This window comes from Mytilus galloprovincialis, chromosome 14 (assembly GCF_965363235.1).
Source record: "Mytilus galloprovincialis chromosome 14, xbMytGall1.hap1.1, whole genome shotgun sequence".
Lineage (NCBI taxonomy): Eukaryota > Metazoa > Mollusca > Bivalvia > Mytilida > Mytilidae > Mytilus > Mytilus galloprovincialis.
In genome coordinates this window covers 40,384,857-40,456,945 of record NC_134851.1, presented here as the reverse complement: position 1 = coordinate 40,456,945, position 72,089 = coordinate 40,384,857, and the positions used below count along the sequence as shown (strand labels likewise).

The 72,089-nt window shown below is 32.5% G+C and overlaps 1 protein-coding gene across 1 annotated transcript; it reads left to right on the top strand.

Annotated features, from left to right (window-relative positions):
- The first annotated feature begins 23,801 nt into the window (after positions 1-23,801).
- LOC143059225 (uncharacterized) lies at positions 23,802-56,348 on the top strand. The gene is made up of 17 exons (XM_076232702.1): positions 23,802-23,934; positions 25,714-25,830; positions 26,799-26,927; positions 27,296-27,427; positions 29,166-29,226; positions 32,015-32,136; positions 36,596-36,715; positions 37,521-37,658; positions 38,195-38,326; positions 38,645-38,770; positions 39,612-39,687; positions 44,687-47,007; positions 48,440-48,517; positions 51,832-51,900; positions 52,353-52,582; positions 53,951-54,178; positions 55,322-56,348. The coding sequence occupies exons 1-17, from the start codon at positions 23,910-23,912 to the stop codon at positions 55,529-55,531; spliced, it is 4,314 nt and encodes a 1,437-aa protein (XP_076088817.1). The 5' UTR covers positions 23,802-23,909; the 3' UTR covers positions 55,532-56,348.
- The last annotated feature ends 15,741 nt before the right edge of the window (positions 56,349-72,089 follow it).

Sequence of the window (72,089 nt, the reverse complement as noted above, 5' to 3'; positions counted from 1 at the left end):
TTTTTAACTTGATCTGCAGTTCAAGTGGAAATCTTCCAAGTTCCCCATATACCATAAAATTTGGCGTAGATGATCGCACACCCAAACTGCGCTTACAAAAATGTAGATGTAACTTTTCAGTATTATTTTTATTTTCAAACCCCCATATTTCCGAGGAATAGGTCAAAATAGGAACCACCAACGCATCAAATAATTTTAGCTGTAGATCAATCGGAAGTGAGATATTTTGTATCTTCTTGTAAAGAGCATAAAGTGCTTTTTGAGCTTGGTCTACCAATTTTTTACGAGCTTGAAAGAAATTTCCGTTGTAATTAAACAGCAGACCAAGATAAACATATGAATCTTTAATTTCAATAATTTCATTACATAGTTTAAAAGTAACATTCTTATTATACTTTCTCTTTGAAAAAATTACAATCTTTGTTTTTGTAACATTAACAGTGAGTTTCCACTCAAAACAATATTGCTCAAAAACATCCAGAGCTTTTTGTAACTCTTTTGCCGACTCCGCAAAAATAATTGTGTCATCAGCGTACAGAAGAATAAATAACTTGATGTACAAATCAAGATTCTCTGTAAATTTTCCATTAATAAATTTTAGACCATCCACAGCGTTTTCATCCAGATATTCCTCCAAGTCATTAAGGTATAAGGCAAAGAGAAAAGGTGACATTTTTTCTCCCTGTCTAACACCTACCTCACACGGGAAAAAATCTGTTTTCAGTTCTCCATTTTTAACACAAGACTTAATATCTGTATACATGCTCAATATAACTTTAAACATTTTCCCACCAATATTATATTTTAATAGTTTTTGCCATAGTCCCACCCTCCACACTGTGTCAAACGCTTTTCTAAAATCTACAAAAGCGCAAAATAATTTCTTTCCCGAACTTAAATATAGTGAAATTAGAGCATGCATGATAAACATACTATCTTGAACAGAATACCCCTTACGAAAACCACCCTGGGCATCAGTTATAATCCCGATCTCGTCTGACAGAGCATTAAGTCTTGAATTAAGTATAGAGGTGAACACCTTTCCTAAATTCGATGTAAGACAAATAGCTCGGTAATTATCCAAATTATTTGGATCCCCCTTGTTTTTAAATAACGGCTTAATGATACCAATAAGCCATGAATTTGGAACGATTCCAGAATCAAATACTAAATTGAATAACTTAGTGTAAATAGGCAAAAATTGATTCACCGTGCTTTTTATATATTCGTTGACAATCTCATCTTCCCCTGGGGCTTTCCCATTACATAACTTTTTAACAGCTGACAGTATTTCGTCCTCTGTAATTTCCTGATCTATAATTTCAATAAAACCCTGATTTTTTATACTATTAGCTAAATCCTCAAAATCAATATCATCATCTGGAACATCGCTTTTATTTAATGACTTAAAATACTCATATAATTGATCAATGGTAATTTGAGTATCTTTATCAGACCCCCTCTATCAAATCTTTTCAAGATTTTCCAAAATTTACCAGAATCTTTTTTCGAAAGTTTACGCATGTCAGATTCTAGTGCATGTTGAAAACTCTCGAAACTTTTATTCATTTCGGTTCTATAAACTTTCCCGGACTTTTTCATCTCATCTCGGTTCTCTTTATTCTTATTTAAACTGTAACGGTTTTTCGCTTTATGGAAACCCTTTCGCTTATCTCTGCATTGTTTATTAAACCAAAGTTGGTTAGAAGTACCAGATGGATAGAATCTTCCCTTTGGTTTAAACACACGATTAGCGGTACTTTTAAAAAGATCACATATTTTGTCAACAGCTGTGTTGATTCGTTCTTTTGGATCAGTACTACTGTCCTCTGACAAAAGCAGTGATATCTCGTCAAATTTAGTAACGTCACTAACGAGTGTCTCAATAAACCGGTTTTCCTTGTCTGGGACCCATCGTGCATGACCACGCTGACTACTACAATTATCATCGGAATGTGTAGTAAAAATGTTCACTGAAGCATGAAAACAAAAACAAAGACCACAATGAACGTCAGAAAAAAGTGGGTTGAATTCGAGAACATTGAATTCTTTTATCAATGGAAATACACTGGAGGACAGTAATAAATAATCAATAAGAGATACACTATTACATGTAGTTAAACCTATCATATGATCATTACCTGGTAACCTACTGTTACCAATATACAAATTGTTACATTTACAAAAATCTATAAAATTGTACCCATAGTTATTAGGCACACTGCTATCTTCTGAACATCGCTTTAAAGATACATTGCTGCCACATAAATTTTGATAATCGTACAAATATGACACAAAACTGTCATCTTCAAAATCATCCAGTATATCAAAAAGACTGTCATCAGGGATGACAACATCATCTAACAATTTGGTTTTGGCATTCAAATCACCAACAATTAGAGGTTGACCATTATACTTATTAACAAGTTCTATCATTTCAATTTCAACCTCTGTGAACGCCTCATTGCTTGTATACTTAGTATTTTCAGGTGGAAGATACATACATCCCATTAACAAGTTTTTATCAAAATCAACTAACCCCTTTTCTAATACTACCCACTGTACGAATTCAGAATTAGATTTTGGAAATTTCAAAAAATTTTCTAAATTACTTTTAAAACAAATAATTATACCACCCGACTTCTTTTTAAATTTTGTTCTATGCTTAGCAAAATACTTATACCCATCAGGCATCCCTAGAATGTCAAATTCATCAGTCTTTGATTCCAAAAATATAAGTATATCATACATCAGCATCAGTTCCTGAAATTCAGGAGACTTAAGCTTCGATCTCAACCCACATACATTTAGGCAAATACATTTCAGAGTATGATTTGAAAAACAATTATTTTCAGTACTCAACAGATCACTCCTGCTACGGAGTCCATCCTAGATACTTTTATGATGTTTACCTTGCTTTTCAGTAGATGAAGGGGTAGTATTTGAACTCAGATTGCGTTTTCATATCATATAAACAATACACATCTATGAAGTTCAAATTTATAAAAAAGTAAATCGTTTATTACAACTTAAATGTATATTCTGGAAAACTATCTACAAAGTATTCTTACATGACAGGATAACCTCGGGTAACCATAACAATAACATCAAATAAAAAATACAAATCTATGAAGCCCTACATTTATAAATTAAGAAATTGTGTGATTAAAATACAAATGTATACACTAGCATAGTATCTACTAATATTTTTTTCATAACAGGGTTACCTGAGGTAACCCAAGCAATAACAGCAATTACAACCAATTTAACTCAAGTTAATTCAGATCACCTTTACATTTACATCACATAAACAATATAACTTCAATGAATTCCTACATTGAAAATGAAGAAGTTGGTTTATTAGACCATAAATACATATACTAATAAAGTATCTACTAAGTATTCTGTCATGACAGGGTTACCTCAGGTAACCCATAAAATAGCTACAAGTATAATCCATTTAAATCGAGTTAAGACAGATCGCATTTTCTAAATATCGCGTAAGCAATTTACATCTGTGAAGTCCTACATGTAAAATAAAGAAATTGTTTCATTACAACATAAATGTTTACACTAACAAACTATCTAATAAGCATTCTTTCATAACAGGGGTACCTGAGGTAACCCCAAATATAATTGCAAATATAACCCACTTAACTGAAGTTATTTGAGATCACCTTTACATATATATCCCATAAACAATATAACTTCAATGACGTCCTACATTTAAAATGAATAAGTTGGTTTATTACAATTAATGTAAAGACTAGCAAAGTATCTACGAAGTATTCATTCATGACAGGGTTACCTCAGGTAACCCCAACTATAACACCAAATACAACCCATTTAACTCAGGTGAACTCGTTTAACATTTACATATAATCGCATAAACAATACAAATCTATGAAGTCCTACATTTTAAATTAAGAAATTGTGAAATTACAGCATAAATGCATATACCAGCAAAGTATCTACGAAGTATTCTTTCATAACAGGATTACCTCAGGTAACCCAAAAAATAACAACAAATATAATCAATTCAAATCAAATTAACATAATGTTGCAGTCTTGTTATTGACTGCTCCATAGGCTTACATGCAAAACAGCTGATCTTAGAAAAAAAAATCATGTTCATATCATGGATGTACCAAAGCGAAATGGTGATTTAATTGAAAAAAGGGGGTCTTGCCACGAAGAATAAAACGTTGCGCAATCCTGAAGTCAACTCATTTTTTTCTACTTTCTGTTTGCTATTTTTACTAGACCTCACCACTTCAAGTAAACATGATATCCTTCCACTTTGCTGGAATGATATCCCCAAAAGATGCAAGATTTTTTTAAAAGTCTATAATTATGTTTCCATTCACCATAAACCTATAAACAAACAGAAAAAAATTAGTTCAGAAAAAAATTCAGTCTACTAAATTATCTGTAAATCTCATTCTTGTCTATCTTTATGAATAACCTGACCATGCACAGTTGTACAGTGGTTCACTGAGGTAACCTGACCATGCACACGAGTACAATGTTTCCCTGAGGTAACCTGACCATGCACAGTTGTACAGTGATTCCCTAAGGTAACCTGACCATGCACATTAGTACAATGGTTCCCTGAGGAAACCTACCATGCACAGTAGTACAATGGTTCCTGAAGTAATCTGACCAGGCACAGTAGTGCAATTGTTTCCTGAGGTAACCTGACCATGCACAGAAGTACAATGGTTCCCTGAGGAAACTTGACCATGCACAGAAGTATAATGGTTCCCTGAAGTAATCTGACCATGTACAGTAGTACAATGGTTCCCTGGGGAAACCTGACCATGCACAGAAGTACAATGGTTCCCTGAGGTAACATGACAATGCACAGTATTACAATGGTTCCCTGAGGTAACCTGGCCATGCACAGTAGTACAGTGGTTCCCTGAGGTAACATGACCATGTACAGTAGTGCAATGGTTCCCTGAGGAAACCTGACAATGCACAGTAGTACAATGGTTCCCTGAGGTAACCTGACCATGCACAGTAGTACAATGGTTCCCTGAGATAAACTTACCATGCACAGTAGTACATTGGTTCCCTGAGGTAACCTGGCAATGCACAGAAGTACAATGGTTCCCTGCAGTAACCTGACCATGTACAGAAGTACAATGATTCCCTTGGGAAACCTGACCATGCACAGTAGTACAATGGTCACCTGAGGTAACATGACAATGCACAGTTGTACAATGGTTCCCTGAGGTAACCTGACCATGCACAGAAGTACTGTGGTTCCCTGAGGTAACATGACCATGTACAGTAGTACAATGGTTCCCTGAGGAAACCTGACAATGCACAGAAGCACAATGGTTCCCTGAGGTAACCTGACCATGCACAGAAGCACAATGGTTCCATCGGTAACCTGACCATGCACAGTAGTACAATGGTTCCCTGAGATAAACTGACCATGCACAGTAGTAAAATGGTTCCCTGAGGTAACATGACCATGAACAGTAGTACAATGGTTCCCTGAAAAAATAAAGAACATAGATGTAATCTGTACTGACTAAGCTGACGAAGGGAGTTATGAACATTCAATTGTGGTAACCTGAGGTTTGTAGAAAATTAGCGTTTTGCAAAGTTTATCTGTGGTAACATGCAGCTGGTACAATGACCATGAAGTTGTGACCTTAGGTAACCTCACCATATTCCAACATACAGAGGTATTCTGAGGTTACATATTTATATACAGTAGTTAAGAAATGACATTAGTTAACATGTGCACTTGGCCATGTATAGAAATGCAGAAGTGCCCTGAGGAAAACTAAAAAAATAGTGTTTTGTAAAGTTTATACAAAGTGTGGTAATACGAGTATGTGCAGTAATACAGAGTAACCTCACCATGTACAGCAATACAGAGGTAATATTAGGTAACTCACAATGTTCAATCATACAGAGGTGACCTGAGGTAACCTCACCATGTGAGCAATCATAGATATGATCTGAGATACAGGAAATACACAGTAATTTAGAGATGACCTAAGGTTATCAGAACATGTACAAAAGTCCACTGGAGAAGTGAGGTTTTTCCTTGAAAATATCCAACATCTCTCAAATAAGATTGATTAAGACAATTAACATTTTAAAAAAGCAGTTATATACTATATAACCCGTGCTTGTAACTACGTTACTTTCAAAGTAATGTCAAATGAAAAAAAAAATAGATTACTGTTCGTACTGCAATGTTTCTCTTTTTTAATACTGGTGAATAAAATCCTTACAGTGTGTACTGGCTGGTCATCATCGCGTATGATACGATTTTGATACTCATACACAGCTAATGAATATTATGCATGAATATAGATAAGATCAGCACGTGTAGCCATAGACTGAGAGTTGTAGATTTGTAGTGTAAATATATAGATGCCGTTTATAGAACACAAAATTAGATCAGAAACATAGTTATTAAAATTGAGAAAGGAAATGGTGAATATGTCAAAGCGACAACCACCCGACCATAGAGCAGACAACAGCCGAAGTCAACCAAAGGGTCTCCAATGTAGCGAGAATTCCTGCAGTTGTGGGTGTCCTTCAGCTGGCCCCTAAAAATATGCATAATAGTTCAGTGATAATGGACGTCATACTAAACTCCGAATTATACACAAGAAACTAAAATTTAAAATCATACAAGCCTAACAAAGGCCAGAGGCTCCTGACTTGGGACATGCGCAAAATTGCGGCGGGGTTAAACATGTTTATGAGATCTCAACCCTCCCCCTATACATCTAGCCAGTGTAGAAAAGTAAAAGCATAACAATACGCACATTATAATTCAGTTCAAGAGAAGTCCGAGTCCGATGTCAAAAGATGTAACAAAAGAAAATAAATAAAATGACAAAAGTACATAAATAACAACAGACTACTAGCAGTTAACTTACATGCCAGCTCCAGACCTCAATTAAACTGATTGAAAGATTATGTGTTCATCATTTGAATATCAGACACAATCCCTCCCGTTAGGGGTTTAGTATCATACTATCATAAAATATACGAGAAGAACATAACCCGTGTCATGCCAACAACTGTTTTTTTTAGAAATAGATGTGTTTAGTTCAGATTCGAAGATTCTATCAGTGAATCAATATTAAAGCCAAAATATGCAATCTTTAATGACCTGACAACAGTTTCGTAACTATATCCCTTTTTAATAAGTCTATTTAAAGGTTTTGTTAGTTTCTGAGGAGAATACTGTCATTTTTGTTCTTTATATAGAATACTTCCATAAAAAATTGGATGTGAAATACCTGAACGTATAAATGTCTGCATGTTGAGTTATATTTACGAATTATTTCCTTGTACCGATGATAAAATTTAGTAAATGTTTTGACCAGTTTGTGATATCGAAAACCCTGGTGTAATAAGTTTTTAGTAATACATAAATTTCTCTCGCTAAAATCTAATACGTTGTTACATACACGAGAGAATCGTACAAGTTGAGATATAAAAACACCATAAGATGATGACAAGGGAACGTCACCATCTACAAATGGATAATTAACAATAGGAAATGAAAAAAACATCTCTCTTATCAACAATTTTTGTATTAATCTTCCCGTTTATGATATAGATATCAAGATCGAGGAAAGGGCAGTGGTCATTGTTATCATTAGCTTTAATTAAAGTAAGTTCTACAGGATAAATTTCTTTAGTATACATACGGAAGTCGTTATTATTGAGAGCCAATATATCATCCAAATATCTAAAAGTATTGTTAAAATTTTGTATCAAATATTGTTTTGATGGGTCTTAGCTAATTTAAGTCATAAATTGTAACTCATAACAATACAAAAACAGGTCCGCAATAATTGGTTCACAGTTAGTCCCCATTGGAATTCCAATAACTTGACGATATACGGAATCTCTAAAGCGAACAAAAATGTTATCAAATAAAAATTCAAGCGCATAAATAGTATCAAAGCATGTCCAATTGACATAGTTCTTTTGTTTATTGCTACTAAAAAATGATCGCAAAGAGTTTGAACATATGCACTCGCATTCCGACTTTTTAAATGCCCAGTTAATTAGGGATGTGAATTCTTTCTTAATAAGAATATGAGGCAAAGTGGTATATAGGGTAGAAAAATCAAAACTTTGAACAGATTTAAAATCACCAATATATGCATGCAATTTATCAAGTACTACCAACGAGTTTTTGACACTCCAAAAGTAATTAATTCCACTATTTTCAAAGGCCTTATTTGAACAATTTATTATCAGGTTTTTTATTGTACCAAGTGTACTAGTAAGTAAAACAGACAATTTAGTAGTTGAACAATGGACAGTGGCGGGTCCAGGGGTGTTCTGGGTATAGGAACCCTTTTTTTGGAGATCAATGCATTTGAATGGAAACATATAGTTGGAACCCCCTCCTTGTGTCCTGGATTGGGAACCCCCCTTTTTGAAATGGATGGATCCGCCACTGCCCCTCATGCAGTCGGACAAGATGGACTAATTTTCAATAACCTATCTATTAAATGTTATCATTTTCTACTTATGTTACTTTAAAAGAAGTAACCAAAATCAATATATGCGTAATCTGTCCATATGTTAGTGTTATATATTATTAACTATTTTAAAGCCAATCGAGTAAAATACGGATCTATAAATGTATGCTTTGCTTAAATGATGAAGATTTATGATTATTTATACTTTGATATAATTGATGGAATACTTTTCACATATCGATTGTTTGTACATCTTTTATAAGAAAAAAAAACCGTACCTGCCCCAAGTCAGGAGCCTGTAATTTAGTGGTTGTCGTTTGTTTACTAGTATGTGCTACATATTTGTTTTTGTTCATTTGTTTTATATAATTAAGGCCGTTAGTTTTCTCGTTTGAATTGGATTTCATTGTTATTTCTGAACCTTTTATAGATGACAATGCGATATGGACTTTACTCATTGTTGAAGGCCGTACGGTGACCTACAGTTGTTAATTTCTGTATCCTTTTGTGGACATGTTGTCTCATTGGGATTTATACCACAGCTTCTTTTTTATATGTATCATTATTGAACGCATACATATCGTTATCTAGGTTCTTCTATTTTAATTGTATATATATATATATATCTACTACCCCTTTCGAATAAACAAAGAATGGTACACAAAGAAGCTTTAAATAAAATACATTTCAAATAAAGATAAGAAAAAACCAACGAAAGTGGTAATTATTTAACAATTTTGCATTAGTGTTAATGCTAATCTTACAGTGCAAGATGCATGCAGTACACTTAAATTCAAATAATGCCGTGACAGTTTATAGCGATATTTTTTGTAACAGCTCAGTGGTGGGTCCAGGGGTGTTCTGGGGATAGGAACCCTTTTTTTTGGAGATCAATGCATTTGAATGGGAACATATAGTTGGAACCCCCTCCTTGTGTCCTGGATTGGGGACTCCCCCATTTTAAAAAAAAATGAATGGATCCGCCATTGCCCCTCATGCAGTCGAACAAGATGGACTGATTTTAATAACCTATCTATTAAATGTTATCATTTTCTACTTATGTTACTTTAAAAGAAGTAACCAAAATCAATATATGCGTAATCTGTCCATATGTAAGTGTCATATATTACCAAACACAATGATAGTCAAAGTTTCAACAGGACATTCACGAAACTTAGGCAGCAATCATTTCATTTTCAGGGGGGGGGGGGGGGGGGCTATGGTTGTTTTTTTAAAGTTTGTTTCTTATTGTTCTGCCACTATATGTAATGCTAAAATTGAAGTGAAAGAAAAGAAATGTTTTCGACCTGTCTCCAAAAAATATTGTCTTTCGCCGAAGGAAAAAAATCCATAGCCCCCCCCCCCCACCCCGAAAATCAAATGTTTGCTGCCTTAGGCATGTGTGGATAACTTTTATTCTTTAATAGTTAGTTTAAATAATTGTATATACATTTATTTACATAAATCTCTATGAAACCAGTTTTTGACAACTATTATTATAAATTAAGTTTAAATCGCCATTCAAAAAGTGTTTTCTATTTAATTATTTTAAGTCATTTACGTTTCACTAAATAAATATCTGTTCACGTTGCAATGATCACAAATAAACCAAATATTTGGATTTTTTTCGTGAATTATTTGTCGTATCTTATTGTAAAAAATTGTATGTGTTCCTGTTTTCTCCTACTTTTCGCACATATACTGTCAGTCGAAATAGAAAGTACAATGATGTATTTTTAGTTTATTCTATTTTTAGATCATGTTATTACTACGCATATGGGCACTATTGCCACGATTACCTGAGGGCACCGATTACCTCAGGGCATACAGCAGCGGACCTAACTGCCATCTGCCAAAACATTGGCCAGAACCGACAAATATAAGAGAAGTCCGAAGTTTCCTGGGGCTAGCGGGGTATTATAGAAAGTTCATTGAACATTTTTCAGAGATAGCTTCCCCTTTAACAGAATTGACAAAGAAAAACAAGAAATTTTTGTTTTCAGATAAGTGTAGTCATGCATTTGAAAAGTTAAAGCAGAAATTAATGTCTTCTCCAATTTTAGCTTATCCAAATATGGAGGGTAATTTTGTTCTTGACACAGATGCTTGTGACAACGACAACGGAATAGGGGCTGTTTTATCCCAAATTCAAAATGGCGAAGAAAAAGTCATTTCCTATGCCAGTAAAACTTTAAATAATGCACAGAGAAAATACTGTACAACTTACAAAGAGCTTTATTTGGCAATTGTTTCTTTTGTTAAACATTTCCGCCATTATTTGTGAGGAAGACCTTTTAAAGTTCGAACTGACCATGCCTCTTTGATATGGCTTAAAAATTTCAAAGATCCAGAAGGAATTTTGGCTAGATGGATAACTATCCTAGAAACTTTTGATTATGCTTTAGAGCACAGAAAAGGAAGCCTTCATAGTAATGCTGATGGGTTGTCCCGGCGTCCTCACAGAAAATGTGTCAGGACCAATTGTCCTGATTGTACTAATGAAAGCTTATTGGTGTCAAATATATTAAGAGAAGATGTAAAATCTTCATTCTTTGTGACCCCACTGATGGCCACACAAGAAAATATAGAAGACCCACATGCTTCGATCAGTACAGGATTTAGATATTTCAGAGGAAACCGAAAATAGTCAAAATGAAAATTTGTTTTGTAACTGGTTGGCTTTTTGGACACATGAACAAATTGCTGAAATGCAAAATAGTGACCCAAATATTTAGAAAATTTAAGATTTGAAATCTTTGTTCGATATAAGCCCCCATACATTATATTGAAGATGCCTCATATGAATGTAGGGTTTTTTGGAGTCAATGGGAGACTATAGAAATAAGAAATTGTCTCTTATTCTACCAGTTTCATTCAGAAATCGGGGAAGAAAAGTTAGTTTTAGTTGCTCCCAAAGAAATGAAGGATAAGATTTTCAGTGAATTACATGAAAAACGAACCGCAGGACATATGGGTCGAGATAAAACTTTAGACTCTATAAGACGTCGTTTTTATTGGCCTGGAATGTCTTCTGACATAGCTTGTTGGGTTAAACAGTGCAATTTATGTGCAAGATGTAAACGGGAACCCGGTATAGGCAAGGCCCCTCTACAACAGTCTTTAGTAGGTTCCCCTTTTGATAGAATTGGAATTGATATTGTTGGTCCTTGTCCGATTACTCAAGATGGCAACGAGTATATGATATATAGTAGTTCAGGATTATTTCACAAAATGGACAGAGGTTTATCCTGTTGTAAGACATAACTCTTTAACCGTAGCAGATAAATTAGCTACCCAATTTTTCTGTCGTTTTGGTTTACCAAGTCAAATACATTCTGACCAAGGTCGTGAATTTGAATCTGATTTATTTGCAAATTTGCGTTCTCTCTTTGGAATAGAAAAGACCCGTACTTGCCCATATAGGCCTCAGTCTGATGGTCTCGTCGAACGTATGAATAGAACTTTAAAACAGATATTGTCTATTTTCGCAAATTTAAACAGAAATGACTGGGACGATCATATTCCCTATCTTTTGATGGCTTTTCGGGCTACAGTTCAGGACAGTATAGGAGTTTCTCCCCATAAAATGATGTTTGGTCGTGACATGCAATGTCCCATTGATATAATTGCAGGAGTCCCTACACAAAATAAAAGTGAAACATGTCCTGTTCAGTACATAGAGTGGTTAAAATATACCCTTGACCTTACCTATTCATTTGCTAATGAAAATTTAAAGAAAGCAGCTAACCGTCAGAAGAAACACTATGACCGCGGTGTAAAACCGCGTAGTTTTTCTGAAGGGGATTTTGCTTGGCGATGGTACCCACCTCGTGCTAATATAAAATTTGGGTTAGGCTGGATAGGACCAGATCTAATTAAAAGAAAAATAACTTCAGTGACTTATCAAATTCAAAGGGATCCTAAAAGTAAAGATATTGTTGTCCATGTCGATCATTTGAAACCCTAGCTATAATGGGGGGAAATACCTGAAATCTGGCAAGTTCAAGATGAACAAGTTGAAAACGAGCCTGTTTATGATGATACGCAAACGTTAGATTTCTTACCCGACAATTTGAAGTCGAAGAAATGAATGAAATTGGTACCCCCTTTCTTGATAATTCTTTTAATGAAAGAGAGTTCACGGTTGAACTGGTCACGCTACCTAGAAGGACACGCTGCGGTCGTACAGTACATAAGCCACTTAAGTATTCTCCGTCATTATAGAGAGCAGGAGAGATTGTATATGTATTTTTTTTTAAGTGATAAGTTCAGATATATGTCTTGTGTATAGTTAATATGTAAAAATGTTAATACAGTAATATGTCAACAAAGTAATTCACAGATTACAAAAAAATATCGTTAGGTAAGGGTGATATTGAGTAAAGTAAATAATGCGAGAATTATAGGGGGAAAAGTACATACTATAAATAGAGTGAATTAAATGAAGGCAGGAATTAAATTTTAGTACTAGCATTCATCATGACTCTGTTATATTTTATTTGTATTTGTCGTATATGCGATACAATAAATTAAACTTAGATAGGAGATAGATTTTCTTTTTAAATATATTTTTCTGTGTGAAACAATTAGGTATACAGTTTTCAAGTAGGGGTGATAACTTCCGAAATGGGAACTCAACAGTAATAGGCTTATTTTCCAAAGAAAAAAAAATAGAATAAAGGAAAGTGTATAATTTTCATAGGTTAGATGTCATATTAAGACTTAAATGAAACTTCCGAAAAATAAAGTAGGGGGTTTTCAGTCTAGTTTTTGAAATTTGCACATAAGAATATTAGAGGATTTATACATGTATAAGTATGAACAGTTATATGGATAGGAATAGATGTCAATGGAAGACTTAAATAGCACTTCTGAAAATAGAGTAAGGATGTCTAGTCTATTTTTGTTATATAAACAGATAATGAAGATGAAACAACGCGATTTTAAGCTTTTATTTTGCTGTTAACAAACCTGAAATACACTAAACACATTGAGAAATAAATATTTAAATAAAATTTTGTAGACAATCAAAATGGATGAATTAGAAGTTCAGGATTATGAAATGATGAGACTAGATGATGATCTCCGACAACCATGGCCTGTTGAAGGAATGGCTTGCAATGTGCCATCATGTAACACGCATATATATACCTCATATCGTGCATATATTAAGCATTGGAAAAAGATACACACACAGTACATTTCAATTAGTGAATGTGAAATTTGTAATATGACATTCAATAGAAAGTGCCGTAATTCTTAATAGACATTTTCGATTTGTTCATAAACTAAATGGTGCTCAACTGGCAAATAAATTCGCTCCTGTTACTGTTAGGAATATAATTAATGATAATTATGTATCTCCCGGAGATGTATTGCCTCCTAAAAAAAAACTGATTAATTAAATAAATATGTTTATTAAGATAATGTTAAATGCATGTAAATCTTGATTTTTTTTTTATTATATTTAAGTGTTATATTTTTCAGTTTTTCAAAATGGCACAAGCGCAATTAACGGCAGTTAGTTTCAACATTAAGAAAAGGGAATACTGGCTACCAGAGGGAATGAGATGTGAAGTAGAGGGGTGTGAAACTCCTGTCTTTTCATCCCTTTCTATTTACATTAAACACTGGAAGGCAAAACACATCCCAGTTGTCCCCATATACCAGTGTTCGATATACCAGTCAAGATTCGGCAGAAGGTGTGAATTGACCCGCCACCTTAGATTCTTTCATCACCTGACTGTCGAAGACACAAATGCCATACTTTGTAAGGTGCAACCAGAGCAGCTGCCAAACATGCATTACCGGGATCCAGGTGATGTTTTGCCCCGACAGGCAAAACCCCGTGTTAATGTTGAGGCACGAGAAGCAGCACGTCGCCAACGTGAAAGGTATGCCGCTGAACATAAAGTAGAATTCCCAAATTTGGTAGGTGCCATTACAGTCCCTCTAGACAAAGTGGCGTACCTTTTCGATGTACCGGGATTGGGACCGAGGTTACAATTGAAGGCCAAGCCTGGATGGTGCCCAGAATACAAGTGACTGTGGTGTAGCGTATTGTGAAATGTACCTGCGACTGTGATATTGTTATATGGACTTATTGTGAAATTTGTTTGATTTTGCGTTTTATACATGTTTATTTTATAATTTGATATTTTTGTCATAGTTTTGAATAATTTTATTTTTTGATAATTGCCATTTTCGATTTGAATGTTTTGAAAATTGCCATTTCTGTGTTTTGGAAATTTCAATTTTTAAGTTTTGGAAATTGCCATTTTTTTTATGTTTTGGAAATTGCTATTTTCCTTATTTGAATATTTTGAGATTTCAATAATTTCCATTTTTGTTTTGAATGTTTTGAAATTGCCATTTCTATGTTTTGGAAATTGCCAATTTTATGTTTTGGAAATTGCTATTTTCCTTATTTGAACATTTTGAGATTTTAATAATTGCCATTTTTGTTTTGAATGTTTTGAGATTGCCATTTTACATGTTTTATTGTTTTGTTTTAATGTTATATTGATAGGTGCTATAGGAGATAAATTGAAACTTTAAAGTAAAGTCAAAGACTTTGTCTTATATAAAATTTAATCTGGAAATATATTTAAGTTAATAAAATTATCTTTAATTTTATAACAGATAATTTGATCTAAGTGGGGAGGAGTGTAGCGGAATTGGATTATACAAATTAATTGTTTTGATAAAATTACCTGTAAAAATTACTTTTGCCGGTTTTTCGTATATAATTTAAATTCTATAGTTCGTGTTCACATAAGAGGGAGAGACGTTGTCACTTACCATCTAGTTTAACTTTGTCTTACATATTTTTGGGTGTAAATTGTGTTTTTAAGTAGATAGTTCCGATATTTCATTTTGGAAATCTTCAAATGTTATTATGTCACCCATGTCAACGGTTATAAATGAGGGTTTGCATGCTTAGAATGGGATTATAAAATATTTATTTTTTAATCATTGTCGCCCATAATTTGATTTTCCTTTATTTTATAAGTTAGCACCATTTTAAATCCATATTCTTTCAAATTTAAATTAATTTCAGGGCCGATTTTTCTGTTTTCTTAAAACCTCACCCAGGCCCTCATATACTAGAAATTATTCTGAAAGTGATTTGATCGGGTGACTCGTGAGTTGCATCCTCATCTATTCTACTCACAGTTTTCGCTTGCAATGGGGTAGGACAAAATAAATCTGTTGTAGATTTCCTTTTACCCTGACAAACTTGAATTACAGAAAACTACCGTAAAGGGTATTTCCAAGTAGAGGAGGGAAAATTAATTAAAATGTTCCCATAAGTCTTGAATAATTCGTAAAGGGTATGAATCAATAACCGCGCCAACAAGACATAACAAGTTGCTACATTATTGTTTAGTAGCCAGTTTGCTGCAATAATCATTTAAAAGAAAATACAGTGATGGAATTTTTTTAATTTTTTTTACTGAGGCAGTTGCCTCGGTTGCCTCAACGTAAGCTACGCCCCTGGAATTGCTAACTCAGAAATTTGTGGTATATATTTGCCATTGAGACCAATATAAAAGGCATCCGTCGTTAACAGTATTTTTGGTTATAAATGGAATAAATTACATTTACACTGGTTTAAGGTCAAAGGTTGTTGGTGTTGGATTTTGTTGGCGATTCCAGGTTCACATAAGCACTCACGAGGGAACGGTGACGCATAGACACCCGACCCTCCTGTTACATATGTTTTGAATATTCTTGTTTGTGCTTAGTGCTGATCTGATGAATCCAGGCTTTTCCCCAACTGTTTTTTATAGCTTGTTTAAATTCTTGTATGGTGCTGTTATATATACCAATGTCCAAAAGTGATGCCGAACTGACGTCTTCTGACTTTGGTGCCGATTTGTCTGGGTGCCGAAATGTCTAGTCATGCTAGTTACCGAAGTCTGCACATGAAAATTAAGTGGTTTACAAATTTTTGCACAAACGAAACATAAAGAACTCTTAAAGCGTTATGTCTGAAGGTAACTAATTGATGTGGTTATTCGTTGAATTAATTAACACCTATAAAAAGTACACATAAAAAAACAAAAGACACCCGACCCTCCTGTTACACTTGGAAGAAGAAGGAATCCTGATAGGTCCTGATAGGCAATGCCAAAGAATTATCCCGGGACATGGCCCTAATATTTTTTTGTTTGGCTATTGGTGATATCACTTTTGGGTCTTCATGCAGACTGTTTACGTCTGCCTCGACATATGGCGCCAAAAGATGAAAAATTGATGTTTACAAAATTATGAGCTTCGGCACTTAAATGAACACATTGCATATAAAGTATGTGAAATCTGCAATATTATTTACATTGGCCTTGAACAGGAACTATCAATACGGTAGACCATTCCACTGATCGGATGATAAACAAATGCCTGGAAAATTATCCGGGTCTATTCACCCAAAAATTATCCACGTTCGATGCGTCACCCCCTCGTGAACACGTTCGCACCATAATTATCATTGGTTATGTGTTAAATGATTTGTAAATGTGTTAGTTTGTATATTTCTATCATTAAGTTTTTTGTGGTTTCAAAATAATTGATATTCTAAAAACGTCAACAGACAAATTTTATGACCGGTTTTCCTTTTAGTTTTCATTAATTTAAAAAAAATATTTTTAGACTCTTAGTGGAGTTTATACAATATAGTTAATATATATAACATGACAGTACCCAAATTGCACCTATTTTGACAGTTTTTTCACCTACGTTTTTTTATGATAAAGACAAAAATGTCCAATTCTGTGTTTATTTTGTAGCAGTATCCTTCTTTATTATATAGGTACACCAATTTGATTTCAATCCATATGGAATCATAGAAAAATTGGTCTGAACTAACCTCCAAACCATCAATGATTCTGTAATGAGGAGTACCCAAATTGCATCCATGCTTACATTTGCATTGTCAAAAGTCTAATAACAGAGCATTTTAGTAGTTTCTTCAAATATTTTGAACATTTGGATATTAGTCCATGCTTTCTATTCATTTTTTTAAAAATGGATACTTGTTACATAATTGTATATTTGCTCATTTTAAAAAGATGACGTTTTGATGACGTCGCATGGTGACGTTTCAGTACATTTTGCTTTTTCAGTAAACACTTCGTCTGTTGATAAATACTGTGAACGTTCTGTGCATATCTAAATAGTTTTACCCATGTTGAAAGATGTGCATACATGTAGTATCAAATAATAAAAATACAAATTGTTTTAGTCTCTAGGAAATCTTGTAAGATTTCCGTTGCTATTTTTGCTAAATAGGTGCAATTTGGGTACCCTTACGTTATATTGACACCCTAGAATAAAGTTTTATATCAGTACCCATCAATTTGACTTATTATGATGACTCAGCACTTTTCTCAACACAGTACTGTTCTCAGATAAAAATTTCTATTCTTTGTGATAAAAATCAAATGTTCTTATCAAATGCTTCAAATTAGTATAATATGACTGAAGTCTGATTGATTTTGATCTCCCTTGCTATCTTGAGTATAGGGAAAACGGTACTATTTATTTTGCCATAGGCGACAATACTAACATTTTCTAAATTTACCATTTTTTATAATAAAAACCTGGATGAAACAGTTATGTGTGGTGTTAGTACTTTATTACTGTATTCTAAAAATTGAAGCCAAATAGTATCATGACCAATTTCCAACGGAGCTTGTTTATGTTATCCATATGCCCACTGTCATTTTGCACCAAATTTATGAAATTTTGAAAGCCTTTTCGAATAATTCTCTAGAAAATATTTCAATAGGTTTTAAAATTTATATTGTAAATTTACACACTGCAGTTATTCATAGATAAATAAAAAAAATATATTGTACCCTTACATCCAATCACATCGCTGCTAATTTGACTTCCTTCACCTGTCTTGGGTACACAAAAGGCCAACCTAATGCTGGGAAAATGTAATACTACCGTTTTCCCTATAGCAGGTCGCATCCATAATTAAAATTTTCATGATGATCAAGGCAAAGTTAAGTTCATTCATCTATAATTTAATTTTGGATGTATCATGTGTTCTGATTGGCTGATGTTGTTTCGTTTATATCCAAAATCAGCTCCAGTGGCGGATCCAGAGGGGGGCGTAGAGGGCGTACGCCCCCCCTTTGCTCGGACTTTTTTTTCTTTTTTCTGGTAAAATGATTAATCAGACTTAGCCATTTCCCGTGTACCTTAGTACTCTAGTATTTAATTTTTATGCGACAATTATTTACTTAGAAAGATATATTTTCCTGAAATTTACTGATTATCAAAGTCATGTGATTCGCTACGGCAGAGTTGACCAGTGCGTCGCTGTCAAATTAAAGTAACACAATGCTTAGGCTGAGTGAGGATGACAATCATGAAACCTTCATAGCAACAAAGTATTGACTTCTATTTCACTATACTACCAAACAGAAAGGAATATTCTATAGACTCTCACTCAACAGCAAAGGAGTCATCTAACTACGAAAAACCCCAAACGCCCCATCCTATTTTAAAATAATATAGCTGAATAATGATCCCCGGGGCAGTCATTTTAAGCTCTAGATAGATTTAAAGTCGTAAGTACGAACCAATGGATTTAAGGAGACAGTCTTAGAAATTTGAGAGAAAAAAATTGACTCTGATTTTTGCCGTAATGTCTGACCGGAATGTCTGTTTCGCCGAACTGATATATGGAATACTTTTTTCAAGAGCAGACTGCAATCTGCCTGCTGGGTGTGGCCTTTATGGAAAATTGTGGCCGTATCTCAATATCTGGATTGAAAACAAAAATCTTGTCCACCTTTTTGCTATTAGAAATGAATATTTCCAACAGAATTGTATGGCATTAAATGAACATGATGAATAAAACGGGCATATTTTTTTGTGGCAGGGGTTTTAATGTCTGACCGGAATGTTCTTTTTGTTAGACAAAAAATAGGGAATATACAGCATCGAAAATGTCCAACTCTATAAACACCTTTACAGCAACTACAAAATATGCCCCACGCCAGGAACGGTTTTTAAAAAAGTGCATATTACTTTATTTTATGTTTTTAGCCTAGATAAGGGCCCAACAAATTTTTCGCATCGCTCCGCTCGGCGACCATTAAAAATTTCGCCCCCCTTTTCCAAAGTCCTGGATCCGCCCCTGAGCTCATAGACATAACTTTGTCATGTGACCGTGACGTCGTCAACGTTTTTTCATGGTGTCCTGTTTAAAATGGAATTAAGAATTAAATTATAAGAAATGCATGACTCACTCAATGACTGTAATACTTTTTCTGTCTATTCGAAATAACACGTGGTGCACACTTTAAAATGAACCGCTATCCTGGTTATTCAGTGTGCACCACATTTTGTATGTTACATGTATTTCGAATATACAGAAACAGGGGTGAAAATCTAACTTATAAAGGCCATTAGACACCTGGGCTACTAGACTTGAAAATCAGTTAGCCCAGACAAAAAGTCAGTAGCCCACATACATTTTTTGTACATGTAATTTTACTATCCTGGGTGAAGCCTGCAAATCAGGCTGAATTTCTTAGGGGGGTTTGGGAGCATGCGACCCAAGAAAATTTTGAAATTTTAGACTCAAAATCCTGCATTCTGAGCATACCTGGAGGTGATTTAGATGCCTGGGAAAATGTAATTTTTTTCTTATTTTTGTTGTTGACTTCAATCAAATTTCATTTAAAAAAAAATCATTTGCAAAATGGGAATCTTCATGCCCTGTACTTTGTGTACAAGATTTTTTTACATATATCTTTTAAAGACAACTAAAGAATTCTCTGTTCTATCTGGAATACATGTAGATGATAGATGAAATATTTTATTTTATTTCTATAATAATCTAATTTATTTAATATCTTGGTCGAATCATTTTGCGTTTTAAACTACGAACATTTGTAAACAAATGACACCCCTTTTTTCTCGACTATTTCACATATTTCAAAAGGCTAAGCGTTGTCGTGAACTTGATATCTTCTCTGATTTTTGTTTGTTTGTAAACTGTTCAGTTAGTAAGGAACTTAAATCATTTTTAACTATAAATGTTATTTATTGTGGTCGACAATACTCTACTTTCGTTTTTGACCTTCATTCTCTGTACACCACGTGGTCTTTGAAAAGGTACATTGTTGTTAAACTACAAAAAGTACTGTTTTCCAGATTCTTAACAACATTACAAATGTATATATGTCATACTTTCTTTTATTTGACTGATATTACTTCATGACATGCTATTGTCATCTTCCCTGACTTTCTTCTCTTTCTTGAAGCCAAAACCATGATTGCTTCATATTGTTAATGACCATCAAAACACCTCTCTTGTTATCTTTGCAAACATATGATACATTCCGACTTTAAATAGACGACCAATCAGTGAAATGAATTAATTTGAACTATATTTAGTCAAAGGTAAACACTGATTTGATATCTTGTTTATCGTGACCGCAACTTTGATGCAATACATTTAAAAAAGATTTTTCTTTTTGAATTTAGATTTTTGTCTGTGAAGTAGCCAGTATTTGGAGCCACAGTAAATGGTCGATTTCAGTCAGTCAAGTACTTGTTTTCAACTCGCCACCTGGGCTACCACAACTGAGTAAAAAGATCGCCCAGGTCAATTTCTGGTCATTGGCGACTAGGCGACCGTTAATTTTTTTCCCTGCAGAAAAATATTACAGCCATTCCTTAATTAGACATGTATGTCAGTCAGGGTTACTACTTGTACAAGTAATTTTGTATGTATAGGGGTAAATTCAGTAAATAAAGATACATCATCAGGGACCGCCCATTTTGGGGAGAGCTTTCTGTATAACACTGAAGTCATATGCTCTTCTGATTGGTAGACAATGTTTGTAATAAATATTTTTTGGTAGATGGAAAATAAAATAAAAAATAAATGCTGAATGTACTAATATTTTTCCCTACAGGGTTGAAAAGTAATGGGGTTCAGTATAGGAATTCAGTGTGAATCTACATTGTAAACAAGGCCATGTGAATGCCCAAAAATGCTGCATGACCCTATGTTTTTATTGTTGCAAAAGAATTTTAAAGATAGGGCTACATTTGTACTTTCATGAATGATATATGAAAGTTTTTAATTTCTAAAGGTAAATCAGGTATAAATTTATTTCCATACATAGATTAGCATTAAAGTCAATGGGAAATTTTTTACTGAATTGACCCCTATAAGTTAATTATAATATTTGAATAATCTCCCCTTAATTTTCTCAAAAATTCACTTGTATAAGTAAATTTTTCTCACAATCCCACAAAAATTCTCAAGTTTTGAGATGTAAAATCATGCCTTTAATGATTTATCCATGGTTAGCTCATAATTTATTTTAAAGTTCAAAATTTCATCTCATTAATTCAACAAAGAAACTGATTGTGCAAAGATCTTAAAAGTACGTTTATTTGCACAAGGCCTTACCAGACAAATTGGGTTCTTGAAATTACACTTAAATGATTAGTAAAAACATATGCTAAGGGCAGACAATTTAAAATTCTATTAGCCATTTTAGAGCAAAGATATCCTAAGAATTCAAGAAAAGAAGATGGGATGACTTTTTAACTTATACATTGTACAAGTAAAAAAATCTGAATGTCTAACAATTTCTAAGGGACATTACCAATTACTAAGCCAATTATTTTTTACCTACATTGTACATGTATATATATACAAGTAAATAAAATTCACTTATGATATGTGTATATATTTTTTTTAATTCCTTAAGTAAATAAAAAATACTTGTTTAGTAGTACCCTTGACTGTATGTAAAGAAAGAGGGAAGACACAAAACTGCTTTTTAACTCCTCACAACAGCAGTTGGAAATCTCTGATTTTGATTACTTAACCATAAATGAATTCTTAAACTTCAGTGTTCGTTTGGTTTTTGCATTTATAAATATGTCTTAAAATGATATGGATTTTGGAACATTTAACATCGGTTTTCATCAACCTATAGGCGTAGATAGATTTTAATTTTACCAGCCAGAATTTCTAGAAATTTGTCTATAGTTCAATCTGAAATTGTTCCAAGCATGCCATTTCTATTTATCAGTCAGGGGACTTATTGAAATAAGTGATTTTTAAATCACTTTTTTAAGTAGCAAATTTGAAATTTTGTCATAAATTGTGATTTTGTAGTTTTACTAAAATTTTAAACACATAGGTCATGTAGGTTTAGATAATATCTTTTCATTAGTAAAATTTAAAAAAATGAACTTTTTGCTTCTTTTAAGTAGCAAGGTTTATGCCTTTGATGCTAATATTTAGCTGTAAATTCTATTTTATTGGAAAAAAAGCTATAATAATGGCTTAACTTAATGAACTGATACTTTCTTAACAGATTTTTCCCAGCAGTGGGAGAATTTTTCCTGTAAAGTTCAAGGTTTCATCCTTCAGATTATGTACTACTGTTCGCAATAAAATTTCACTGTTCGGGGGTGTTGAAATTAGTGGAGGTTATTAGAATAATGATACTTAAAGAAGTGATTTTTTGGAAGGAAATTGAGGTATGATACTTAAACAAGTGATTTTTATGTCATTATCCTAGATTCAGTACAAGGTCATCACCTGACATGACCTGGTCATCATAGACAACACAGATGTTTGCCCTGATAATTTTAACAACATAATTAGTCCCTGGAACATTAGTATTCTATATTTAAAACTACAATAAAATTAAATCACTTCGTCTAGTGATAAATTTGTATTACTTAAATAGGTGATTATTAAAGAAAGACAACTCTTACTTTCAACCTTTATGAACATAATGTTACTTGAATCAGTGATTTAGAAAATCACTCATTTGAGTTAGTCCCCTGACTGATTTATGAACATGATGAATGCCAAAACCAAATCAAGACTGAAGTTACGGAAGTCAACAATGGTTCAGTTAATTAATGACTAACGTCTCTAATTCTGAGATTTCCAGAACTAACAATGACACTGCCTTGTTACATGTATAAGGAATAACAAAAACCCCAATTTTAGTCCACTGAACTTAGAAAACAATGGTGCCCTCTTCCCTTGTCTTCAGGTTAAAGTTTTTGGTCAAGTTAGTTTGATGATTAGTTGGTCTAAACAACTTGGAACTTAATACACATGTTCCCTATGGCATGTATCATCAGGTATGATCTTTCTAATTTTAATTATTGCCAAATTAGAGCTTTGAACCCAATTTCACAGTCCACTGAACATAAAAATGATAGTGCAAGTGACGTGGGGCATCCATGAAGAGTGGACACATTCTTGTTATAAGAATATGATAATCTAACATTGTAAAACTTTTTTTGTTTCAGTTACATGTACATGTAAGTGATGTACAATAGTATGATGTCCAATGGTTTTGATAACAGTAATTCTACATTTTGATTGGATTACAGAAACAACTATTGGTACCAGATAACATGGAGAAGAAACACCAAATAAGTGGTATGATAGAAACGCGTTGATATGAATATAAAAGCTAATAGACAGGGTCATGTGTTTAAATGCTTTTATCATACATTTTAGTAGTAAATACAGTAGTTATGAATATTTGATAAATAGCCTGCTGTTTAATCGATATCGCACAACTTTGATGCACCTTTTATCGCACCTTTGATCACACCCTACTCATTTTTTTGTTTGTTTTACATTAACTCCGTTTCTGTTTTAATTTATGCAAGATTCTTCAGAAATTTTTTCCCTCAAAATGGGTCCAAAATGAACGGTCATTCGGACGTGACGCAAATAATTAAATGATGTCATTGTTTGGAATGTGATGTCACAAACGACGAGTTTTCATATTTCTGACACACGAAATGCAACAACTATACAAAAGAACTCAATGAAATACCATACAAAACACACAAAAAAATACAATAAACAAAAGACTTTTAAAACAACAGCATGCAAATTGTAAGGTACAATGTAACCCAGGTGCTTCGGATGAGTAATTGAGCAGTTCTTTTAAAGTTTTTAAAACAAGACAAAAGTAGAACTGAAGGTAACCCAGGTGCTAGGGATCAGAAAGCAGTTCATATATACTCTCCTGTTGAAATATATGATAAAGCGTAAAGGCCCTCTGGCTGATATTGGTATCTCGAATGATACGGCATATGATAAGGATTTTGCCATGTATTACATGTACATGTATTCTCTATATATAAGATACTTCACTGTCTTGGAATATTGGAAATACACAAATGACTTTCTTTATTATTTCAATACAAGATTTTATTTAAAAACATTAAAACAACAGACAGTTACCATGGTTACATCTTTATGATAAATACACAACTAATATCCTTTTTGGTACCTCTTACAAGCACAGTTATCTTTCTTTGTTTATGTAACACTTGGATTCATTTGAACTTATGTTTGTCATCTTCATTAACCAACAATGAAATAAAGAACAAATGATTTTAAGTAAATATATTTATTTATAACAAAATATGCCACATAAACAATTTATCAAGACTCACAGCAATTTTCAATCTGCCGGTCTTCAAGAAAAATTAAACATAAAAAAATTTTGCCCTTGAAATACACTAAAAATATGAACATAAAGCACACCTGAGTATAACATGTGGCAGTGTCAGTGTGGGAACAACGACAAAAAAAACTGTGGCTTATTTAAGGAGTTTAACAATATGTACAAATGTTGATTAAGAAAATTATCTGAGAGGAAAAGAATTTAAATATGTTCCAGTTGAAACACTTTAAACTAAAGTTGTAAGTGCAGTAATGAAGGCCCTAATTTTATCTTAATTTTAATCAGAATTAAAAAAATACAAGAAAGTAATCACTTTTACAGGTAATTAATTTTGAGGTAGAGTAATTATATGATAGCACCCTTGTTATCAAGATTTTTGTTAATTATAAATAATAAAGCATGATAAGTGAACAGGTTATGTTTTCTTCTCTTGTTGGTTTCGTCTTGACTACATTGATCTAAATAATTTAATTGTCTATCTATTAACATGTTTAATAGTTGCCTTTAAATTTACACCATGTTTACAAAATTCATATTTATATATATATAAGTAGAATATCTTGGATAACAAGTTTTAAATAAGGTACAAGTTTGAACTATTTGTTCCTTTTGAAAAGAAATATCATATGCTTTCCCTGCTAATTTATAACTGATGAAAATATTGCCTCTTGACACTAATAATGAGTAGAAGTTGAACTAAAACATAATGATATTGTGATTATTTTTTATTGTAGAAGTGAAGACTGATGTCAGACTGTTGCTTGAGTGTTTGAAATGTCAAGTCGACAACCCATCTGCGATAAAACAAGCTTTCAGAACACTGGCTAATATATTTAATAATATTGGAACAGGTGAGGTAGTAATAAGGATTTGAGTTCTGTCAAAATAATCGCAATATATGCAATGTACATGTAGGGGACTGTTTAATAGAAATACTCTTTCTACTTGGCAACTCTAAAGATAATTTTCTGGAGTCTACAAATATATCAACAAAAATATTGACCCAATGTAAATTTCTCAATTGATGTTTAACACTTTTGACCAGTCACCTCAGAAGAAAAAGGACCTCTTTTATCATATGACCATTTACAAACCATATAAAAAAATAAAATCTCTTTCTGAAGATCTGTTAACATTCATTATCATTACCAATCAATTACCAGTCAAGACTCAGTCATCATAGCTGAACACACATGCTGGGTCAGCTCTCCTTTACCTGCTATCTTCGATGAGGGTTTACTTTTAGATGGATCAATGACGTACTACCTTTGATGACAGAAACCAATCCAACGCTATACAGAGTCAGAATATGTAAGCCATTATCTGTGTAAATCGCGTCAGCATACACTCCAAAACCCATTTTGGAAGGAGAAGTGTTCTGCCGACTAACGTCTGCGGGCTGTATCCAGGGTTTTCAGTAATGGACCTTCATTTCACAGTCTCACGACTTTGGGCCTGATAATACTTCCTGCCATTGTTAATACTAAGTCTGAGACTCATCTACCAGTACTTCGTCATCCTGGCTAGCTGGCCCTGAAATAAAAAGTGTTTAAAGCAAAGTCTTTTACACAATGAATGAACAAATAACAAATATCCTGAACTACAAGCAAAACATCAGAGTTGCAGGATTCATGACTGAAAAAAATTTCATTAGAAGTGTGTTGATCTCATGAGTTATAAAATACTAGACTATACTGTTAATTTAAAATATACTTTTTGACTCTCTCATAAACTTTTTCTGGGAATCCTTAATCAACTGTTAATCGGTGTGAATTTATCTTTGGTATATACTTATACAATTATATGCTTTTATTTTTAGATGAGATTAAAGATTATTTCCGTGATTTGGGAGGATTAGACTTTATAACTACCTTCAACAAAACTGTGACCAATGTGGAAGTCAAAGAAGCTGCTATATTTTGTTTAGGATGTGCTGTTGAAAATAATAGTATGTAAAAAAGATTTTTCACGAATAAATTTATTCTTTAAAAAAATGAATGTGAACCATTACAACTACAGCTATTCATCTGATAACATCTGTTTTTTGAGGGAAAAAAACATCTTGGTTGACCATTTCCATCTTCAAAGTAAATACCCCCTGAATCTGAAATATACAAAAAATATTGGTTCCCACAAAAAGTAAAAAGAATTAACAGTACTTGAGTGAAAACTATTCTTTTCACAAGAAAGAATATGAAAATCTTTTTTCGAAAAGCTAACGAGAAAATAAAATTCAGTATTTCATCTAATTTTGTATTTACTTTTATGTATACTGAATGTCTATATATGCCATGCATGTAGATTTTTTTCTTTTAGTTTATTCACAGAAAGAGTTGACCACAATAGCACAGTTTATGAATCTACACAAGACCCTTTCAGATGAGAAATCTACAACTCGGCTCAAACATGCATCATCTTATTTGCTGCTCACATTAGTGTCAAACAACAGTCAGTAAAGTATATTTCTAAAAATAGGAATAAAGCTTATTACATTTTGACTTCTTTATGTATTTTTCTATTCCTTTAAGAATTATATGATCCATTTAGATAACAACAAAAATAAATGCATTTTGAAGGCAATATTTTTATTTTGTCTACCAGAAAGTAAATTTTAATGCCCCACTCAGGGGCATTATGTTTTTGGTTTGTGCGTCTTTTCGTTTGTCTCATGCCTGTTGTCTCAGTATTTTAGCCAAATATGACAGTTTTGCATTTAAAAAGGTTCCAAAGGAATGTTAACAGAATTAACAGAAAATCAAAAAAGGTAATAAAAATTGGAGTTAAAAAATTGTCACAATATTAATATTAAAATAAGATGGTATGAGTGCCAATGAGACAACTCTCGATCCAAATCACAATGTGTAAAAAGTAAACAATTATAGATCAAAGTACATCCTTCAACACAGATACTTGACTCACAGCAGATCGCTAGCTTTTAGAGGCCCAAAAAATATCTCAACTTTTGAAAGGCTAATTTGAAATTATGTTGGTAACCTAAAAACTAGTCATGCCATATTCTATTACAATGTTTTTCATTTTAGGTAGGTAGCTATATAGCTTGCACAGAGTTATTTCAAACACATTTTATATTCATAACGCTCTGATGTATAGGTGAAATTGAAAGGGAACACAATTCTATGATTTGAAAATGAGAGAATATACATACGTTCTATGTTTCATAAGGCCAGAATTTTTTAATTTGTTGGTTTACGGATCCACCGATCCGATTTTGCCGATTTCCAGAATAAAAATAAAATTCACTTTTCATGCTTTTTTATTCCCGCCGACCGTAACAAATGCATTATCCCTAAAAAATAATTAAAATACTCGTTTTTTTATGAAATGAAATGCATTAATCACTATCAAAATTGATAACACTTTCTGTAGTAAAAAAAATAAAACTTCCAGTTTATGTTTCTAAAAATAGACAAATCAATTATTATTATAGACCTTGAAATGTGGTTTGCGCAAATAATTTTGCGAAACGAAACCTGTGTTTAAAACCAATTACAAAATCAATTCGTTTACCGTATTTGTCAGCAGTCCGTAAGATGCATCATCTGATAGAAATAGACTTGTCCAAATGTGGACAGGTAGAAGACGTCAAGTTAAAGTACTAAATATTAACAAATCATTTGAAATTTTCTTGCTTCATAGATCATAAAAAAATATCGTCCATTTGGCCAAAAAAAACGGGAATGCATGACAACAGATTAATCCGATATTCTCGTTTTTCCAGTGGACGAGTCCATTACGTTTGTTGACATGTGTGTTGAAACTTATTTTCGTACGACGTTTTTACATTTTTTCTTCTTTATCAGTTTTCGTGCTTGAAGATCGTAATTCACCAAGCCCACCAAGTTATCGGGAATTGATTAAGAGCTACGCGAATCTGTTTTTCATGTTTGTGAAATGACGATATCCGTGCAGTCCCCGTCCACTTTTTGTTTACGGGAAATTATTAGAATGTCATGCGATGTTTATGACAGCTGATTTCATCGAACTAAAATCTAAGAAATGATGACAAAATAGCATTTTTTTTTTTTTTTTTTGCCGACCGACCGACCCGACTTTTTCATTGGTAAAATCCGTAAACCAACAAATTAAAAAACCCTGGCCTAAGTGTGATAAATGTTTATTAGACAGTCTTGAAATAAGCTAATCAATCATGTAATTCTTTTTTAAGGTTTAGGACAGTCACTAGTTAAGAAGAGTTTGTGTTTATCTGATCTTCTCGGTCTTTTGAGGTAAGTGACACAAGGTTTAAATGTTTTCGACAAAAGTATTTTTCATGCATTTCTTTGTAAATAATGAAAACAAAACATGCACATAAAATAGAAAAAAAGAATGTATGCAACAAGTATTTGAGTACTCAAGTGTAATTTGTATACTCATACATGTACTCAAATTGTTTTTGATATTAGTGTCTGAGTTTGTATGGTTGGAAATTTCCTTTAAACATGACTGCTGTAAAAAAAATAACACATTATAAATTGTATGCGTCTAAAATGCTATATTACCAAAATGTGACATAAAACGGATGAAAGTGGCAAGATAATTAGTATGTTAAAACTACAGAAATAGATTTCCTTGATAATGTCACCAAAAAAAGCAGAGGGGCATTAAGTGTTACCCTTGTCTGTCCTGTTCGTAGATCCCCAAAATTGGTTTCCTGTCGCATGTCATGTACTTTTATAATATAAATACCTTTGATTGGTAATGTATTAAATTGTTTAATTAAAAACTTATTTGTATTGCTCATGATTCAGTAATGAGATGATCTGAGGATAAGATTAGAGATAACACAATTATGAAGCATCTAACTTTTATTACTGATGTTATCCAAGTATTCCAATACTGGTAGTATTTGAACTGAGAAATTGAGAATTGATTGAACAAAAAAAATGCAATCCCTAACATTTAATTGTCCATTTATAAAAGTTGCATGTCGTACTCAAAGATGCTGATGTGAATGAAATGTTTTTATTGGTAAAGATGTTGATCATATTTGATTTTAGAAATAAATGAAAGGGTAAAAAAGTGTGAAAGCAGTCACGGTTAGCCACTAGTCCGATGCCCCAGACTAGTAAAATTTCATTCGGACTAGTAAGTTTTTGCAAAACTTTGTTTGGCCAAATAAGAAAAATGTCAAAATATTGGTCTTTGGACTAGTAGTTGAAAAAGTTTTTGGTGCAGACTGTGAAAGAACTCTAAATTTGACTGGATTCTCTCTAAACAGCAGTCTGCACGGTTAGCCACTAGTCCGATGCCCCAGACTAGTAAAATTTCATTCGGACTAGTAAGTTTTTGCAAAACTTTGTTTGGCCAAATAAGAAAAATGTCAGAATATTGGTCTTCGGACTAGTAGTTGAAAAAGTTTTTGGTGCAGACTGTGAAAGATCTTGAAATTTGACATGATTCTCTCTAAACAGTTGCATCACAAAATGACATGTCTCCACTCAATGATATGTCTCCACTCAATGATATGTCTCCACTCAATGACATGTCTGCACTCAATGATATGTCTCCACTCAATGATATGTCTCCACTCAATGACATGTCTCCACTCAATGATATGTCTCCACTCAATGACATGTCTCCACTCAATGATATGTCTCCACTCAATGACATGTCTCCACTCAATGACATGTCTCCACTCAATGACATGTCTGCACTCAGTGTGACATGTCTCCACTCAATGACATGTCTCCACTCAATGACATGTCTCCACTCAATGATATGAATTTTGTCATGTGATCAATAGAATAAATAATCATTTGAAAAACTTGAAGAAAATTGCTATCGCAAGTATAAATAGTAAATAAAAGTTAGCAAGGACAATTACATAGCTGTTTACCAAAAAATTTTAAAAACAACATTCCGAAATTGTTAGGGTTTTTATACGCCCGTCAAAATTTTGACGGGACGTATTATGGTATACAAATGTCGGGCCGTCTGTCCGGCGTAAACATGTGGCACCGTAACTTGAGAACAACTTGTCCAAATCTCATGAAACTTAATACAGTTGTTCCTTATTATGGTCAAACGATCTGTATACTTTTTTTGTGAAAATAAGATTAAAACTTTTTGAGTTACAGGACTTTGTAACTAAAACAGGGGTGTGGTTTTTTTTCACATGTCGCGCTGTATCTCAAAAACTATTTATGATAATTGCTTAAAACTTTACACACTTCTTAGTTATATTAGTCTTAAGATCTGTATAATTTTTGGTGATGATTCAAGAATTAATTTTTGAGTTATTGAGTATTTTGTAAAAAAGGGGGATGGGGTATTTACATGTCGTGCCATATCTCAAAAACGATTGATGATTATTGCTTAAAACCTTACACACTTATTAGTTATGTTAGGGTGGTACCTAACACTACAGGGAGATAACTCTGTAAAGTAAGCTTAACATTTTAATTACGTTGTGTTGTAAAAGGAATAGTAAGCTTTTCAATGATCAAAATTGGTGTTTGTCAAATTGCTATATAACCAGTGTAATTTTTCTGACAAAACAGTTGGTTCAAAATTTTTTTATATTTGAATATTTTTGTTAAAGGGTAAAAGTGAATACTTAGACAAAATTTTACGAAAATTAAACGAGCCAAATTAATTTTAATGAAAGTGTTGGGTACCACCTTAATCGAAAGATCTGTCTACTTATTGGTTATGATTCAAAATTTTATTTTAGAAATATTGATTTTTTTGCCAAAAAAAATAGGGGGGGGGGGGGGAGCTTTCACATGTCACTGTATTTCAGAAACAATTTATGATTATTGTTTAAAACTTCACACACCTCTTAGTTATATTTATCTTTAGATCTCTATACTTTTTGGTGATGATTCAAAGTTTTATTTTAAAAATATTGAGTTTTTTGTTAAAAAAGGTAGTTTTTCACATGTCACGCTGTATCTCAGAAAATATTTATGATTATTGTACACAAGACGACGGGCGTATCTTGAGCTCATTGCGCAGCTGTTTCTTATAATGACTAGAAAGATAAAATCTTTGATATAAAATAGATTTTTATAGGACTTCTTTACCAAGTGTTGGGAGACAAGATTGCTGGTTTGATGATGCAGGGACAACTGGTCTTGAACTATGGTCTAGTGTAGCAGCAGCTCTCTGTATGTGTGTCAACAATCCTCAAAATGGTTTGTTTTATTTTAATGTATTAAGGTATAACAACAACAATACTTTAATTGATTTCAATAGAGATATATTATGACTATATCTTTCCTGAGCCTCTCATAGAAAAGTATTAAAAAAAACTGTGAAAAATGATAATTTTAACATATGAATGATATACAATAGTATAAAAGTCCAGAATAATGATCAATGTTCAATACAACTGAATAAAATTCCCTTTGACTTTTGGCTGCAAGTTGCTTTGTCCAATGAAATCTGGGAGAAACTCTTTAAAATGTTATGTACACATGCTGGATGTACAATACAAGACATGAATTGCTGGATAGCAAGAACTAGAACCTTTCAGTGGAATGCAGACAACAAAGTATAAAAAACAATTGTTGGCTGATCATGATGAAGGGGAGATAATCCAATAGCATTTATTGTATTTACTATAATTTAGCTGCTTTTTATTTGATCATGATGGAGTTCAAGGAAATTTCACTAGAAGGTTACACTATACACGTATATACTCATTGTATATTATAAATATATGCCCAAAGCTAAAAAAATCATACATCTTCAGTGTTCTAGGATTCCCATTACCCGTTACCCGGGGTAAGTGGATTAGGACAACGGGTAAGTCATTTTTTAGCCTTTGTCACCCGGTGGTAAGTCAATTTTCAAGTTCGGGGAAGCCGAAAAACTCTTGAAATTTCCCGGTCCTCTTCAATTTTCCCATATCTGCTTTTTATTTTTATTAAATCACGAGAAAAAACTTTGATAAAAGATCGAAGATTTTGTCGATGTCTATCGGCGCTTTTATTCAAGCACTCGTTTACTAGGTGTAATCAAGCGCAAAAGAGACCACATTCTTCTATCATTCTAAAAGTCGGTAACGGTGTCGGTAAAATCGGAAAATCCGGATTGATCGGAGGAAAATAAACTTACAGTTGCATTTATTATAGCTCTTAATAAATGACATAGTAATAACTATAACATATTTGTCAAATTTAGTAAGAAATCGTTTTTTTTTGCGCCGTCCGCATTGGTTGGCGGATTTAACTTTTAGATGTGGGTAAGTAATTTTTTTATTGATCTTACCCGTGGTAAGTCAAGGTGCCAAAAAAATCCTAGAACACTGATCTTATTCGTTTAACGGAAATTAATTTAATGTTCCCAAAATTAAACAAAAATAAAGGGGAGCTAATTTTGATTACTAATTAATCAACAGATATTAGTGTGTGCAAGTATTTCTTGTATTTTGTTTGTCAGACCTATGTTAGAGGTGTGTGACATCATTTGAAAACTCTGACAGTATGGAGGTTGTTTTAATCAAGTTTTTCAATGGAAATCAATTTATGATATTGATGAGGGGTTTGTAAAGGAGGTGGATATTCAGGCTTGCAACTCTTGATCTAATTTTTCCCTTCTTTAACTTTTGAGTTTTCAAAATAATATGTTCTTACAGACGACATAACTGAGATCAATGTGAACAAAGATGAATTTTACTTTTACCATTCAGGAGTTATAGCCTGTATTTGCTTAAATGTTGACCCTTATATAATATTCTCATTCAAGCTAAATATTTATGATCAGGTTGTCATCCTTAAAAAATTATGTTAATTTCTGAAAAAGCCTGTCAATAACAAAAAGATTATGTTAATTTCTGAAAAGTTCTGTCAATAACAAACTAAGACTTCCTGTACTTGCTTTTGTACATACACTTTGTTTTAACCACTGTGTGTACATAGATTAGATTTTCATTGAGTGACTATAAAAAATTTGTGGTATGATTGCCAATGAGACAACTCTCCACAAGAGACCAAAATGACACAGAAATTAACAACTATAGGTCACTGTACAGCCTTCAACAATGAGCTAAGCCCATACTGCATAGTTAGCTATAAAAGGCCCCGAACTGACAATGTAAAACATTTCAAACAAGAAAACTAAGGGCCTTATTTATATAAAAAAATGAACGAAAAATAAATATGTAACACATAAACAAACAACAACCACTGAATTAGCTTGATAACATTCATATGCCTATTTAATCCAGATCAAATCTAAATACAAATACAGTTTAAAAGTACTGAGAAACAAAGAGAGAGAAATATTAATGATACTTCCAAAACTAAGGTTTATACTTATTTTAGGGATGTATTAATCAGTTATTTAAGGGCTTTTTCTGAGTTAAATTCATGGGATAGGGTACACTTTTTTAAGACCAGAAAACCATGAAATACATTTTATTATTTTACTGATAATTCTTACATTATTCTAAGGAAAATGCATCCAAATAGTTTTAATCGATTTGAGTCCATCCTGTCCCCTTTTGATAAATTTTAGAACCACCCTTACTGATTTCAATTAGTTTATTTACTTTTTGATTTTTTTTTTTCTTCAAACTTTTATAAAGGTCCTTCTTTTTTTTAAAGTAGAATGAGGTGTTTTCAATTGACTTTTTAATGATTTTCAGATAATTTTATTTCAAAACAAAATTAGCCCCATCATTTAATTGAAAAGAAAAGATATTTCTCCTTTGCTCAAAAACAATGAATTTAAAATGTTGCCATTGATATAATTTTAGTTTATTATTTAATTGCAAAACACTTGATCAATGTAATTTTCATTCAAGAATTTTATTTTGGATGAATAAATAGACTCAAGGCAATCTTAGTCATGTTAGTGTAACCAATCAAATTTTTTCAAAAAAAAATTAGGTTATATTTTCTGAAATTTGGTTAATAGGATTGGCTTAAATATATAGCAAGTCTGATTGAATTCTCATGAAGTGTTTTGTCAAGAGCAATTGAATTAAAGTGAATTGCTTAACCACAAATTTGTCGTCCTTTCTCCATATTGTGAAATCTTTTAATTTCCTTTATAATTAAAGCCAACAAGTTTAATTCTGTATGTAAAAAACTTCTGATTATTACAGATTCATCCTTAATTTAGTTTCATTGACAAAAATGATGACATTCTGACAGCAAATATCTTGACAATATGATATCAATGAATGTCATTATGGACATATTATAAGGAAAACAAGTTATTTGATAAACAGAAATCATTTTGTTAAAAATAAGTGAACTAAAATTACTTTTATGAGGAAAACAAGTTATTTGATCAACAGAAATCATGTTGTTTAAAATAAGTGAACTAAAATTACTTTTATGAGGAAAACAAGTTACATGATCAACAAAAAAAAATCTCTAGTTTTTTATCATCGTTAGACAACATTACATCAGAATTTCTATAGGATTGATTCTGATGAATACAAATTTTATATCAAACAAAGAAATTCCAGGCTCTAGATTTTTATGCCCCACCTGTGACCTATAATAGTAAAGGGGCATTACGTTTTCTGGTCTGTGGGTCCGTTTGTTCGTCCATTCGTCCATCTGTTTGTCCCGCTTCAGGTTAAAGTTTTTGGTGAAGGTAGTTTTTGATAAAGTTAAAGTCCAATCAACTTGAAACTAATTTTAATGCCAAAATAAAGTTTTTAGCCCAAAATCACGGTCCACTGAACATAAAAAATGATATTGCGAGTGGGGCATCCATGTACTTGGGACTTATTCTTGTTTTAAGGTCTGTATCATATGAAAAAAAACAACAATCTCAAAACTGAAAGAAGATTGGGGCTTTTTTAAATCCTTGTATAAATCATAGTCAAATTTGAATGACCTGCCTATGATATATGTATGATATGATCAGAGATCATGTTTTCTGATCTGTCTGTTCAGTATTTGGTTGAAAGATTTGACCAAAAGAAGTTTGTGGTCGCACACAAACTTGAAACTTACCTTGTTCACATATTCATTTTAAAGTAAAATAAACTTAATAACAATTAACATACTAGTGGCCTTGGTGGCCCAGTGGTCTAAGTAGATACTACTGTTGTTACTTGTCAGTCAACACTGAGGTTGTGAGTTCGAACTGCCTCGTGAAGCCAGGTGCACTAGACTCCAACCTTAATTTACTAGGATTGTCAGTTTTCCTATCAAAGGCCAGTGGTTTTATCCGGTCACACAGGCTTCTCCACAAATAAAAACTGGCCACCCTAAATAGCCTAAATGCAGTGCTTAAAAGTGGCATTAAAACAACAAAATTAAAAATAAAAAACAATAATAACATACAGTGTTTATAATTATTTGTGGGATACCAATTTTCCTGGATTTCAAATTTCAATGTCCAACAGAGTGTACATTTTCAAATAAGCTTGTAGATAGACATTTGCATAGCAAATAAAGTCAAATATATATGAATATATAATTTCTCCTCTAGTCAATAAAAAAAAATGGTACCATCAAAAGTAAATAAATATACAGTATATGCCAACTTAGGATTTTGACCCTGATTTTGTTGTTAACTGAAAATTAAAATGTTATAATGTGAGCAGTGTATATAGTGTCCTGTGGACATATATTCTTGTTTTTATAGCTTTTGAAAATGGCTTACTAATATGTTATATACTTACAGAAGAGAACCAGAGAGTATGTGGATTTGTACTGCCATATGTTTTTACAGTTATACAACAGCATGATTCAGACGTCATCAGACCATTACTCTCATTCATCAGGTTTACAGTGGCTAATAATGGTACGTACAAGCTTAAGTCAAGGTCATAAAAAATGTCAAGGATATTCCACAAGTCAAGGTAATTTCAGATGTCAATGATATTCCACAAGTTAAGGTCATTACAGATGTCAATGATATTCTACAAGTCAAGTCAAGGTCATTACACATGTCAAGGATAATCAACAAGTCAAGGTAATTTCAGATGTCAATGATATTCTACAAGTCAAGTCAAGGTCATTACACATGTCAAGGATAATCAACAAGTCAAGGTCATTTCAGATGTGAATGATATTCCAGAAGTCAAGGTTATTATACAAGTCTGATATTTCACAAGTCAAGGTCATTACACATGTCACAGATATTTCTCACTAAAATTCTTTTGAGCTTCAAGCATTTCAGCATTTGAAATTTAGTAGGAAAAAGATTTAGGAATTTTCATATCAAATGTATTAAATGAAATGACAAAAACTGCAAATTGGGTTTAGAAGTAATAGAGAGATTTTAAAATAATTTGTAGGTAGTGTTTTTGTGATAAGATTTTGACATTGAACAAATGCATATATATATATATATATATATAACTCGTCTAAACATCAACCCAACAATGTTAGATCTGTAAATTTGCTTTCGCAAATTTTTGGTTCTTCCCTCGCCGGGATTCGAACCCATGCTACTGTGATATCGTGACACCAAATCGCCTGCACTGCAGCCGTCCCGCTAGACCACAGGACCACCTGGGCTCTATATATATATATATATATATATATTTTGTAGCTGACACTTATTTATAACAATTCCAGTTTATTATTTCTTGTTTCTTTTTCAGACAAAAACCAGGAACAAGTAAAAAGATGTGGAGGACTAAATGTGTTATCAGATAAGTTAAACCAGTGTGTAGGGAAACCTATTGACAGACTCTCCATTCAGGTTATCAATACTATTGATGCATGTATCACAGACAATGGTATGATTTTGTGTGATGGATTGGTGTATATGGACTTATAACATTAAATAGTAGACACACATACTTCTGGTGACTAGATATAAAATAAGAAGATGTGGTATGATTAACAATGAGACAACACTCCACAAGAGACCAGATGACACCGAAATTAGCAACTATAGGTCACTGTACTGCCTTCAACAATGAGCAAATGGGGGGAAATCCCATACTGCATATTCTACTTAAGTTTTCTGACAGAAAAATCATGTTATTGATTTTAGAGAAAAGAGCTTTTACATGATTTAACTTCTAATCGTTTCAATAAAACAATTTCAGTATATTATTCTCATGACAAAAAAAGACGACCAAATTTGATTTTCACAATTTTCACTTATACTGTTCAAGAGTTGTTGCACTTAATTGTTTTAACAGTGACACTTATAAATTGTATAGGATGTCATTATGACACCCACTTGTTTTTTTGCATTTTTAACCTTTTTGACAGAAATGCTTGTAAGGTTACACCTGGATGCATTTTATCTTAATATTATTTACAGTGGAGAATGCAGAAGAAATTGGACGATTAGAGACAGTGAAAACGATGGTCAAATTACTGGATACTGACAAGATATCTCAAGATGAAAAGTTACAAATTGTGGTAACACTGGTCCATGCTGTGGAAATGTCAGGTACTGTTATTACTATCATCTTAATTTTTACTTCATTGTTTTATCAAAGTTTACTCAGGTCTTCCTGAACATGTCTGCTAATACTCAGTGCTCGAAAATCTACAGAGGCACCTAATTATAATACTGTACATACTTAATGAAGGGAAATATACTTCGTGCACTGCATTCAAATAATCTGCATACTCTGTGCATGATTACCAGAGCTTGTATTCCAGCATTTTATACGAAGACTCAGTTAAATTATCAAGTCTATTAAATAATAATTTTTTTGTTAATGTATACACACATCAATGATTTAAATGAAAGTATATTTTGTAGATCAAAACAAAATACATATCTTAGAAGAGTCCGGACTGTTTGCTTTGATGAAGAGCTTGAACGATATAGAATCTGGGGACGAAGAACTCTTTAAAGCTATTAAGTATCTTCTACAATTGTGTACAAGTAAAGTATTAGTTTTATGACAAATTATTGTACAGTATGAAAATCAGATGTGGTAGTATGATTGTCAATGAGACAACTATACACCAGGACAAAGTTGTCTATATAAAAATAAGGATGTGGTATAATTGCCAATAAGACAACTCTTCACAAGGGACCAAATGACACAGAAATTAACAACTATAGTCTGTACTTTAATAAGCAAAATCTGCACTGTATAGTATGCTATAAAAGGACAGAAGTAACACAATGTGAAACATAATGCTGACTTGAATATTAGATAAAGTTCTAGATCTTACAATGTATGCTTATCCCATTTATAGCATTTTATGCATCTTTTTAATTCTGAAAATATATACGGAAAAATATTTAATACATTGTTTTGTTTAGGCTAAGTTTGAACTTTTTTTAATCACTGCATCTGGTGTTTTTTTTCAAAAGTGATATTGTTTGAAACTTAACATGACATGGCTATTCTAACCAACTTATTTAAAACAATGTTCTTATCAATCATCTGAAATGGCATCAATTTCTTAAAATAGTACAAATTTTATCAATAATTATGGAATAAAATCTTTGATATTGTGGATTTATTACTATTAGTGGAATAATAAGTTACAGGGGCAATAGTGAACTGAAATTAAAAGTTCAACAGAGTTCAAGTTTTCTATAGGCATGTATACAAACCCCCAAATCAAATATCAATGATAAATACAATTTTTACTCAATCTACAAAAATTGTACTTACGAAAAATACAAGAACCACAGAAGATTGATATGCAGTTAGTAACCATTAGATATTTAATACAAATTTAAGTAGAGCTATCCTTTTTTTAATTGACAGAAAAAACTGAGGAAGAACCACAGAATGAAACTGCAGAAATGCTGGACATCTTGAAGAAAACAGAAACCATGCATAAGTAATTTAAAATTTTGTAAAAGGAGATTAAATACAGTGAAACCTGTTTAAACCGAACCTCTTCGGGACTAGGATTTTGTTTGTTTTTGGTCGCTGTTCGGTTATATCAGGTTTACAACGCATACAACTTGATATGACGGTGCTTTAGAAATGTTTGGTTTATACAGGTTTTCGGTTTATACAGGATTCGGTTTAGCTAGGTTTCACTGTACTATCTAATCAAGACAAACCTCACCTTGGAGAGAAAATGAGACAAACAACATTTCACAAAACACTACACAGAAAACTTCACAATGATCAATACAACCCCCCCCCCCCTCCAATTAAAAAATAATTAGGATGAACTTTGATGATTCAGAAAGGTATCTGTGCAATTCCTGTTCCAAAAGTAACACCCTGTCTGTTTCTCTTTTTGAACTGTTTGTTAATATGACTTATCCCCTTGACAATAACAAAATATTAGTTGTTATTTCTATTGCTTTTTAGCTCACCTGGCCCAAAGGGCCAAGTGAGCTTTTCTCATCACTTGGCGTCCGGCGTCCGGCGTTCGGCGTCGTCCGTCGTCGTCCTGCGTTAACTTTTACAAAAATCTTCTCCTCTGAAACTACTGGGCCAAATTTAACCAAACTTGGCCACAATCATCATTGGGGTATCTAGTTTAAAAAATGTGTCCGGTGACCCGGCCAACCAACCAAGATGGCCGCCATGGCTAAAAATAGAACATAGGGGTAAAATGCAGTTTTTGGCTTATAACTCAAAAACCAAAGCATTAAGAGCAAATCTGACAGGTGGTATTGTTCAACAGGTCAAGATCTATCTGCCCTGAAGTTTTCAGATGAATCGGACATTTCGTTGTTGGGTTGCTGCCCCTGAAATGGTAATTTTAAGGAAATTTTGCTGTTTTTGGTTATTATCTTGAATATTATTATAGATAGAAATAAACTGTAAACAGCAATAATGTTCAGCAAAGTAAGATCTACAAATAAGTCAACACGATCAAAATGGTCAGTTGACCACTTTAGGAGTTATTGCCCTTTATAGTCAATTTTTAACCATTTTTCGTAAATCTTAGTAATCTTTTAGAAAAATCTTCTCCTCTGAAACTACTGGGTCAAATTTAACCAAACTTGGCCATAATCATCATTGGGGTATGTAGTTTAAAAAATGTGTCCGGTGCCCCGCCCAACCAACCAAGATGGCCGCCATGGCTAAAAATAGAACATAGGGGTAAAATGCAGTTTTTGGCTTATAACTCAAAAACCAAAGCATTTAGAGCAAATCTGACACCATTAAAATTGTTCATCAGGTCAAGATCTATCTGCCCTGAAATTTTCAGATGAATCGGACATTCCGTTGTTGGGTTGCTGCCCCTGAAATGGTAATTTTAAGGAAATTTTGCTGTTTTTGGTTATTATCTTGAATATTATTATAGATAGAGATAAACTGTAAACAGCAATAATGTTCAGCAAAGTAAGATCTACAAATAAGTCACATGACTAAAATGGTCAGTTGACCACTTTAGGAGTTATTGCCCCTTATAGTCAATTTTTAACCATTTTTCGTAGATCTTAGTAATCTTTTAGAAAAATCTTCTCCTCTGAAACTACTAGGCCAAATTTAACCAAACTTGGCCATAATCATCATTGGGGTATTTAGTTTAAAAAATGTGTCCGGTGAACCGCCCAACCAACCAAGATGGCCGCCATGGCTAAAAATAGAACATAGGGGTAAAATGCAGTTTTTGACTTATAACTCAAAAACCAAAGCATTTAGAGCAAATCTGACATGGGGGTAAAATTGTTCATCAGGTCAAGATCTATCTGCCCTGAAATTTTCAGATGAATCGGACATTTTGTTGTTGGGTTGCTGCCCCTGAAATGGTAATTTTAAGGAAATTTTGCTGTTTTTGGTTATTATCTTAAATATTATTATAGATAGAGATAAACTGTAAACAGCAATAATGTTCAGCAAAGTAAGATCTACAAATAAGTTGACATGACCAAAATGGTCAGTTGACCACTTTAGGAGTTATTGCCCTTTATAGTCAATTTTTAACCATTTTTCGTAAATCATAGTAATCTTTTAGAAAATTTCTTCTCTGAAACTATTGGGTCAAATTTAACCAAACTTAGCCATAATCATCATTTGGGTATTTAGTTAAAAAAGTGTGTCCAGTAACTCGGCCAACAAACCAAGATGGCCGCCATGGCTAAAAATAGAACATGGGGGTAAAATGCAGTTTTTTGCTTATAACTCAAAAACCAAAGCATTAAGAGCAAATCAGACTGAAGTAAAATTGTTGATCAGGTCACGATCTATCTGCCCTGGAATTTTCAGATGAATCGGATAATCGGTTGTTAGGTTGCTGCCTCGGAATTGGTAATTTTGAGGAAATTTTGCTGTTTTTTTGTTATTATCTTGAATATTATTATAGATAGAGATAAACTGTAAACAGCAATAATGTTCAGCAAAGTAAGATCTACAAATAAGTCAACATGACCAAAATGGTCAGTTGACCACTTTAGGAGTTATTGCCCTTTATAGTCAATTTTTAACCATTTTTCGTAAATCATAGTAATCTTTTAGAAAATTTCTTCTCTGAAACTACTGGGCCAAATTTAACCAAACTTAGCCATAATCATCATTTGGGTATTTAGTTAAAAAAGTGTTTCCAGTAACTCGGCCAACAAACCAAGATGGCCGCCATGGCTAAAAATAGAACATGGGGGTAAAATGCAGTTTTTTGCTTATAACTCAAAAACCAAAGCATTAAGAGCAAATCAGACGAAGTAAAATTGTTGATCAGGTCACGATCTATCTGCCCTGGAATTTTCAGATGAATTGGATAATCGGTTGTTAGGTTGCTGCCTCGGAATTGGTAATTTTGAGGAAATTTTGCTGTTTTTGTCGAGCCCTCGACTTTAGTCGAAAAAGCGAGACTAAGCGATCCTACATTCCGTCGTCGTCGTCGGCGGCGGCGGCGTCCACAAATATTCACTCTGTGGTTAAAGTTTTTGAAATTTTAATAACTTTCTTAAACTATATTCTAAATTTCTACCAAACTTGGACAGAAGCTTGTTTATGATCATAAGGAAGTATCCAGAGGTAAATTTTGTAAAAATAAAATTCCATTTTTTCCGTATTTTACTTATAAATGGACTTAGTTTTTCTGCGAGGAAACATTACATTCACTCTGTGGTTAAAGTTTTTAAAATTTTAATAACTTTCATAAACTATCCTTGATTTGTACCAAACTTGGACAGAAGCTTGTTTATGATCATAAGATAGTATCAAGAAGAAAATTTTGTAAAAATAAATTTCAACTTTTCCGTATTTTACTTATAAATGGACTTAGTTTTTCTGCAAGGAAACATTACATTCACTCTGTGGTTAAAGTTTTTAAAATTTTAATAACTTTCATAAACTATCCTTGATTTGTACCAAACTTGGACAGAAGCTTGTTTATGATCATAAGATAGTATCAAGAAGAAAATTTTGTAAAAATAAATTTCCACTTTTCCGTATTTTACTTATAAATGGACTTAGTTTTTTTGCCAGAAACAAAACATTCACTCTAGATCTGTGGTTTAAGTTTTTAAAATTTTTATAATGTTCTTAAACTATCCTGGATTTCTACCAAACTTAGACAAAAGCTTGTTTCTGATCATAAGATATTATTCAGAAGTAAATTTTGTAAAAAAAAATTCACTTTTTCCGTATTTTACTTATAAATGGACTTAGTTTTTCTTCCAGTTAACATTACATACAGTCTGCACTTAAAGTTTATAAAACATTTATTAGATTCATAAACTATCCTGGATTTTTTACCAAACTTGGAAGCTTCTTTCAATCAAAAGACAGTATCGAGAGGGAAATTTTTATTGATGTTTTTCCTTATTTTTGTTGAGTCTGCGATTAACAGCAAAGGTAGGCGAGACACTGGGTTCCGTGGAACCCTTACAAATTTTTTTGTTATTATCTTGAATATTATTATAGATAGAGATAAACTGTAAACAGCAATAATGTACAGCAAAGTAAGAACTAAAAATAAGTCAGTATGACCAAAATAGTCAATTGACCCCCTAAGGAGTTATTGCTCTTCACAGTCAATTTTTAACAATTTTCTTAAAATTCTTAACATTTTCCACAGAAAGTACTGTTATAGATAGAGGTAATTGTAAGCAGCAAGAATGTTTGTAAAGTAAGATCTACAAACACATCACCATTACCAAAACACAATTTTGTCATGAATCCATCTGTGTCCATTGTTTAATATTCACATAGACCAAGGTGAGCGACACAGGCTCTTTAGAGCCTCTAGTTTTTGTTTGTTTGTCATCTTATGTATTTGAAGATTATTTTGTCAAATAATCGATCACAGATATCATTTGTTTCAAAACATGTAAGATTGTTTAACAATACCCTGAAATTCAGTACATGACGTCACAAAGTATATCATTTTTTAGATATTCTAAAATTAACCGTGCGATATGCTTTTTGCTATTCGCCGTTTTCTCTCTACCTTCGAAAATATAGTTAAACATGTGACTATCCCTAAACGAATCAAATTTGTTAAAATATACGAATTAATAATATATCCTTCTATGGACCTCATACTATGGCTATATATGTATAATATCATTTTGACCCGGTATAGATAATCTTTCTCTTTTGCCAAAATATATACTGAATAAAATTTATAGCCACATTGGCAAATGAAAGATAAAAAAAGACTGTCAAAGAGAAGTAACTCTAACTGCATGTTGTGTTATCTTTACTTTTTTAATTGTTTGTATAAAATGGAAGTTTAAACACATTGAAATAAGCAATGTTGGTGTTTTCTGGATTCTATATTTAAATACTGTATTTATTTTATATAGCATTCTTTGTGTAATTTGTTTAATTAATACGATATTGTTTAAAATCACCTGATGTTTAAAGTTAAAGTTTTATATCTTTTATATAACACTGTCTATTATATCATATATATATTTAAACAGGAACAGTGGCCTATTGTTTCTCCATAAAATCAATGAATTATCTGATCGACTCCAATCATTTGAAGAAGAAAGTGCCCGCGAGTTCCAGCAAGTGACATCTCCTGTATCATGTTCTTCAGAATATCATGTAAATGATTTGAATAATAACTCAAGAACTATGCATCAAAATTTAGAAAGCAAGAGAGTATTGCAGTTTCAGAATTCCGTCGAGACCCCAAATAAATATGGCATGTCTGTGAATTGTTTGTCAAGAGCATCAACTCCCTGTAGTGAATTTAAAAGGAATAAGATTCGTCACATGTCTGAAAATCAAGATCTTCAGGGGAACTACCTAAATGGCTTCGTTCAGAGAACACCGTCCAAGCTGTATATGATTCAAGGTACGGGTAATGAAATGGTTCCATCAAATATGTATCAGACTTTGCAAATTAATCCACAAAATTGTCACCAGGCTGTTAATGAAAATTTTACACCAATAAAAAGTTTTCGTAGTGGAAATATTTACATGGATGGTTATGGCAGAATGCATGATTTTGTTCAGCCTCAAAATAATGCTGTGGATAACCGAACATTGCCAAATCATTTTAGATCGACACCTAATTACAAAGCAGTAAATCTAGTTAATATTGGCGGTCAGACAAACCATTATCCACCTAATTATGCTGGCAATTCGAGACAGAATCAAAATCATATTGTTGAGAACAATCAGTTATCCCGAAATGGAAATGAAAATATTAAAAATGCATACTATAACGAAGTTGAGTTGTCACGTTTGAAGCCAACTATTGAATCTGATTTGAATTTAGAACAAAGAGAGTATCAGCAATACCTTAACGATTCAGTTCAGTGTCAACGCCCAGAAGATAATTTTGCCATTAGAAGTCTAGATGATAGTTTTGTTGCCCGAGTCCTTGACAACAGTTCAGTAGTCAGGATACCAGATAAAAGTTTTTCAGGCAGAAAACAAGGAAACAATTTAATCTTAAAAGATTCAGATAACACCTTGCGAATTCCTGGTATAGGACGAGGACAACAGACAACAGACTCTCATGTTCAATCATTTGGTACAGGTCAAAGCTATCAACATATGAATGAGAAAGGAGACGACTCTTACGACATTGAAGCTAATTGTGCCGTGAGAAATTTAAAGGAAGTTTTTGATTATGATCATAAAAGTGGTGTTATTTCTCAGTTCAGTTGCCATGACAACACTGCTAAAGCTAAATCAACCAAGCAATATTTTGAAAATCCACAAGTCGCATATCAGAGTGTTACAAATGACAAGCATGGTAAATTGGATGACATACGTCATAAAACACAAAGAACAGAAAATGACCTTGAACTCCAGTCAGCCAATATGGACGGGCATCTATACTTGGCGGAATCAATAAGACATATTGAAAGATCAGGTATCAAAACTGATATCAATAACAATTTGACAAACCCAGATGATAAAAACATTACGAAAGACTATAAACAAAAGACAAAAGAGGCTAGTTTTGGTCAAAGTTCACATTCAGAAAACAAATTAAATGAGGAAGAGTCTGTTTTCCTTCAAGGAAAACAAGAGAAAAGTAGATCAATTACAAAACCAAAGAAATATGAAGTAAGGATAATAGAATCAGAACCAAAAGATAAAGAGAAGGCAGTTGAAGTTGAAATGTTGTTAGATAGCGAATCTAATGGTAAAAACATTCGACAAAGTTGTCATGGTGATAATTCTCAGGGTCAAGGACAAGACAATTTCCAAGAACATAACCAAAATAATACTAGTCTGGAAAGAGAACAAGGAAGCAATTCATCTAAGAGTAAGAAGCTTGAAAAAGTAGAAGAAAGATTACCCTTACAGAATACTGAACCAAATGGTACCACACCAAGGCTAAGTCAAACTCAGTTTAAAAGTAAATCGAATGGTACCACACCAAGGCTTAGACAAACTCCTTTAAAGAGGTCTGAGAACATTGATTCTTCAGCATGCCCAGAGGAAAGAAAAGTAACAGATTTAGGAAATGATGCATCTTTGTCTCTAAGTGTCAGAAAACAGAAAAACAGCAATGCTTTTGATGATGACAAATTCATCAAACCAGTAGGTAGACCATTGAGGCCCAAGACAAAAACATCTGTAAGGAAAGCAGAACCATTCTGGAAACGTTCCTCAAATGGATATGACTCAGATTCAGATTGCTTAAGTTCTGGGGATGAAGGCTCAGTGTTTGATAAAGAACTGGTTCAAACAGCAAGACATAGCGTACAGCCATGTGGTAGTAGGAACAGTTTTTTGCCATTGACACCCATTCATAGAAGAATTGCACCAGGTTCTGGTAAGAAATTTAAGTACGAGAGTAGCATGACAATTTTTGTTGAAATTGACAGTATTGTGGATTGTTTATTATTTGTTGGATAGTTTAGTTTGTGTTTTAGGTAAATAGATATAGGAAGATGTGGTGTGAGTGCCAATGAGACAACTCTCCATCCAAATAACAATTTAAAAAAAGTAAACCATTATAGGTCAATATACGGCCTTCAACACGGAGCCTTGGCTCACACCGAACAACAAGCTATAAAGGGCCCCAAAATTACTTATGTAAAACCATTCAAACGGGAAAACCAACGGTCTAATCTATATAAGATAAAAAAACAGAAAACGAGAAACACGTATAAATTACATAAACAAACGACAACTACTGTACATCAGATTCCTGACTTAGGACAAAACCATATATTGAAATGGGCAACAAGGAACAAATTTTTTATAGTCTTGACTTGTATTGAGACTTTGGTAAAACCATGAAATCATCTATCCAGGAAAAAATACTATTTTTAAATTTGGTAATGAAATAAATAAAACAGCAGATTGATACTTCTAATATTTAAGAATGAGTCTTCAAAACCATAAAAACAGATAATTGACTTTTTTTCAATTTGAAACAGGCTATTGGTTTTTATGACTTAAAATCATATACTTGTACTTCATATTTTGTATTGCTTATTTAATCGAAAAAAATAATGACTACACCCTTTTTTTAAGAATTCATATATTATCAGTGATATTGTTGTCTTTTTTCAAAACTACCTCTACCGTTTTTTATTGGGAAAAATGCATATTTTTTATTGAAATTGGGAAATATTATTCTAAACACATCTCCGATTTTTTGCTGACCTTTACTGTCTTTATTGCACTGTTTTTTCATGTATATTTTGGTTGTCAGACATTTTCAACCCGGAAGGTACTTTTCTGAGAGGGGAAAGAAACAGAAGCAATGATGCTACTTAATGCATTGAAAACCACATGTGTTACAAACACCATGATGATTCTGATCAGAAAACCGGATCTCAAAAGTGCTTTATAATATCAAAATAATAACATGAATACAATATTTACAAACATTACTACCAATGCCGTCACTGTTTGGGGAAAATGTAGACCTTTTTGGGAGGAATTTTAAGCCATTTTTTTTTAGAAATTGGGAATTTTCTCTAGGGGAAAAGGCTGAATTTCGGCTGTTATTTGAGGCAAACAATATCACTGATTATATAAAACAATTTACTAAAATGACAGAACAATACTTTTTAAAATGATGAAACAGAAATAGACAATAGCATTTTCTTAAGGAGGCAACATCAACATGATTTAGGGAAGACGCAAGAAACATGGGAGTATATTCTTCTTTTTTTTTTTTTTTTATCATTTTACCATTTAGTGTAAAAATTTGAATACTAATATTATAATTTGATTTGATATTTACTTTCCAGGGAGTCTGTCCACCAAAAATACAAGAGTGTTGAATATAAAACCATGCAGAGATCAGCAATCTGTCTGTTCATCCCCAGGTAAAGTGATATTTTATAGACATGGTATATATGTTGTGTACAAGTTATCATTTTGTACAAATTATAATTTGTATTTTGACTTTGTAAAAATTGCAATTTGTACAAAAAGTGCCTGTACAAATTACAATTTGTACAAAATTCGACTAGAATTCACTTATAACTTGTACAATAGTTGAAAGTATGGATTGTGTTATACAAAAATTTTGATAAACACATTAGAATCTTTTAAACCTTATTTACAAAATGCAAAAACACACAGAGACAGCAAATGTAATTGGTACATGCATGCCAGTTAATTCTTACAGCCTAATAGAAATTGACACCTGTGACATTTCTGATAGAATAATAAACTAGAGGCTCTCAAGAGCCTGTGTCGCTCACCTTGGTCTATGTGCATATTATACAATGGACACAGATAAATTCATAAAAAAATTGTGTTTTGGTGATCATGATGTGTTTGTAGATCTTACTTTACTGGACATTCTTCTTGCTACAATTATCTCTATCTATAATGAACTTGGCCCAGTAATTACAGTGGAAAATATTTTCTAAAAATTTACAAAAATTTAAGAATTTTGTTAAATAATGACTATAAAGGGCAATAACTCCTTAAGGGGTAAACTGAAAAGTTTGGTCATGTTGACGTATTTGTAGATCTTACTTTGCTGAACATTATTGCTGTTTACAGTTTATCTCTATCAATAATAATATTCAAGATAATAACCAAAAACAGCAAAAATTCCCTAAAATTACCAATTCAGGGGCAGCAACCCAACAACGGTCATCTGTAAATTTGAGGGAAGATAGATATTGACCTGATAAACAATTTTACCTCATGTCAGATTTGCTCTAAATGCTTTGGTTTTTGAGTTATAAGCCAAAAACTGCATTTTACCCCTATGTTCCTTTTTTAGCCATGGCGGCCATCTTGGTTGGTTGGCCGGGTCACGCCACACATTTTTATACCCCCGCTTTAAAAAAGGGGGGGTATACTGTTTTACCTCTGTCTGTCAGTCCGTCCGTCAGTCCGTCCGTCCATCAGTCCGTCAGTCAGTCCGTCCCATGAAACTTTCGTCACATTTTTCTCAGGAACTACACATCCACCCTTTCTGTAATTTGGTATCAACATTTATATATGTTAGCCATACCGTGTGATGCGTTTTCAGATTCATCACTTGACAACTTCCTGTTTACCGAACACTTGTATGATTTTACACATGATAGCCAAGTTGAAAATTTTCGTCACATTTTTCTCAGCAACTACAATACAAGGATTTCTGAAATTTGGTTTCAGGATTTATATAAGTCAGCTATACCGTGTGATGCATTTTCAGATTCATCACTCGACAACTTCCTGTTTACCGAACACTTGTATGATTTTACACATGATAGCCAAGTTGAAAATTTTCGTCACATTTTTCTCAGCAACTACAATACAAGGATTTCTGAAATTTGGTTTCAGGATTTATATAAGTCAGCTATACCGTGTGATGCGTTTTCAGATTCATCACTCGACAACTTCCTGTTTACCGAACACTTGTATGATTTTACACATGATAGCCAAGTTGAAAATTTTCGTCACATTTTTCTCAGCAACTACAATACAAGGATTTCTGAAATTTGGTTTCAGGATTTATATAAGTCAGCTATACCGTGTGATGCGTTTTCAGATTCATCACTTGACAACTTCCTGTTTACCGAACACTTGCATATTTTTACATTATTAATATTATCCACTTGCGGCGGGGGTATCATCAGTGAGCAGTAGCTCGCAGTTTCACTTGTTTAAACTAGATACCCCAATGATGATTGTGGCCAAGTTTGGTTTAATTTGGCCTTGTAGTTTCAGAGGAGAAGATTTTTGTAAAAGTTAACGACGACGGACAGGCCCTGAGCTCAATTTTTGAAATTTTTAGTTAGATTCTGTTGGCCTGTAGATATGATTTTTACAGGCCCGAGAGCAATTTTACAAGCCTGGGCTACCTGGGCTGCCACTCAGCGAGAAGACTGCAACGGTTTGTGCGCTTCCACATTCGTTACATGAAGCAGATAAAAAGCTTTCAAAAACTGATGGTCTTTCATGTGATTGCAAAGGGGGGAAGATTTTTATTTTTATTTTGGGGCATAAATGAAGGTGAAAAGCAAATAATTCTGTGTAATTCCCTATGCCATAATTCACTCACATACTCAAACAAATGATACAGATATATTAATGATTTTGTTAATAAGGTTTATTGTGTGGTCATGGAATACAACTTTTTTTGTGTTTATCAATACTTTTATATAACAAGATCCATACCATAAATTATTGTACAAGTTATAAGTGAATTTAAGTCAAATTTTGTACAAATTATAATTTGTACAAGCACTTTTTGTACAAATTACAATTTGTACAAAGTCAATATACAAATTATAATTTGTACAATATTTTTGTACAAATTATAATTTGTACAAAATGATAACTTGTACACAACATATATATGGTATTGTGGATTCATTATTATTTGTTGGATACCAATTTCGTCAATTTTGTGGTAACCAGGGAACCACGATTTCAAATTACATACTTTCTATAGGAATTTATGCAGACTTTTGAAAAACCATGAATTCAAATACCCAAGAAAATGCAAGTTTAATTTAATCCACGAAAATTGGTGTCCACGAAAATAAATGAATTCACAGTAATGAGTATACAGAGAAAGTTAACATTTTATTGGTTGGTTGATGACTGCTTAATATCTCCATCAATGTTCAAATGATGTGATGTAAACAATCATATATATATGCAATTATATGGCCTTCAATATTTAAAAAAACTCTGCTTTTTACAAGACAGAGATACTCATTGTTAGAACTTTAGTATGCTAGCTCACACATTATACTAACCCAAAGCTTACTGATATTTGCTCTCACCCCTTATTCTTTGGTTTTTGTCATAAATTTTTGTCTCCTTGACAACAAAGCTAGAATGTTTCAAATTGAATAATGGATATATTTTTTTGTACTTTTGTTCAGCAAATTTCCAATATATTCAGCCATGAGATTTATTTATATTAAAAGTTCATTTGCTTGTCCAAACACAATCAAATATCTGGCATTTGTTTGCAATCTCACTCGTAGAATTTTTGCCAGACTTTTATAATTAAAAAAAACATTGATAGGGAAAAGATTGAAATTAATTGCTAAACAACTTTTCTTATAGGAGTCATACCCCTTGGAAATGTAAATTATCTTCAGCTATTCTTGATATTTTCTTAACTTTATGAAGTTTAAAACATGTTAAAGTTTCCACTTTTGTTTTTTTTTTATTTCAGGATCATCATACACAGATACCAGTATTTCTTCCAGTTCACCTACAAATTCACCTGAGAGGAGTTGTCCGGGTAGTTAAAATACATGTTTTATGCATTCTTTTTTTTCACACAAGATGCTATTAAAAATGGTATCAGTGTAGGGAGGGAAATTATAAATTTTAATGGAATTGCTCTCACGACGCTCTATGTATGTGCTATATATATATCCAGACAGAATAAAAGATATATTTATTGCAATCTGATTAATGATAAACAATTTGTGTGTGTGCATACGCTTTCTGTAAAAAAAAAATTATAGTGGCTAGGTTTCTAGTATATATATTTAGGGTTGTCTGTTCTTCAATTTTTGCAGTTTCACAAACAATCACTTTTTAATTGTATTTAGTTGAAAAATTGAGTAAAAGACCAAATTGGTTTTGAACTCTCTTTAAAAGAATGAAGAACAAATTGAGGGATACAACCAGGAACAGTATTGCATGTTAATGGACTTAAATTGATATGTTTAATTTTATCATTATTAGGGTGTTTTGGTGTAAAACTGAACAGTCGAACATTCAACATAGTTTTAGAAACCAGCTCTTTCACTTGTCCAAGTCATCGAGGTATCAGACAGCTTGAGAGACAGTACATCAAAAGTTTACCTCCCAACACCTCTAGCAAAGTGAAGAGGAAACCAGTATTACCAATGACAGGGAACCAGAAGAGAGGACTGGAAGTTTATGACTTCAGTAGTGATTCTAATGATGGAGAGGTATGTATATATAAAAAGTAAAATCACAAAAATACTGAACTCAGAGGAAAATCAATTCGGAAAGTCCATAATCACATGGCAAAATCAAATAACAAAACACATCAAAAACAGATGGACAAGAACTGTCATATTCCTGACTTGGTACAGGCATTTTCAAATGTAGAAAATGATGCATTAAACCTGGTTTTATAGCTAGCTAAACCTCTCACTTGTATGACAGTTGCATCAAATTCGCTGAACATGTAGTGCTGTAAATTCACATTTATTTGTTTTGAAGAATGTGCAAAAATGTGTGATTAATTGTTCACAGTAATAAAAACCTCGAACATTATTTTGGAATTTAATGTATTATAAATAAAGGCAATATCAGACACATCTAAATTTTCTGAGATTGTGTAACAAGTTTACTGAAAGTCAGAATCGGTGATTGAAATACATATCAAGTGGCCATACTTTGTTTCAACAAGGATCTGACAATGCACCACACTACTTTTCTGTTTCAAAGACCTTTCAGGTTCCTCTGGTTTTATGCCAATGATAAACACCTTTATAAAGATGGAAGGCTGGAGTTTGATTGGCTACAACAATCCAACAATAGAGCAGAAAACATGAATAGGTCTTAAATACAGCGAGAAAATCCCACACCCATGAAACAGGTTCAGCTGCCCTAAACACAATTGTGTGCTGGTTCCGTGGAAATGAACATTACACATTTGGTTACATTTGTGGTTTTGTGGCTGCTTCATTTCCCCACATTTCATATAATTCATATCAAAAGTTGTGTGACATGTCAGAAAATTCAACAAAGTATGTAGCAGAGTGTGAAGATTGATTGACTGCCCTGCAGCAAATATTTTATGCATGTTCAGGACAATTGAGTGTGCAGACAAGACAGTACATGCTTATCCAGTGGCAGGCTAGAGTCTTCTAAATTCTATAAAGCTTTTATGTTCCTAATACCTGAGATGAGAAAATTTTTTTTTTTGTTTAATAGATAGCTAATTCCTTGAAATTATTATGTAGCATTAATTTTGTGAATATCAAGTAAAATGACAAAAATACTGAACTCTGAGGAAAATTCAAAACATAATGTCATCAAATGGCAAAATCGATAGATCAAACATACCAAACAAATGGATAACAACTGTCATATTACTCACTTGTTACAGGCCGTGTTGAAAATAGTACCTTAAACCTGGTAAACATTGTAGCTTAACCTCTTACTTGTATGACAGTCGCATACATTTCCACACAGAAATTTAAGTTTATGTAACTCCAAAAGAACCCAAACAATTTTCGATAACAGTCCATGATATAAATTAGAAGGTATATTACTAAGTTAAACATGTTTAAATTTAACACTTCCAGCTTACCCCTCCTGAGAGAATGAGGGATGATCTGACTATTCCAAGTCAAATAAGACAGGTTTTTAATGGAAAGAGACGTAGAAGAGTTTCTTTCACTGAAGAGGAGATTCGAAATTTAGTGAATGGAGTTAACAGTTTTGGGAAGAGTTGGGCATTGATTCTTCAGAATTTTGAATTTCATGAATCTAGAACTCAGGTTGACTTAAAAGACAAATACAGAGGAATTGAGGTAAGATTACTATTGTTACTAGAGGTAGCTAGACTATAATAGAGGGTTATCTTCATCTTGCTTTGTCAAAATGAGCAAATCACTTCAGAGAAGCAATAATATTCCAAGTAAAAAGAGTTGAGCAACAAATATTTTTAATTTCATATTTCAAAAACTATACTTCAAAACAGAGCAATAAATAGATTATTGTTCATAACAAATAAAATTATTTATAGGGTTCAAATTTTGCTCGAATATTTTTTTTTTAAAGATTTATATTACCAACTTCAGAAAGTTTTAATTTACTGTTTTAATGCCCTCGCTTTAGGCTGCACTAAACGTTACCCTTGACCATCCTTCAGTCCATCTCATTTTCGTTTCCACAAACTTTAGGTTTTTTCCCCAAAATTTTATGAAACTTGTAAACAATGCTATGTACTAAATTTTGGAGACATAGTTTGCATTTGGGCAGTGAGCCCTATACTTGTTCTAGAGTTATGCCCCTTTATAACTTGAAAAATTATCAAAATAAATATTTCTTTAATCCCACCTCAGTTTGTTTGATCTAAATTAAATGAAGTGATAGCCATGACCGTCTTTTTATCCAACTAGTTTTTCATTTCCACACTCTATCTTTAGTTTTTCATATTTTTAAGCCTCATTATATCTTAGAATATTGCAAATTTTTATGTTTCTGCTCTCTGACAAAAGATGGTACCATTCAAATTTTATGAGGTTCAAATTCTATTATCTCCCTTTAGCATGTTGAATGAAGATTATATATATTCCTTCACTCACATTCTCTGATAATGTTCTTTAACATTTCATTAATATCTGTTGATCTTGGAACTAATTTTGACGGGTTATGAAAAAAAGACAGAGAGTTGGCAAGGAAATTCCTTTATAGAGAATAATAGAAAAAAAAATAGAGAAAAATACACACTAGATAATTGTAGGGTAGTGAAACATAAACAATAGGGAATGATGGGCAAAAAAAAGTAGAATAGAGAAGAAAAGCTTAATGAAAAAAACCAGAAATGAATGACCCACTATCTACACCCACTTGTATAAATCTTAAGAATGATAGAAAAACATTAATTTTATTGATGCATTAAAAAACAAACATTATTTTAAAAAATCAGTACTTTGTAAATGTCTTTACAGAAAAAGTCTGGTATAATGAGATCTACCCCAAAACCAGGGAGAGGAAAACCATTTTCAATGTGTGAAGATCGTAGATTATTACGTGGTGTAAAGCAACATGGATATAATTGGAAAACTATTTTAGGATCGTCTACTTTTTCTAAAGAGAGAACAAGTGAAGATTTGAGAAATAGATGGAGAACACTTCACAGAAAACATATGAAATTGTAAAGATATTGTCACATGTTGTGTCTGCCAATATAAACAGTTGTATAGAGAATTTTTGTGTTAATGAGAATATGGTTGTATCTTTATAAAGAGGGTGTTATAAACAACTACTTTTATGCATGGGGGTTTCATGCATAGTCTTAAGTGTAAAAACTTTAAAAATAATTCAAATGATTTTTTTAACTTTCAGAAAAATATTAAGAAAAGTTCAGAAATTCATACTAGACCATAGTTTAGGCACACATCAGATACTTTTTTTGCAGTTCAAAAAATCAGACAACACACAGTAAACAAAAATACTGTAATACGGTAGTTAAAACTTACATTCAAGTCAATGGTCCAGACTTTTCTCAACATGATTATGGTAATTTAGGACCAGAAAACCAAAATCTTTTATTTCAAAGTGTCAAGTTCATACTGGAAGTCATAACATAAAATAATCCTGTATCAACTATTCTGTTATATGAACTTAATTTAATTTCGTACCTGGAATTTCCAGTGAATTGATCAGCAAAATAATAGATTACGAACAAAAATTGCTATTTTATGTAAATTTAGCGACCATTAGAAATTGTGACAGAAAACAGGAAAGATGAAATTTGGGAAAAATTTAAACTATATTTATAAGATTAATGTTTCTTAGAAGAAGAAAAAATTAATCAGTAAACAAGATAATGTACTATGCATCTGTGATTTTGGATAAATAGCATCTATATTATTTATGAATCCATTCTTTTGAGGTTTTGTTAAGCCAAATTGTGATATTGTTATGCTATTATAGATTATATTTATTCTTCAATATTAAAATTTTGAATTTGAATTTTAAAGTTATTTATGAGCTGTCTCGCGTCTGTTTGTTGGCTAATATAAAAAAAATGATGTGGTGTGATTGCCAATGAGGCAAGTCTTCACAGGAGACCAAATGGCATAGAAATAAACATCGGTATGGCCTCCAATAATGAGCAATGCCCATACCACATAGTCAGCTTTAAAAGGCCCTGAAATGACAAATGACATGTAAAACAATTTAAAAGAGAAGGCTAAAAGCTTAGTTTATTTTTAAAAAAATGAATGAAAAACAATTATGTAACGCAGCAACAAAGGACAACCACTGATTTACAGGCTCCTGCCTTGGGACAGACACATTCATACAGAATGTGACGGGCTTGAACTTGAAAGCAGAATCTTAATCCTCTTCTTACCTTGGACAGCTGTATAACAATACATCATAAGAACAAACTATAAATATCAGTTGAAAAAGACTTAAGTTATCAGATGGATACAAGTGGAAATACATCTAACAAAAACTCAGAGTGGATCTGGCCGGTTACTTGTGCATCCCCACAACAAATTAAAAAGACACTAAGTACAGAACTGAGAGTACTTGCAGTTATTGATAGGAAAGCCACTCAACTAATAAAAAAAAAATTATGCATCCAATTGTTTCTCATTTGCATTTTTTATATAGATTAGATTGTTGGTTTTCCCATTTTAATGGTGATACACTAATAATTTTTGGGGCCCTTTATAGCTTGCTGTTTAGTGTTAGCCTAGGCTCTGTGTTGAAGACTGTACTTTGACCTATAATGATTTACTTTTATAAATTGTGACTTGGATGGAGAGTTGTCTCATTGGCACTCATGCCACATCTTCCTGTATCTATCTAAGAATTTTTTGTTTCATCAAAGCAAAATAGCTGCTAAATTGATTGATTAATTGGTGTTATACTCCACTTTCAACGAAATTGTGCTGTTTTGTGACGGTCATTTTTTATTGGTGAAAGCTGCCAGACACTTCTTGTAAAGCAGTATTTAATACAAACACTCTGAATTGTCATGCCCCACCTAGGAGCATTGTTTTTGGTCAGTGCCTATGTTTGTTCGTCTATCTTTCCCACTTCAAGTTTTTGCCCAGAAATGTGAAGAATAGAGAAAAATGGGCAATAAATATGAAGAATAGATAACTGCCTGCAAAAAAAAAGTGAAGAATAAGACTGATAACAGTTGACAAAAAATATAGATAACAATGGGCTACAAAATATGAAGTATTAATAACAATGGGCAAAACAAATATGGAGAAGAGATAACAATTGAAGATAAAAAAAAAAAAAGATAACTATAGGCAAACACATATGTAAAATACATAAACATAGGCAACATAATATGAGGAATAATTAACAATGGACAACAGAATATGAAGAATAGAGTACAATGCGGAAAAAATATGAAGAATAGAAAACAATATAAAAATAGATTACAATGGGCAACAAAATAATAAAGAATAGATAACAATTGATGGAAAAAAGAGCAGAATATTTTTGGTCTGCGTTTGTTAGTTTGTTAGTCAATCTTTTTTGCTTTAGGTTTAAGTATTCGGCAAAAAATATCAACAATGGAGTATGCGCAAAAAATATGGAGAATTGAAAAAAATAGGAAGAAAAAAGATAATGGGCAAAAAATAAGGAAGAAAAGAGAACGATGGGCAAATAAATATGAAGAATAGATAACACTGGGCAATAAAATATAGAGAATAGATAACAAAGGACAGAAAAAAAAAACAATGGGCAAAAATATGAAGAATCGATAACATTGCTCAACACATATGAAGAATAAATAACAATGGGTTACAAAATATGAAGAATAGATAACAATGGGCAAATAAATATGAAGAATAGACAACAATGGGTTACAAAATATGAAGAATAGATAACAATGGGTTACAAAATATGAAGAATAGATAACAATGGGTTACAAAATATGAAGAATAGATAACAATGGGTTACAAAATATGAAGAATAGATAACAATGGGTTACAAAATATGAAGAATAGATAACAATGGGTTACAAAATATGAAGAATAGATAACAATGGGTTACAAAATATGAAGAATAGAGAAAAATGGGTAAAAAAATATGGAGAAAAGATAACAATGGACAAAAAATAAGAAGAAACTAGTATCTCAATTGTTTGTTAAACAATTGAAAGGTCTTTCCTGTAAAAGTGGTGTTTTCGTAATGTACTTTGTACGACCTTTCGTTTGATATATGACAAGCATACCTTCTGAAACTGTTCGCTTTTTACACTTAATGACCTCTTCCGCCTACATTTTGGAGATCGGAAGTATGATATATGTAACATAGACAAGATGATCTTTCATTTGATATGCGACAACGCCATGTTCTAGAAAGTTTGAGTTTTGCACTTAATAACCCCATCCAACTAATTTTTGGAGGTCAGGAATTTGATATTTCAAATGTACACATCATGGCCTTTCTTTCGATATACAACAACCCTATCTAAAAAGAAAATTTATTTTTTGCACTCAATGACCCCATCCAACCAATTTTTGGGGGACGTCAATTTGAAATTTGAAATGTACGCTTTATGTTCTTTCATTTGATATGCGACAACCTTACCATCTGAGAAATTTGAATTTTTGCACTAAATGACCCCACCCGTCCCCCTGGGATGAAAAGGGGTTTTAAATTTTCATTTTTAAGAAGAGTTTATTAAGACCTTCAATTTGATATATCATATGACCCCATTTGACAAAGTGCCAAAAATGATGCAATATCAACTATATAAATAGAAGTTATGAAACTTACGAAGTCAATGTAAAACATAAAAATTTCAAATTGATTTTTTGGTGTTTTTTTCCATGGAATGTTTTTGGTATTTGGTCAAACACATAACTATGTTAACCTCTTCAATTTAATAAACATTTTAAAAGTGGTAAGCTCTTGTTGATTCAGAAATACATGCCTCCGCTCATAAAATTTCAAACTGCATTATCTCTAAAAGGACAAAAGATATCTCAAATCTGTTAAATGATAAATGATCTACAGTTGAAGGACAACATTATAGAAAAAGAATTGGGACAATTTCAAAGTTCACCAAGGTCACAATTAATCATCAAATATATGATGCAATACCAAACTTGAGAACCGGAAGTCGTAGAGACATGGGACTATCACCATTCAACTCAGGACCACTTGACCTTTCAAATATCACAAGGTCAAGGTCATAGTATAATGTGAAGGTCAAGGTGAAATTTCATCATGACCTGACATTGACCTCAAATTGAAGGTCTTGAATTACTGATCATCTTTGCAGTTTATAGTAGGTTGATATCTGTTACCTTTAAAAAGATATACACACAATATTATACTTTTAAGAATCATCCCGTCGTAACTTTTGAACAGACAGTCGGACACTTTTGAGCTCTGTGTATAAAATGTAGAGCTCGTCGAGAGGAACATTTAATACGCTGTAAGTATGCAGCAAACTCTTATCGTTTTCTTAATATGCAAGCTTGAAATCGCAGCGTAATTTTTTTTGGCACTTGATGACCTTTGACCTTGGGTGAAAATTAAAGGTCACACGAACTTAAGATTATTGGTGTAGGTCCCAAGTCTTTACGACTTCCGGTTCTCGAGATACAATTTTTCAAAAATTGTGTATATTTTTTCAAGGGAAATAACTCCTTATAAGGGTTAACAACAAAATGATTGTATATGTTAGTTAACATTGCCATCTGGTCTTGTACATGTTGCCGTTTTCAAATGGATTCTATCTTGAATACTTTTTGAGAAAAATGTAAAAGAAAGAAATTGCTTCAAGGGGACATAACTCTCATAGGGAATGATGAAATCCTTAGCAGCCTCATATGGTAACACATCATGATGAGATCTAACTATTGTCCAGATAAGGTCATGATATCTTCAAAAACAACGAGGGGGGGGGGGGCCATGTCGAAAAAAACCAATAAAAGGGAGATAACTTCTAAAGGGGATGATGAAATCCTACACAGCCTCATCTGGTAATACTTCATGATGAGGTCTACCGATGGTCCATATTTGGTCTTGATAACTCCAATAGAAACAAGGGGAGGCCATGTTAAACAAATGCTGGATGAAAAAAAAAAAAAAAAATGACAAGGTCAAGGTCATACTACACTTTGAAGGTCAAGGTTAAATTTCATCATGGCCTGACATTGACCTCAAATTGAAGGTCTTGAATTACTGATCATCTTTGCAGTTTATAGTAGGTTGATATATGTTACCTTTTAAAAGATATACACTTGTTACTATAGTTTTAAGAATTATGTTGTTGTAACTTTTGAACAGACAGTCGGACATTTTTTAGCTTAATGTATAAAATGTAGAGCTCGTCGAGAGGAACATTTTATACACAGTATGAGTGCAGCAAACTCTTATAGTTTTCTTAATATGCAAGCTTGAAATTGCAGCGTAATTTCTTTTTGCACTCGGTGACCTTTGACCTGGGTGAAAATTAAAGGTCACATGAATTAAAGAATATTGGTGAAGGTCCCAAGTCTTTACGACTTCCGGTTCTCGAAATATAATTTTTCCCAAAATGTATAATTTTTCAAGGGGAATAACTTTTTATCAGGGTAAATAACCTACTAATTTTTTATGTTTATTAACATTGCCATCTGTTCCTGTACTTGCTGCCATTTTCACTTCTATTCTATCTCTAATACTTTTTAAGAAAAATGCAAATAAAAAAAATAAAAAAATGCTTCAAGGGGATATAACTCTCAAAGGGGATGATGAAATCCTACACAGCCTCATCTGGTAATACGTCATAATGAGATCTATCGATGGGCAATATTTGGTCTTGATGGCTTCAATAGAAACGGGGGGAGGGCAAGTCAAAAAAATGTTGGAAGAAAAAAAACATTAGGGGAAAGACCTTAAAGATTACAATGGGCTACAAATATGAAAAATGAATTAAAATATGTAAGAATACAGAAATTTCATTCATGAGGAAACCTCCGTGCAGACCCACATAAGATGAATGCCATCAGGTTGTCGGGAAGCTATTTATAGACTTGCTTGGTTTTTAGTTGCTGTCTGGATGATAAATTTTAAACCATAAGTTCAGTTGATACCCAACATAACTCGGTAATTGCACATGGCATGGGATAAAAAAGATGCAACTAACTGCTTTTAAAGTCGCTAGGTCAAAGGTCAGGGTAACACCAGTAATGTGTAAGCTAGATTGGGATTACAATCCTCAGGAAACAATGTAAACTATTGGTGTAAAGCTTTATATATATATCAGAAGGTAAAAGGCCTGAGTTAATTTCATCTGTTGTATGTCCATTGTCCTTGATCTCGTTTTCATGGTTCAGTGACTGAAATTTTGAACTCCTCAATGCTCTTCAACTTTGTACTTGTTTGGCTTTATAAATGTTTTGATATGAGCGTCACTGATGAGTCGTATGTAGACGAAACGCGCGTCTGGCGTACTAAATTATAATCCTGGTACCTTTGATAACTATTTGTCATGTGAAGAAAGTAGTAGTTTAGGTATGTGGGTTCATTGCAAGGAATACATATCTGATAGACATGAGACACCTGACCTCAACCTCGTCACATGGATCAGTGCTCAAGGTAAAGATATCGATCGAGTCATTATATTGTTTACTATAAGAAATAAGTCAACTATATGTGTTGTATATAATTTTTATATGGTGTACTAATCTGACATGTCTGACTGTCTGGTTTCATCTGACCTTGACCTTATTTCATTACTGGGTATATTTCAGTTGATAATGTTTGTTTTTTGTGGTTTTAGCCTATTTCTCAAATAATTAAACCAATTGGGGCTCAATATTATGTAGTGTATTGTATGATTGCAAGGTGTACAGGTTCACCTAACCTGACCTTATTTCCTGGTTATTGGACTCTTTTTACTTTTATAGTTTGGTCTCATTTCTCATGTATTTCATAAAAACGATTTTTTGTCATAATTAAAGAAATTACTAATATAAAATTCATTAGAAACTAGTTTCGAATCATTTATATTTGTAGCCGTATTTGGCGGAAAATCATTTTGACGTCATTTTCATCAAGAGAAAATTAAGATAAAATATTCATAATCGGACATCATTTCGAAAATATACTTAACTTTGTCATTGTGGTCAATGTCCTATTTGATAATACACAACTGTAGTATTAATATTAGTTACATGGGCCCTGTTTTCTACTTATGTAATACATTTGTACCTACATGCTGAGTGTTTTATCTGACCCTGACCTCACTTCCTGGTTATCAAACAAGTCAAGTTTTGTGGTTTGGTCTATTTCTAAATTACTTGGAACAAATAGGGCCACAACATTTTATATACATGTAATGACTGTAAAATGAACATGTCTGTCTCACAGTTTTTATATGACCTTGACTTCATTTTAACGGATCATTGGTCAATGTTTTCGTGTTTTTGTCATATTATCCTATACAATAACAAAAATGTCAACAAACTCTGGTGTATAAATGATTGTAAGGTGTACATTTACTGTTTGGCAGGGTTTATATAGACTTTTTTTAATAATTTATTCGTCAGTCTTGATTTTTGGTGTTTTGGTCTGTGGTCTGTTTTTCATAAGGACCACTATATTTGGTGATAGAAAAGACTATACGGAGTGCATGTCAGTCTGACAGCATGGTATATCTGACCTTGAACTCCTATGCACTTTTGTTTGTTAATGATGTGGAATAACCAGTCGTGAGAATGAGTCCACTTTATTTTGAAGACAAGATCACACAAATTCATAGCCTAAAAATCGGACAAATATTTTGTTCCCAGTTTCTGAACCATGATATGTAAAGCCTACACAAAACTGCTTAATACACCCCTTGAAAGAGTACACTTCAAAAGTCACGGTGCAGAAATAAAGAATAATGAAATAAAAGTTTAGTTTTTTATATATCTTTATTCTGTCAAACCTTTGCAATTACAATGGTATACAGGCACTACATGACATCAATAATACAGACATAAATACATGAATACACAGAGCAAAATATGTACACTATTTACAATTATATACTGATAGTATTTAGCCAGGAGGGCACACATGGGAATTTATAAATCTAATGAAAGGACACAGCTTTCTCAATATAGATTTTATATTTAAATTCATAATTTTCTTAAACATAATTACATTTGGACGATTTACATATTTTTTATCAATACATTCGTTTCTTTTTACTGACATCTCTGTGCACATCATTATATAATGATACTCATCTCCAAGATCTTTAGAGTTACATAATTTACAATTTCGTCTATCTCTCTGATTATTTGTCCATCTCCCTATCTCAATGGGTAATTTATGGTTGATGGTTCTAAATTTGCATAAAGTATAAGTATCACGAAATTCTAAAATATCAAAATAGTTCTCAAACCCAAAAGTATCCTTAAAAATTCGATAATTTAATGTCTTCGAACATGCTTGCACATTTGAAAACCATGTTTGTTGAAACTGATCTTGGAGTGATGTTCTAATTGTATTCTTTAGCCAAATGTCACTAATACATGTTTGAGATAACCACACAAAAGCTAATCCCGTTTCATTAAAAATAGATTCAACATGGTTTAACCATCTAAACTTTACATCATTTTCATTTGACAGCTTAAACAGTAGTTTATAAATGGTCGCTGATAATTTTGTCGGTTTACCACATACTAATTTCACCCAAAATGATACCATACGGACTTTAATATTAATCTAAATTGATTGGATATCGTCCAAGTTCACCATATATTACGCAATTTGGGGTAGAAGACTTTAGGTGCAGTAGAAGCTTACAGAATTTTAATTGAACTCTCTCCAAAATGTCGTTATTCCCAAACCCCCAAATTTCACAACCGTACAATAAATCTAATTGACAACTAATAGATAACCCATGTTTTCTCCCCTTTTTGATTACCTCATACATTGACTTTGTAGCTTTTTCTGCTAAATGTTTTCTAGTGTTTAAATGTCCCATTTCGTGAAAAATAGATCCAAAGATAGTTAAATTCTTGAACGATATCTATAACAGAGTTATCATATGTAAAACTGAGATTTTTGGGTTGTCTTCCATTACTAAACATTACAATTTTGTTTTTTCTACATTAACTTTCATTTTCCAGACATCACAATATGAGTGGAATTTATCTAGCAATAATTGAAGATTTTTGGCCGATTCCGCCATTAGCACAGTATCATCTGCATAGAGGATTGCGAACAGTTTAACATAAATATCTAATTTTTCCTCGAGTGCATCTTCAATAGTGTTCAAACCAATCAAGTTCTCGTTGATAAAAAAGTTTTCCAAATCATTTAAGAAAAGTGAGAACAGAAAAGGAGATAAGTTTTCCCCTTGTCGTAGGCCACTATTACATGAAAAATAATCTGATATATTGCCATTATAAGATAAACATGACTTAATATTATCATACATCTTATAAATTATGTTATACATATGACCATTTATGTTATTCAATAACATCTTATATCATAAAGCGTCTCTTCTGACTGTGTCAAACGCTTTTTCAAAATCTACAAATGCACAAAACATTTTTTTCTTTTTTAATTTCAAAATTTCAAAGAAAGAGTGCAGTATAAATATGCAATCGACTGTTGAATAGCCACTTCTAAATCCAAACTGATTTTCATTTATTAATAAAAATTCATCGGAAAAATTTGATAATCTATGACATAAAATCGAAGTGAATAATTTCCCAACACAACTGACAATTGTGATTTGTGATTGGTCTATAGTTTTTTGGATTAAATTTGTTTCCCTTATTCTTATAAAATGGTTTGATCGTGCCAATTACCCAAGATTCTGGTATAATCCCAGTTCTAAAAACTAAGTTAAACAATTCGACATATATACATCAATTAAAAAATCACTAGAAGATTTAATATATTCATTTATAATCATATCGTCGCCACAGGCTTTGTTACTTTTTAGTTTCTTAATACAATTCATAATCTCGTCCTTTGTAATTTGACCATCAAGTGTACCATTTAAATCATATAAAGCAACTTGGTCTACATTTGGTAACTCAATAGGATCGGGGGTGCCTGAATTTAGATCTCTGAAAAAGTTAAGTAAATTATCAAAATTAATGTCCGGTTGTTTCGTGTGTTCCCGCTTATTTAAAATATTCCAATACTCTTTTGAATTTTGAGATATGAGGTTTTTTAATTTTTTAGCCATATCACGACTATGAGTTTTTATGGCTTTGTCCATCACTTTTTTATATTTCCTCTCAGAATCTTTAACTTCGTTATATAATAAAAGCGAAGGTGAAAAATTGAGCCTGCGCTTAAGCTTTCTAAAGTTTTGCCTCGCAAATTTGCAGTCATAATTAAACCATGGCTTGTCTCTCTTCTTTTTAGGGGCTCGCTTTTTTGGTTTATCAGTTTTATGAAGATTTAAGCCCAAGGCGAAGCCGAGGGCTTAAATCTTCATAAAACATGGCCAAGTATTGTCTGACCAATTAAGAACATATTCACACTTTCGAGTGACCTTACAAAATTATCCTTTCCCATTGTAATATTCAAACCTAAATAAATAAGAGTGCACTTTTTATTGTGATCTAAATGTAAAACATAGGTAATCATCATTTCAATGGATGGAATGAAATAGCCCAGACATTGTTTGTGAGGACGGAATGGATAAATTGTTTTTATTCTGCTTCAGGTAAAATTTAATACTTACATGTATATATCTTGAGATTTTTATTTTTTAAAAGCATCACAATGTTATATAAATCCCCTTTTTGAAATTTGATTTTTTTATAAATGTAAAACTCTGTATAAATATTTAAATTCAGACCATTCAACATTAAATGCTTACTTTTAATTGAAAAATTTACATGTATTGTGTTTCTCCGAAAAAAATTCTATTGCTTTATATATATCAGCAGTCTGGTATTGTTTTGTTGAAAAAAAAAAAATCCCTCAAACTTCAACAATATAAATTAAATAAATATTTTACCTACATCCTTATCCCAATTTTGTTTTGTTTATTCTATATGTGTACCATTAAAAAATGTTAGAAAATTTGCAAAATTCAAAATGTTTTGTTTTAATCTTTGCTCTTTCATCTTTAATCATTAGGCTTTTCCCCCATGGAAAATGCCTCAGGGGATTGTACACTTGTTTAGTGTAGTTAAAAGAGTTCACTTTCATAATTAACTGACAATGAAAAGTCAGTCATGTATAGCATTTCATAGTGCATGGAAAACCATGTACTATGAAAATTGGAGGGGGAAAAACTGACTTTTCATTGGACGAGAAGGGGTGAGTATGTTCTAACAACGAAAAAACTCAAATCAGATCTTAAAACACCAGTGACTTCTAGTTACCATTTATTTGTATAAAATACAATATGGAATTATACATATGGTCTAATTTACAATACTTGTTTTTATTAACACTTTATACAGTTATTTTATTCTCGATTAATATAATCTACTAAAATATTCCGTAACTCGGAGAGTTTGTTATAGGTAAAAAAACTATTCACTACATATTGGCTTTCATGGCTTCGTAAGAAACAAGTAAAGATTTGAATGTTAAAACAATATCCTTGATTATGATGTAATCACATGAATATCTGTATCTTCTGTCGGTAATCGGCGATAGGTTTGACATGATATCACGTGACTGATATTTCTCTATGATAGCATCTGATTGGACGATGGCCATTTGAACATGACACAACACATCGTACAGTTTATTTTCAATGTCAATTATATCCGCTGAAAAGGCACCGTGATCGTGCACGTTTTCATTGTTTTTAATCTGTTCCAGGAAAACTGCAGCTGTCGACAACTGTGCGTATGATTCCAAGTATGTTACGGTAACCTATAAAAAAATATAAGTTGAATTATAATGCAACATCGTTTTTAACGTTCATTTTGATTGGATAAAGCGTTCATTTTGATTGGATAAAGTCACCCATTTTCATGAAAAATGAAAGTACAAATCTGTATTCGGATAATGAACTTTACAATAGTATTTTTAAATTGAGTGTAAGGATTTGACAAAAGAAAAGTTACTATCGATATCATCCTATTGTCAACTAGTAACTGAAATGAGAAGTCACAGTTTCAATTGCAAATGAACACAATGAAACACAACCTTCGTTCTCCATAGACAATGCAATATGAAGCAAAACTTATTATTTCTCAATACCCAATGAAACAAAACTTACATTTTCAAAAGCCAATGATTTCTCAATAGCCAATGAAAAAAAACGTATATTTTTAATAGCCAATGAAATAAAACTTACATTTTCAATAGCCAATGAAACAAAACTTGCATTTTCAATAGCCAATGAAATAAAACTTACATTTTTAAACACCAATGAAGCGTTCTTTTCTGGCACGTATTCCGCTTTGAAACCATCCAAATGTACTTGATCTAACCTACGTCTAATTGCTTGAACAACGATCCTCTCATTTGCCTAACAAAAAGAAGAATAACACAAAATAAAATTTTAATGTTTGTTGTTAACAATTAAAAAGTAAGAAAAAAACACACGTGCTGGCTATTTTCAGAATTCAGACGAATCATAAAAAGAGGTAATATATATACATGGGAAATTACTGCGCATATACTCTACCAAGACATTATATTGAAGTAACCACTCTTCAATCGCTATCTCTAATAAAAGGGTAATTAAAACACCTTCAACTAGATTCTGCTCACATATTACAGTGGGACCAATGCACCCCTTCTGTCACCATTACTATAGCGCTCTTTCATATATACATCGACCATTAATATTTTATTGTTTTCTGTGGTTTTGGTGAGAGTAAGTGCTTGGTTTATTTTCAAACACTTTGCTCGAATCTACGTACATGTCTTGAATTGTAAATAAATATTAAATCATTCACACTACTAGTATTCCTAAAAATGTTCCAAGCGCATTTAAAAACAAGTTGTCTTAATTTGGCAAGTATTATATTTTAAGACATTCTGTTACAACTTAATTATGTGTTGGCTTTTTGCGAGTTTGTCAATAGAGGGGGAGGGGGGGGCTGGATGGGGTTCACAAAATTAAGAATTGTCGACCATGTGTACAGAAAAATGGGGAAAATATACAATAAAGTAAAAAATAAGACTGGCGGAAAAAAATAAATAGTGTTACCGTACTTAAAAATATAAAGAAGAGAGCATAATAGGAGTAAAATGAAATATATAGTGAAATACGGCTTTCTATTTGTATTACAGTTAAATAAGTTTTCTATAACGATGGTCTTATAGCATTTGTAAAGCTGGAGTATGAAAAGCACTTCATCCTAGAATGTAAAATTAGCTAAGGGATAATCTATTTGAAAATTTTTTACCTTCTGATAATTTTATGTCTCTTACCAAAGATAAAAAAAAGAAAAGAAAAGCTAAACCGATCCATCATGGAACATGTTAAAAATATTGGTTCCTTTATAAAATAGTAATTAGTCACTACTACTGGGAGTGTTTAACGACCTTGACTGGCTGTTGAGCCCTCGCACGGTCGGTTCATTAGTCAGAAATAAGGGCAGAAGTCTTTTTTTTTCATGTGTTGATTTCTTTTTTTTTTTTTTTTTTTTTATTTCTTTGCTATATTATATAAAACAAGAAGATGTGGTATGATTGCCAATAACACAACTCTCCACAAGAGACCAAAATGACACAGAAATTAACAACTATAGATCTCCTTACGGCCTTAAACAAGGAGAAAAGCCCATACCGCATATGTTTGTTTTTATTATAATATATTTGTTTTTGTCACAAACTAATTATGTTAATATGACGATCAAGATATCATTATATAACACGTGATTAACTAATATAAAATAGGAAGAATAAACAATAGTTACAATACGAGAAGGATATTCTTAATAACATTAAGAAAAGTAATAAAAGTAAATAATCAACAATTATTATTCAATTGAATCCCAACTCTTTTATCTTTATTTTCTTTGAACAAGGTTTAAAGTTTGAGTTCCCCTGTTGACACATGTTATAAAATATACGATTTCAGATCATTTGTATAATATATAATTACTAAACAGTAATACAAATAATGAGTCGGACTACGTATTTTTTTCACAGCTTAGCTAACATTTGAATCTTATTTAAAAAAAAAAAGAAAGATATTTGTACATACGTATTTAATTCTCAGGTTGGTTGCTATGTCGTCTGCTTCGCGGAGTCTGACGATCAGATCAGAGATTATTTCCGGCTGAGGGGGTAGAGGTGGGCGTAACGTAGAAGATCCACACGGATGTCGCCATCTTTCATTTCCTGCTGGAAAACAGTCGATGTTACTCATCGAGGAAACAATCACTGAAATATTAAGGGAAACAATCGATGTTATTCATCGAGAAAACAATAGCTGAACTATTTTGATAGAAATGATAATCATTAAGATTTATTATATATACTTAGAATAATGACAATTGTTTTGTATATATATCAGTCATCGATGATGGTATCGACATTAATTAGGTTTGATGGGATTTGATACACGCAGTCTGTGTTATAATTTAGCATGACTGATATTTCAAGATACCATAATCGATAACTGATATCGATATCATCATTGATGACTGATATACAAAACAATTGTCATTGATTGTTATTTGATAAGCGGGGTAACATTATTTGTGTTCATGTAACTTATACAATAGTTGGCTGATTGCAGGATAAAAACCTTAATCGTCTTTCCATGTTGGAAAAAGATAAAATATGACGATAAAAATGATGGCAGAGGCGAAATTAGGGGTGGGGGCTCAGTACCACCTTATGGATCTACATATATGGAAAATGCATATACTTTTTAAGCATCAGTCCAGACGTTGCTCCCCCCCCCCCCCCCCCCCCCCCCCCCCCCCCCCCGTCCACACACACGTCCCGTTTTCAAAATCGCTGGATCCGCAACTATTTAGACAAGCCAGAGCACTTCTTTGGTGTAATTAATGTTGCATCTACCCTCAGGAAAAAGTTACGGTCTTGGTCCCATCATTTCTGTATTCTCTAATTTTGCAATGCGTTTTCTGTACTCTTCTATTTTATAATTTTGCCCATTTTTTTCTTTACTTTTTTTTCTAGAAACCTATTATTCTCTAAAATGATTGATTTTTTGCGCTCTTTTCGCTCTTTAAACCCCATCCATACCCAGCTAATGACCGCCTTTTTATCTTTTTATCGTTTGGTCTCGATCCAACAGCCGGGTTCCTAAAGAACACGTGTGCATGATAATCGATTTTATAAGCTTTTTCAAAAATAAATGAATAAATACATACCTAAAACCGTTAGAATGATCGACTGAAGGTACATTATTGTTTGTTTGTTTACTTTTTGTTTGTTTACTTATATCTTAAAACTGTAATTAAAAAACTGATAACAAACTTACGATATATATACATACCTGAAAACTTTCACTGAAAAAAAAATTAAAAAGGGGCTTATGCCATAAAAAAAAAAAGAAATTACTAAGATACAAGTGACTAGGAACTTGCTATACCACATCATCATCTCTAATTGTAGTCATAAACAACAATAGAGGTTGACGGAAGATAAATTTGACGTCATTCTCATCAAATGAAATCTTAAAACAATGAAGGAAGAAATTGAATAAAATCGGACATCCTTTCGGAAACAAATTTTCACTTTGTCATTGAAGTAACTTTAGTAGTATCCTTTTTCAATAGTTTTTAAAAGTTATGCTGTTTAAAAATACGTCCCCAAACGTAACAAATGTGTTGTGAATCAAGAAATCAAGCATCTTGATAATGTCAGTTTCAGAGATTTTTTTGGTTTGAATCAGAGTGATTTTTTTGCAAAGTAGGATTTATCCCTCCCTTAGACAAGATACTTGTATCAAAGTTGATCATTCTTTTTGAAATGGAACAAAGCAATACCAACTCTTTCGATTTGTCATTTATTTTGGAATTTGGAATATTTGTGTAAAGTGTAGAAAGGTCAAATGTTCTATTCCTATTGCAAGAGGAAAGAGTCTTAGATTGAATGTATTCTAAAAGATCTTTGGATTTTTTTAGCATCCACATCTGATTCACAACACCTGTAGAATAGACAGTTTCACCAGAGCTTATATTAGAAGCCTGACTTTGATTGCTGATAAAACTGACCAGTGGCAGATCGAGAACTTTACATGAAGGAGGGGGGGGGGGGCGCTGATTGAATTAAGGGGGAGGTGGCCGCTCTAGTCATGCTTCAGTGATTCCCTATATAATCAATTAAATATTTTCCCAGTAAGGGGGCCCAGGTGCCCCCCCCCCCCCTCCCTGGATCCGCCTATGCTAATGTTAATAATTCCTTTCTAAATGTAGTTATTACAACAATTGAAGTTGACGGAAGATCAATTTGACGTCATTCTAATCAAATGAAATCTTAAAACAATAAAGGAAGAAAATAAATAAAATCGGACATCCTTTCGGAAACAAATTTTACTTTGTCATTGAAGTTAAAGTATTCTTTTTGAATAATTTAAAATGATGATGCAATTCTTACATATTTCACCTACATTTACAGTGAAACCTGTTTAAACCGAACCTCTTTGGGACGGCTTAATATTTTGTTCGATTTGGGCCGATGTTCGGTTTTATCATGTCAACAACGCATACAATTTGATATGACGGTTCTTAAGAACATGTTTGGTTAAATAGGTTTTCGGTTTATGCAGGATTCGGTTTGGCCAGGTTTCACCTTTTATCTACAAATAATTGAATATGATTGGTA

Coding starts and splice junctions, on each gene's coding strand:
- LOC143059225 (XM_076232702.1), top strand. CDS start 23,910: ATGGAGAAGAAACACCAAATAAGTG. Junction 38,771..39,611: donor TCTTCTACAATTGTGTACAA/GTAAAGTATTAG, acceptor TTTAATTGACAG/AAAAAACTGAGGAAGAACCA. Junction 51,901..52,352: donor ACCTGAGAGGAGTTGTCCGG/GTAGTTAAAATA, acceptor TATCATTATTAG/GGTGTTTTGGTGTAAAACTG.